The 71,004-nt window shown below is 44.3% G+C and overlaps 4 protein-coding genes and 1 long non-coding RNA gene across 8 annotated transcripts in view; 4 read left to right on the forward strand and 1 right to left on the reverse strand.

The window, feature by feature from the left end:
- Positions 1-634: 634 nt before the first annotated feature.
- On the forward strand, positions 635-4,771 carry LOC140901564 (nicotinamide N-methyltransferase). Its single transcript, XM_073320608.1, has 3 exons — positions 635-779; positions 3,494-3,701; positions 4,342-4,771. The coding sequence occupies exons 1-3, from the start codon at positions 635-637 to the stop codon at positions 4,769-4,771; spliced, it is 783 nt and encodes a 260-aa protein (XP_073176709.1).
- Positions 4,772-10,010: 5,239 nt separating this feature from the next.
- LOC140901565 (nicotinamide N-methyltransferase) lies at positions 10,011-12,892 on the forward strand. Its single transcript, XM_073320610.1, has 3 exons — positions 10,011-10,155; positions 11,685-11,892; positions 12,457-12,892. Exons 1-3 carry the CDS (start codon positions 10,011-10,013, stop codon positions 12,890-12,892), a joined length of 789 nt encoding a protein of 262 aa, XP_073176711.1.
- Positions 12,893-19,828: 6,936 nt separating this feature from the next.
- On the forward strand, positions 19,829-28,020 carry LOC140901659 (nicotinamide N-methyltransferase). The gene is made up of 3 exons (XM_073320892.2): positions 19,829-20,027; positions 22,268-22,475; positions 26,703-28,020. Exons 1-3 carry the CDS (start codon positions 19,841-19,843, stop codon positions 27,178-27,180), a joined length of 873 nt encoding a protein of 290 aa, XP_073176993.2. The 5' UTR covers positions 19,829-19,840; the 3' UTR covers positions 27,181-28,020.
- Positions 28,021-32,222: 4,202 nt separating this feature from the next.
- On the reverse strand, positions 32,223-37,003 carry LOC140901677 (uncharacterized). Its single transcript, XR_012155926.1, has 2 exons — positions 36,723-37,003; positions 32,223-32,661 (listed from the first exon to the last, which is right to left on the reverse strand). It is a non-coding gene; the product is annotated as an uncharacterized LOC140901677 (long non-coding RNA).
- Positions 37,004-64,922: 27,919 nt separating this feature from the next.
- Positions 64,923-71,004, forward strand: part of RBM7 (RNA binding motif protein 7) — a 9,012-nt gene continuing 2,930 nt past the window's right edge. For 2 of the 4 annotated variants that reach the window (XM_073320732.2, XM_073320733.2), the window contains exons 1-2: positions 64,923-65,079; positions 69,698-69,800. In XM_073320732.2, the coding sequence (XP_073176833.1) occupies positions 64,938-65,079; positions 69,698-69,800 (245 nt within the window). In that variant the 5' untranslated portion in view covers positions 64,923-64,937. Of the gene's footprint in view, positions 65,080-67,214; positions 67,378-69,697; positions 69,801-71,004 lie in introns of all 4 variants that reach the window. The other 2 variants (XM_073320735.2, XM_073320734.2) reach the window with 2 other exon arrangements.

Below are 71,004 nucleotides of genomic sequence, written 5' to 3' on the forward strand. Positions count from 1 at the left end.
GTCCAGATGTGCAGCTCAGCAATACCCTCGTGAAGATCCTTACCAAAGACAGCCCAGGCCCGAGATCCAATGGGATTCTTTTGTCCATGAACAGGATGTTCATTTTCTACATATCTTCCATGCAGTCTCATACTGTAACAATCCCTACTGCTTACACCAGTTTAGTGAAGACACCTTGCAGAGTCCCTGACATATGTCAGTGAGGGGTTGATTCATATTAATGCTGCAGCATGGTGTATGAGTGTCTAGTGCTGCTGAAGTTGATCCCCAAACTCTCTCACTGTGCAGGTATCAACTTGTGCCCTCTGGAAGGGGAGAGGCTGGCATAATGCTATTAACTATTCACAGAACTTTATATCAGCTTCCAGCTTGGGATTCCTTTCGGGACCTGTAATCTGCCCTGGAGTTGTGAAAAACAAATGGGATTAAGAAAGAAAAGTTTAAGCAACAGCAAGTTGTACATCTAACGTTAAAGAGTGTAGGGGCTGAGTTCCACAGCGGCACTCTTCTTGCAGGGACATGAAAGTGTTAAAAGACAGAGGTCAGATGAGCTGTCCCTAGTGACATGCACTACTGTGGGCAGGAGACCCAGGGAAAACCAGCACATTGTCTGTGCAGACTTTGAGTGAGCACCATGGCTGAGTTCACCGGAGGAGATGACTACCAGGCAGAGTTTGATCCAAAGGCCTATCTCGGACATTATAAATTTGGGGAAGGCACCTGGGGAGAAGAATATCTGAACTTTGCCCTGAAACATTATTGTAAAACCTTCACTTCAGGTATGGCCTCTTGGTGGGATGGTGGGATTAGGGATTTATCCCTGGCTTGTCTATCCTTGTCTGTGACATGCCACAGAGGGCAGAACCAGAGGCAATGGGTTCAAACTACAGCATAGCAGATTTAGATTAAATCTCAGGAAAACTTCAGAACAGTAGGGCAATGGAACAGGCTGCCTGGGGAGGTTGTAGAAGGTCCTTCACTGGTGGTTTTCAAAAGGAGGCTGGATAGCTATCTGCCTTCAATGGTTTAGACACAACAAATCCTGCATCTCGTACTTCTGGGGGAATTCTGTGCCAAAAAAATTAAAAAATTCTGTATATTTTATTTTTCAAAATAATGCAGTGTAATTACACCAGTTTCAATTACTTTAGTAATTTATTTAAACTATAATACAGAAAAAAAGTCACAGTAACTATTCAGCATTTCCTAAACACATGAAAGTTAAGTTACAAATACTTGGTAAACAGTACCCTCCATTCCAGTTATAATCCTGGCTGGCTACTTTGGGAAATGCTTGGTTCTAACTGTCCTGACATTTTTTTGACTTCTTGACAAATGTTTTATTTGCCCTTAAAAATTCTTTTTTTTAAAAAAAAAATGGGTAAATAAAATTGCTCCTGAGCTGTAATCTAACCCCATTGTGACACAGGAAAAAGGGAGAAAGCACATAGATCTCCCTAGCTGACTGTCATTTATAATAAGGCTTCTTTACACCACTCTGGCAATGTAAAGGAACCTTAAAACTTTTATACCTATTTTATGCTCCTGGGAGAATTGACTAAGAATGGGAACAATTAACAAATAATAGGAACATTAACAACTACACAGGCAGGCTGCTGTATTTCTGCTCTGCCTCAGGGGACAGAGCCTGCCTCACAGCTAAATCTAAACAAAACAAAGCCCTACCCCTCCATGCCTGTGAGAGGGACAGAGTCTCTCTCCGTTATTCCCATGCATGCCCATACCCTTGGCGGTGATTAACATCTTCCCATGCATCCAAGCATCCATACCCCAGCCCCCTCAACCCAACGTGATTTAAGTCTCTGCCAGCTGCTCCAGGCACTCAACCAGATATGCCCTGGCTGCCAGATTTCTTTGCTTCCCCATTTTTCTGTGAGGGAGCAAAGAAATATGCGAACAATATGAATTCTGCACCTGCGCAGTGGTGCAGAATTTCTCGAGGAGTAATCTTGGCAGGGGGTTGGACTAGATGACCATTGTGATCCCTTCTAACTCTATGATTCTATGAGTAACAAGGTTATTATCATGCCTCCTTTTGGCCTGGGTTGTGGTGAAGTATCCTGTAATATGCATTAGTTATTTGGTTTCCATAGTCACTCCTAGCTGATGTGCAACAAACATGCTATGGCAGTTCATCAAGTCTCACCTTGCTGCACAGGGGGGCTGAGGACCCTTCAGCTAGCGTTTCTAGATAAAAAGCCCATTAGATAGGCTAAATATTATTGTTCAGCCTTTGCAAGTACCACAGATTATCAGAAAGCTTTTCCCATCCTCCCCTTTCTGCAAGCATCCATACAGTACGGCCTTGGACTGACACTCAGGACACCTGAGTTCTGTTCTCACGCCTGCCATTGACCTTCCCTTTGACCCCGGGCAAGTCACATCACCTCTCTGTGCCTCATTTGTAAAAGGGGGATAATGACATGAGTGTTCCGGTCCAAAGCGCTTGGAGCTGTATAAATGTAAAGCACTAGACAGAAAAGTTAGTTATTATTAATTATTATATAGCAAATTTCCCTTTAGCCTTCTCCTGGGAGTGGAAATGAGGTCTTTTATCAATAGCTCTAAATGTGTTCAAAATCACCCCTGCAGTTAAATTATTGAATATATTTGGTTGCATCCCTTTTTAAGAAGTTGATGTGATGCAAATTTCAATTCTGTTTACAAAGCTGTTTGATTCCAAGAGCCAGCTATACTGCATCATACTGTATTTTTTCTATTACTAACAATTACTGCAACCCCATAGACACATGGTATAATCCTGGGGACTGTCCTTAAATACGGTAACTTGTAGGGGGGAATTGCATGGCTCAGGGGGCTGGTAATGGAATTAGAGCATCTTGCATTTTGGAAACACTAAAGCTGAACAAAAATGTAAGTGCGACAAAAAGCACATACTACGGTATCAATCCACCATGGAAAGGGACTGAATGTAGGAGTCTAGACAGAAGAAAATTACTAACACCTGCTAATTGGAAACATAAATGTTCGTCTTTGCTCTGTATCAATTCATTTATACATTGCAGAGGAGGAGTTTATGTGATGACACAAAGTGACGGTCAGTGGTGAATCAGGTCCATGGTATGAAGCCCTGTAACAGCCGAGTAAATAATCATTACTGTGAATAGCTCCGCCTGATGTACAATAGTATTCTTACAGCTACAAAAAGAGCACTCATTCCGTATACATCTTCCGGGCAGCGTCAACATTGTCGTCTTCTATACTGCTGCCTGGGTTAGTTTAGATATGCAGGAGAGTATCTGATGTTAATTTCCATGTCAAGAAGCATTGAGGACTTGCAGCCAAAGCTTGGTAACGCTGAAGTCACTAGGCGTTTGGCCATTGTCTTCAATGGAAGCAAGATTTAGCTCTAGATGTATTAAAACTCAATCAACTAAGCTTAATTGAGATGAAGTTGCATTTAGTCTGGTTAAGATGCAATGAGCTCCAAGAATTCTGTATTCTGAACCAGGTGGGGTGAAAGGGGACACCCTGATTGATATTGGCAGTGGCCCCACTATCTACCAGCTCCTCTCTGCCAGCGAGACCTTTAAGGAGATCATTGCTTCAGACTATACAGACCGGAACCGCCGGGAACTGGAGAAATGGCTGAAGAATGAGCCAGGAGCGTTTGACTGGACTCCAGTGGTGGAATACGTGTGTGAGCTAGAGGGAAACAGGTACCGGGGCTGGAAAAAGCAGATTGCCTAAATCCCTTGTGTATTGCTTAGTTTGTCTATGCAGCATCATCTACTTATACTGATCAGCTGGAAGCTGCAACATAATCAATGGTGAATGTAGGAAGAAATTTGGGGGAGAAAATAAAGAGCAGGCAGAATGTGGTAGGAGTCTGTAGAGTCCCCAGGAGGTCTCAGCATCCGAGACCTTGGAGAGAGCTGTCAACTGGTGTTGGCATTTTTCCAGTATGAAATGCAGAGGGAAATGTGGCTGATGTAAATTCACCTGGTTGCAGATGTTTAAAAAATCCTAAATTCAGACAGCGGGCGCATGGGGGGAGGGAGGGAGGAGTCCACTGAAAAAGTAGCCAGAGTTCATGACTCTGTTAGCAAAAGTAGGATGAGTTCTGAGCACAATGTGGTGGCTAGGACTTAATATTTCTGGGAATTCCAGCATATCTGAAAACCTGACCCAGGGGAAAGGGGACTAAAGACAAAGTTAACACAAGGTCCTACAAACAGACATCACTCTAGCAAATTATATTTTCCTTCTAATACTCACACCTATGTCATATAAAGATACTGAAATTGCAGATAACCATTTGGAGTTCATCTTGTATTGTATATGTGTATGTCTCTCTAGGGGAAAGGAGGCTGAGAAAGAGATGAAGTTAAGGAAAACCATCAAACAGGTTCTAAAATGTGATGTCCACAAAAGCAACCCCATGCATCCAATCATCCTGCCTCCAGCTGACTGCCTGATCTCATCACTGTGCTTGGAAGCTGCTTGCAAAGATCTGAACACTTATCAACTTGCTCTAAAGAACATCAGCTCCCTGTTAAAGCCAGGAGGGCACTTGGTGCTGAGTGGAGCTTTGGCCTGCAGTTTCTACGTGGTTGGCCCCAAAAGGTTCTCGTGTTTGGTCCTGAGAGAAGAATTTCTGAGGGAAGTCCTCAGTGAAACTGGCTTCATCATTCAGGAGTTTGAGGTTCTCTGCAGGGATGATAATTTCATAGATGACAGCTCTGATTTCTCTGGGATGTTCTTCATTCTCGCTCAAAGGAGAAAATAATATAAATCCTTTAGGGAGTATGGGTAAAGGAAACCCCTTCCCCCCCAAAGGAACAGAGATATGTAGCCTATGCGGCTAGCCTGCAAGCTTACTTTATTATGTAATCTGTCTCCCACTACCAGGTCCCCAAGGAAGGGTTTGAGTATGCTAGTTTAAGTAGCTTTTGTAAAGGGATGATTCCACCAGGGTCTATAGAACTGTGCTATTTCTTTGCGGCTCTGTGGTTTGGGGCTATGATAACTCTTTCCTTTATTTTAATAAAAATCTCTAAAGCCTGACTTTGTGCTCTGTGACCACGTCCTTGCCACATACTCCGAGGATCCGTACAAAGTATTAAATGTCTACATTCTCTAATTCTGTACCAGTTGCAACATGGGATTCCTTTGGGGACCTGTTACCTGCCCGGTAGTTGTGAAAAGCAAACGGGATTAAAATGAAGGTTTAAAATAATAGCAAGATGTATGCCTAAAGGTAAAGACTATAGGGCTGAGTTCCACAGTTGATCACAGTTTGCAGGCACATGAAAGCGTTAAAAAGCTGAATGATGCAATTTTTAACACTGTTTACAAACCTATTGGATTGCAAATGCCAGCTCTATTGCATCACCTTGTATTTTTTATTACTAACAATTACTTCAACCCCATAGACACATCGTGTAATCCTGGGGATTGTCTTTAAGGACAATAATTTGTAAGAGAAGATGGCAGGCTCTGGGGACTAGTAATGGAATTAGAGCGTCTTGCATTATGGAAACATTAAAAATGAATAGCAATATAAGTGCAATAAAAAGTACCTCCTGGGGTATTAATCCTGAATGAAAGGACTGAATGTAGGAGACTAGACAGGAGAAAATCACTAACACCTGGTAACTGGAAACATTAATATTTGTCTTTCCTCTGTATCAATTGCTTTACATATTGCAGAGGAACAGTTTATATGAGGTCATAAGGTGAAGGTCAATGGTGAATCTGGTCCATGGGGTGAAGCCCTGTTAATAATCTTTATTGAGGACTCCTCTGCCTGATGCATGCTGAGTACTTGTTCCGTATACTCGTGCTTGCAGTGTCTACACAGGTGCAGAGCAACTGTAAATCGAGTCCAAATGTGCAGCTCCCCAATACCCTCGTGAAGATCCTTACCAGAGACAGCTCTGCCTGAGATCCAATGAGATTCTTTAGTCCATGAACAGGACTCTCATTCAGTATATATCTTACACGCAGTGTCCGACACTGTCACAATCCCTACTGCTAACACAACTTAGAGAAGACACCTTGGAGAGTTTCTGACATGTCAACAATGGGTTGATTCACACTAATGCTGCAGCACGGTGCATGAGAGTTCACAAGCTGCTGAAGTTGATCTGTATGTGACTTTCTCTCTTCGCCCACACACTTAGAGCACCTCAGTCTGTAACAGGACTCTGGACTAATCGGAGAACCCTTCCCCTGTGCATGTGGCTGCTTGTCAGCTCTGGAAGGGCTGGGGCTGGCAGAGTGCTATTAACTGGTCACAGAACTCTGTATCAGCTTCAGCTTGCGATTCCCTTAGGGACCTGTAACCAGCCCTGTGGCTGGGAAAAGCAAACAGGCTTTTAAAGAAAAGGTTTTAAACAGCAAGATGCATATCTAAAGTTAAAGACGGTAGGGGCTGAGTTCCACAGCTACACTCATCTTGCAGGGATACAAACGCATTCAAAGTCAGAGTGATGCAATTAATACTGTTTACAAAGGTTTCGGAGGGCAAATGCCAGCTATATTGCATCACTGTGTATTTTTTATTACTAACATTTGCTGCAAGCCCATAAACACACAGTGTAAACCTAAGGATTGTTGTTAAATACAGTAACATGTTACAGAGGATTGAATGGCTCAGTGGACTGGTTCATGGAATTAGAGCACCGTGCATTATGGAAACTAAAACTGAATTGAAATGTAAGTGCAATAAAAAGTACCTCATGAGGTATGAATCCTGAATGGAAAGGGACTGAATGTAGGAGGCTAGACAGAAGAAAATAACTAATACATGTGAATTGGAAACATTAATATATGTCGGCTCTGTCTCAATTAATTGATACATTGCAGAGGAAGACTTTATATGGTGCCACAAGGTGAAGGTCAGGGCTGAATCTGGTCTGTGGTGTGAAGCTCTGTAACATCCTAGTAAATAATCGTTATTGAGGACACCTCTGCCTGATGTACAGTAGTATGCATACTTCTGTAAAAAGAGTACTTGTTCCATACGTATCTTCCATTCAGTGTCTACACAGGTGCAGGGAAACTGTAAATCAGGTCCAAAGGCTGGCCGGGCACTAATAACTATTCACACAAATCTGTATCAGGTGCAGCTTGGGATTCCTTTCGGGACCTGCAACCTGCCCTGTGGTTGTGATAAGGAGATGGGATTTAAAAGAAGGTTTTAAACACCAGCAAGCTTTATGTCTGAGAGTAAATATGGTAGGGCTGCTTTCCGTAGCTGCTTGCAGGGATATAAAAGTGTTAAAAAACAGAGTGATGCAATTTTTAACACTGGTTTACAAAGCTTTTCGATGGCAAATGCCATCTATGTTGCATCACATTGTATTTTTTATTACTAATAATTACTGCAACCCCATGGACACATAGGGCATGTCTACACAGGGATAAAAGACGTATGTCACAGTTGTGGCTGGCTTACCTCAGCTGACTCAGGCTTGCAGAGCATGGGCTGCAGGGGTAAAAATCACTGGGTAGACATTTGGGCTTGAGCTGAACCCTGGGCTTTGGGACCCTTCTCCTTTGCATGGCTCCAGATCTTGGGCGCCAAGCTAAGTCTGAACATTTACACAGAGATTTTTCAGCCCCAAAACCTTAGTCCCGCAAGCCTGAGTCAGCTGCAGGTTTTTTATCCCTCTGTAGACTCAGCCATTGTATAACCCTATAGATTGTTCTTAAGTACAGTAACTTGTAACTGGGAATTGCAGGGCTCAGGGGACTGGTCATGGAATTAGAGCATCTTACAATTACGGAAAAACTAAAACTGAATAGGTATATAAATGCAATACAAAGTACGTGCTGGGGGATGAATGCTGAATGAAATGGGACTGAATGCAGAAGACTAGAGAGGAGAAAATGACACTTGCTAATTGGAAACATTAATGTCTGTCTTTGCTCTTTATTAATTACTTTATATATTGCAGAGGAAGAGTTTATACAATGACACAAGGTACAGGTCAGTGGTGAATCAAGTCCCTGGTGTGGAGCCCGAGTAACTAATCTATATTGAGGACACCTTTGCCTGATGTACAAGAATATTCTTACTTCTGCAAAGAGAGTACTCATGCTGTAGATATCTTCCATGAGGTTTCTACTCAGGTCCAGAGAAACTGTAAATTGGGTCCAAATGTGCAGCTCAGCAATACCCTCATGAAGATCCTTACCCAAGACAGCTCTGCCTGAGATCCAGTGAGATTCTTTAGTCCATGAACAGGTTGCTCATTCTGTATACATTTTACATGTAGTGCCACAATCCCTACTGCTTACACCAGTTTAGTGAAGACACCTTGCAGACATATGTCAACAATGGGTTTCTCCACACGAATGCTGCAGGATGGTGTATGAGAGGTCACAAACTACTGAAGTTGATTTGTACGTGACTTTCCTTTTTCTCTTCCTTTCCCCCCACACTAGAACACTGAAGTCTGTGACACAAACCTAGCCTAATCTCAGAACCCTCCCCCTGTGCGTGTATCTGCTGGTGAGCTCTGGAAGGGGTAAGGCTGGCATAGTGCTGCTAACTGGTCACAGAACTCTGTATCAGCTGCAGCTTGGATTCCTTTAGGGACCTGTAACCAGCCCTGGATTTGAACAAAGCAAATGGGATAAAAGGAGGTTTAAAACAATAACAAGCTGTACATCTATAGTTAAAGACAGTAGGGCTGAATTCCCCAGCTGATCTCAGCTTGCAGGGCTATGAAAGCCTTAAAAGGTAGAGTGCTGCAATTTTTAATGCTGTGCATTAAGCCATTGCAATACAAATGCCAGCTGTATGGTATCATGTGTTTTTTATTATTTATTATTCCCAATTACTGCAGCCCCATAGACACAGAGTGCAATACTAAGTATTGCCCTTAAGTACAGTAACTTGTAATGTGGGATTGCATGGTTTAGGGGACTGGTTAGAACATCTTGCAATATGAAAACAATTAAAAGAAATATAGATGCAATAAAAAGTACATGCTGGAGTATGAATCCTGAATGAAACAGGACTGAAATCAGGAGACTAGACAGGAGGAAATCGCTGGTAACATAAGTCTTTGCTCTGCATTAATTATTTTATATATTGCAGAGGAAGAGTGTATATGAGGACACAAGATGGTCAGTGGTGAATCAGGTCCTAGAAAATAATCTCTACAGAGGACACCTTTGCCTGATGTATGAGAGTATTCTTACTTTCACAGAGAACTCATTCCACATAGATCTTCTATGCAATATATACAGGTCCCGGGCAACTGTAAATCAGGGCCAAACCTGCAGCTCAGCAATCCTCCAATGAAGGTCCTTACTAGAGATTGCTCTGCCTGAGATCCAGCAGAATTTTTTAGTCCATGAACATGTTGTTCATTCAGTAGATATCTCACTGTCACAATCCCTGCTGCTTACACCAGTTTAGTGAAGACACCTTGCAGAGTTTCTGACATATGTCAATGAGGGGTTGAGTCATATTAATGCTGCAGCATGAGTTATGATAGTCTATGTGCTTCTGAAGTTGATCTTTTCATGATTCTCCTTTCTCTCTTCACCCATAGACTTGAGCATTGAAGTTGGTGACAGACCCTCACCTAATCTCAGGACCCTCCCACTGCCCACGAACACAATTTGTGAGCTCTGGAAGGGGTGAGGCCGGCATGGCGACATGACCTATTCACAGAACGCTGTACCTGCTGCAGCTTGGGATTCCTTTAGGGCCCTGTAACTTGCTCAGTAGGTGTGGAAAGGAAATGGGATTAAAAAGGTATAAAAGAACAGAAAGTAGTACGTCTAAAGGTAAACACCATTGGGCTGCGGTTCACGGTTGCTCTCAGGTTTCAGGCCCAAGAAAGCGTTAAAAGGCAGAGTGATGCAATTTTTCAGTACTGTTTACAAAGCTGCTGGAAAGAGTTAAAAGGCCGAGTTCAGATTCTGAATGATCAGGAGCAGCTGGCTGTGCACAGGAATCCTAGGGAAAAGCAACGCATTGTATGTGCAGATTCAGAGGGAGCATCATGACTGAGTTCACCGGAGGCGATGTTTACCAGGCAGAATTTGACCCAAAGGCCTTCCTGGAATATTTTAAGTTTGGGGAAGACACCTGGAGAGATGACTTTCTTATCTTCATCCTGAAACAATACTGTAAAACCTTCACTTCAGGTATGGCCTGTAGGTGGGATTTGGGACTCATCCCTGCTCATCTATCCCTGTCTGTGACATCAGAAACCAAGTTATTATCATGCCTCCCTTTGGCCTGGGTTGTGGTGAAGTATCCTGTAATATGCATTAGTTATTTGGTTTCCACAGTCACCCCTAGCCGATGTGCAACAAACATGCTATGGCAGTTCATCAAGTCTCACCTTGCTGCACAGGGGGGCTGAGGACCCTTCAGCTAGCGTTTCTAGATAAAAAGCCCATTAAATAGGCTAAATATTATTGTTCAGCCTTTGCAAGTACCACAGATTATCAGAAAGCTTTTCCCATCCTCCTCTTTCTGCAAGCTTCTATGCAGTACAGCCTTGGACTAACACTCAGGACACCTGAGTTCTGTTCTCAAGCCTGCCATTGACCTTCCCTTTGACCCCGGGCAAGTCACATCACCTCTCTGTGCCTCATTTGTAAAAGAGGGATAATGACATGAGTGTTCCGGTCCAAAGCGCTTGGAGCTGTATAAATGTAAAGCACTAGACAGAAAAGTTAGTTATTATTAATTATTATATAGCAAATTTCCCTTTAGCCTTCTCCTGGGAGTGGAAATGAGGTCTTTTATCAATAGCTCTAAATGTGTTCAAAATCACCCCTGCAGTAAAATTATTGAATATACTTGCTTGCATCCCTTATTAGGAAGTAGATGTGATGCAAATTTTAATACTGTTTACAAAGCTGTTGGATTGCAAATGTCAGCTATAATGCATCGCATTGTACATTTTCTATTTCTAACAATTACTGTAACCCCATAGACACATCATGTAAGCCTGGGGATTGTCCTTAAGTAAAAAGTAACTTCTAAGTTTGGTATTGCATGGCTCAGGGGACTGGTAATAGAATTAGAGCATCTTGCATGACAGAGAAACTAAAACTGAACAAAAATGTGAGTGCGACAAAAAGCACATACTACGGTATCAATCCACCATGGAAAGGGACTGAATGCAGGAGTCTAAACAGAAGAAAATTACTAACACCTGCTAATTGGAAACATAGATGTTCATCTTTGCTCTGTATCAATTCATTTATACATTGCAGAGGAGGAGTTTATGTGACGACACAAGGTGACAGTCAGTGGTGAATCAGGTCCATGGTATGAAGCCCTGTAACAGCCGAGTAAATAATCATTACTGTGAATAGCTCCGCCTGATGTACAATAGTATTCTTACAGCTACAAAAAGAGCACTCATTCCGTATACATCTTCCGGGCAGCGTCAACATTGTCGTCTTCTATACTGCTGCCTGGGTTAGTTTAGATATGCAGGAGAGTATCTGATGTTAATTTCCATGTCAAGAAGCATTGAGGACTTGCAGCCAAAGCTTGGTAACGCTGAAGTCACTAGGCGTTTGGCCATTGCCTTCAATGGAAGCAAGATTTAGCTCTCGATGCATTAAAACTCAATCAACTAAGCTTAATTGAGATGAAGTTGCATTTAGTCTGGTTAAGATGCAATGAGCTCCAAGAATTCTGTATTCTGAACCAGGTGGGGTGAAAGGGGACACCCTGATTGATATTGGCAGTGGCCCCACTATCTACCAGCTCCTCTCTGCCTGCGAGTCCTTTAAGGAGATCATTGCTTCAGACTATACAGACCGGAACCACTGGGAACTGGAGAAATGGCTAAAGAATGAGCCAGGAGCGTTTGACTGGACTCCAGTGGTGGAATACGTGTGTGAGCTAGAGGGAAACAGGTACCGGGGCTGGAAAAAGCAGATTGCCTAAATCCCTTGTGTATTGCTTAGTTTGTCTATGCAGCAACATCTACTTATGCTGATCAGCAATATAATCAGTGGTGAATACAGGCAGAATTTCTGGGGAGAAAATAGAAACCTGGGGGAATGTGGTTTTTAGTCATGATAGAATCTGTATAGGATCCCCTGTGGTTCTCAGTATTAGAGACCTTGGAGACAGTTATCAACTGGTAAAGTGTTGTTGAAGTAAATTCACCTGTTTGCATATTTTCTTACAAAATCACAATTTAATCGGGGGTCCCCTGAAAAAGTAGCCAGAGTTCATGACCCTGTTAGCAAACTGGGATGAGTTCTGAGCAAAATGTGGTGGCTTTCTGGCATGTCTTAAAACTGACCCAGAGAAGAAGGAACTAAAGATAGTTAACACAAGGTCCTACAAATAGACATCATTCTAGCAAACAATGTTTTCCTCCTAATATTCACATCTATATCATAGAAAGACACTGAAATTGCAGATAACCCTTGGGAGTTCATCTTGTATTGTATATGTGTATATCTCTGTAGGGAGAAGAAGACTGAGAAAGAGACAAAATTAAGGAAAACCATCAAACAGGTTCTAAAATGTGATGTCCACAAAAGCAACCCCATGCATCCAATCATCTTGCCTCCAGCTGACTGTCTGATCTCATCACTGTGCTTGGAAGCTGCTTGCAAAGATCTGAACACTTACCGCAATGCTCTGAAGAACATCAGCTCCCTGTTAAAGCCAGGAGGGCACTTGGTGCTGAGTGGAGATTTGGGCTGCAGTTTCTTCATGGTTGGCCCCAAAAGGTTCTCGTGTTTGGTCCTGAGAGAGGAATTTCTGAGGGAAGTCCTCAGTGAAACTGGCTTCATCATTCAGGAGTTTGAGATTCTCTTCAGGGATGATAATTTCATTGATGACAGCTCTGATTTCTCTGGGATGTACTTCATTCTCGCTCGCAAAGAGGAAGCAATATAAATTCTTTGGGGAGTACGGGTAAAGCAAACCCTCCCAGAAAGAACAGAGCTTAATATTATTAATAAACATAGCAATGAAATCAATGCAGTATTTTCTCCAGCAATGTTAAATACATTAACCCTTTGTTGTGAAATACACAATGCCCATGACAAATACAGGAGAATATAAGCAGCTAAATTGTTGCTGCAGGATGAACTCAACTGAGGAAATGCTTCTCTGCAGGATGAGTTCCAACAGACAATTTTGGTTGCTATTTTTTTAAAAAAATTTTGCAATTTTTGAATAATTTTTATCCAAGTTCTGCTTGGTTGTTGGCATTTGCCAAAGAAAAGCTCCAATGAGCTACATAGTCAGAGGAATGGTTTTGTTTCTGTAAACGTACTTAGCACCTTATATTACTTTGATTGATGCTCTTCTTGTGTTAGTGAAATGCCATGTTACTCCTTGAAATCTTCTGTTTTACGGTATGAAAAATGTGTATTTTTTGTGTGAAAAAACTGGCCTCATTAAATATTCCCAGTGAGGATATTGAGATGGATTTGCTCTATTCGAACCCTATCCAATGTGCATAGCTTTCCATTGCTTTAATGAACATGGGCTCATGGGCTCTAATCTTAATTTTTTGTCCGCTAGTTCAGGTTTCAGGTTTCTCCGGAAATGCAATTTTCAATGGAATTAGACAAGTCGGGCTTGGTCCTCTGGTCCAGTCAGTCTGTGTTCAGGCAGCACCTAACTGAGGTGAGGAGATGAATGTGGCTTTGTGCCTCCTTCTCTTCCCCCACTCCTTTACCTCCTGAACCTTTAGCTAACTGGCAGCCAGTTCAGCTCATCAGCAGAGCACAATGCAGCTGTAATATTATATATAATTCTGTAATGTTCTGTGGGCCTGGAGCCTACGCTGTTGGATATTCCCCAGGTTCTATGCTCCCCAGTTTCTCATGGCTGCTCTCCAAAGTGGGACGCCACTGGCTGGACTGGTCAGATAGGTCAGAATTCCAGATAAGAATCTGGATGGATGCAGGTCTGGGGCTGAGAGGGGCATCCAGAACTTCTGGCTCAAGCACCTGGTCTTGTCGGATCTCCTCAGAGATGCGCCTGAGCTGTCAAGCTCGATTCCAGGTCAAGAAAGTCAATTCCCTTCTCTGTTCCTGAGAGGATGTGTGCAAAATGCTGGTGGCGGGGCTATACTCAGACCACAAGTTCCTTTGGCGGGGGCTGGAGGCAAGCCAATCTGCAGGCTCAAAAAAGCCCTGAGAACTTGCTTCTTTTTTCCATAGGGCATGTCTGCACCTGAAGCGCTACCGTGGAACAGTGCCGCTCTAGCGTTGGAGACACTTACTCGAGTGACGGAAGGGGTTTTCCCATTGCTAGAGTGACTCCACCCCCTCGAGAGGCAGTAGCTAGTTCGATAGAAAAATTCTTCCATCGACCTCGCTGCATCTTCGGTGGGGTTAGTCAACCTAACTATGGCGCACAACATGTACAATTTTTCACAACCCTGAGCAACGTAGCAAGGCCAGCCTGGGTTTTGGGTGTAGACCAGGCCTTGGAAGCCACCAGCATGGTTCTGACAACAAAAATTACTACATGGCCCCGGGAGAGGGGACAGAAGCCTGAGCCTAAGCCCTGGCATCAGCCCTGGGTAGAGGGGTTTGGGCTCCAGTTTCAGCCCCAGACTCCAGCAAGTCTAACGCCAGCCCTGGCAACCCCATTAAAATTGGGTCATGACCCACTTTGGGGTCCTGACCCACAGTTTGAGAACCGCCGCCCTAGCATGTTGCTAGGACCCATTGACAGAACATGCATCTAATCTGTCGTTTGACTTGCTACCTTGAAATCTAATGTGATTTTTTTTAAAAAAATGGCAGAAAAAACAAAAAGAGCAAAGTGCCAATCTGAACAGCTGAGATCAATAGCCTCTGTGCCTTTGCTATTGGCAGGGCCACGAACCTTTTCAGAGGCAGACTCCTGATGCTGGGTCAGTTCAGACAGAGTTCAGATTCCTCGCTCTGACTGTGGGTGGGAGGTCATAGGGAGAACCAGAGCAGAATCTAAGCTGTCACCACTCATAACACCAACTGAGCTGAGATTGCTTAGAAGATTTAAAGTCCTAGGGGCAAAGCTCCAGGCCACTGAAATTAGTGGGAGTTTGGCTATTGCCCTGAATGGAAGCAGGGCGTGATTTTAACAGAAAAAAAAATGCATTGGAAAAACAGCCCAGTGTAATTGAGATGCAGCTGCATTTAGCCTGGTTAGGACATGATGAGCTTGAAGAATTCCCCAGTCTGAACCAGGAGGTGTAAAAAACACCTTGGTGAATGTCGGCAGTGGCCCACCATTTACCAGCTTCTAGATCTTTGCAAGATCTTTATGGAGATCATTGCTTCAGACTACAGGGACTGGAATTGCCAGGAACTGCAGAACTGGCTGAAGAATGAGCTGGAGTGGAGTCGGACTCTGGGGTTGCACGGTGTGTGTGAGCTGGACAGGACAGGTACTGAGCTGGAAGAAGCTTGTTATTTAAATCCCCTGAGTATTGCAAAGCTGCCTTTATGCAGGGCCAGCAACTCTCACTGATCAAATGCAAATTTATCAACAAAGAGATCCTTGGGGAAAAACAGGCCAGAAGAGTTTGCAGCAGTACAGAATGCAGGCAGAAATTTCAAGGGGAAAAAAGGGGAGCAGGATCAAGGGGGAATACATGGGAGAGGGGGATTCAGAGTCTCTTTAAGGTCCCCAATGGGGCTCAGCATCAAAGTCCTGTGGAGGCCGGAAGCTGTTGGCAGAGAATGGCGGGGTATCCAAACTGAAACATTTATAGGGAAAGCATTAAGCTGAGATGCTAAAGCAACCTTACCTAGTTCAAGATATTGTTACAAATCCTTGCTAAAAAGTTTGCTAGGGTTCAGGATGCATCAGCAACCTTGGCATGAGTTCTGAGCAAAATTTGGCATTAAAGGTTGGGCTTAGTTTCACTTGGAGATTTGGCATTTGTTAAAACCTGATCCACAAACCAAAAATAAAAAACGTCCCCCAAAGACCCTGAAAATAGACATCACTCCAGTAAGCAATTTGTTCTCTAATACTCACAGTTAGGAAGTTTTTCCTAATGTCTAGCCTAAATCTCTCTTGATGCAATTTAATCCCATTGCTTCTTGTCCTGTCCTCAGTGGATAAGGAGAACAATGGATCATTCTCCTATTTATAACAACCTTTTATGTAATTGAAGACATCATGTCCCCCCCACACTCAGTCTTCTCTTCTCCAGACTGAACAAACCCAATTGTTTTAATCTTTTCTGGACCTTTAATTCTTTTTGTTGCTCTCCTCTGGATTTTCTCCTATTTGTCCAAATCTTGCTCAAGGCATGATGCCCACAACTGGACACAAGTACTCCAGCTGAGGCCTTATCATTGCTGAGTAGAGTCAATGTTAATTTGATTCTTTGCTTTGAAACACACATTTCCAGAAGTGTTTTGTTTTGGGCGAACTTCATCCTGTGCAGAAGAACACCCCAAAACCTTAGTGTGAAGCTTATATCCTGTGATCTCCCCTCTTTACAGGAGTGAATTCTGTCATTTAGAATCCATGGGTAGGAAATTCAAATTGTCAGGTCTGTTTAGAATGAGTCAAAAGATCATTGTCATTCGAATTCAACAGGCCTGTACAAAATGGTTTCCAGGTTTGACCAATATTGTATTGAGCTGTCAGTGGGTCAGACTGTGGAACCCTTTCTGCATGAGAGAAATACAGTAGGTTCATAGTGGGATCCAGGATCGGCCCCTTAATTTCATCTAGTAGGAGCAATCCTGGAGTATTATTTGGTCCCGGCCCCATGGGACAGAGCTTAGCTAGACAACAGACTGACCACACTATGTTTAATCCATCTCATTGTGTGAGCCATAAAACACAAAGTGCACTTATATATTGGTCTATCTAAATATTTCATGGGCTTTGGCCCTGAACTCTTGGATTCTCAAGGTGTTGTACTCCCGACTTTCTCTGAGATGCTGCTGAGCGGGATGCTCTAGCCTGGTGTGTTGGGATGGACTGGAATTACTGATAAGAATTTGAACAGCACATAGTCTTGGGGATGAGCGGTGAGGCTACACCTTCATACACAAGCAACAGGTCTTGTGAGAACATGCACCTGAGCCTGGAAGTCCAGCTCTGCATGTGAATCTCCCCAAAGTTTGGGCATGTTTGTCTCTGATGGATCATAATACAATTCAGAGCCAGATGCAAAGCTCAGATTTCGACCCGGACTTTGGTAAAATTCAGGATTATTTGGGTCCAGAGTTTTGTTCGGGGCTTCTTTTCTGAACTACAATAGAAATTCTTGTGCTGCCAGTAAACAGGAGAGTTCAATGTAGTTGAGTATTAGCAAAAAACATTCATCGTCTAACTACAGTGTATTCTCCCTACCATTTACTTTCGGATAGGAAACCAGAATGAAAATGCTCTGGATCAGCTCTCTGATTTTGGTGGGAGAGCATAATTTAGATAATATAAGCAGCACAAAATGTGCCTTGAGAGTACACCCACTATTGCTTCCACATGTAATAAACAATGAATAACTTACGCTGAGCTAGCTCTTTTCAACCCCATAAATTTTGATAAATACTGGTAGGGCACTGTAAAGAGGCATCTGCATACATACTACACCCAGCAGGGGGAGATATAGGATGGCCAACCTATTTTGACTGCTGCTAACCACATTCTCTGCAGCGCTTTGTCCTGAAAAACCACAGTAAGACAGTTCAGGGCATGGCGTAAGGCTGTGGTTCTGGTGTCCACGTACCATCTGTGTACAGCTTCTGGGCACTGCAATCAAGTGCTGCCTATCCCTGACCTGCAGCAGGGCATGTAAGGTGGCTCTTCACATTGCACTGGGCCAGATCTTGAAGTTCTCATTTGAATGAGGCTCAAGCAAGCCTAAATGGCAACCTCAATTTTTAGCCTGTTACATCACATGTATTTGGACTCGGGTGACCAGATGTCCCGATTTTATAGGGACAGTCCCGATATTTGGGGCTTTGTCTTATATAGGTGCCAATTACCCCCCAGCCCCGTCCCGATTTTTCACCCTTGCTATCTGGTCACCCTAATTTGGACTGTTGTATCTATTGATCATTGTCACAATAGCCCTTTCACATGAGACTCTCAAAGCACTTTACGGACATCCCTGTGTGTGAGGAATGCTGTATATGGGGTCCTTCGTTGCATTTTACCTCTCATGGGAAATGGCCATCTTGAAACTCTTAAGAAAAGTATCGGAGTAGCCGCCGTGTTAGTCTGCATTCGCAAAAAGAAAAGGAGTATTTGTGGCACCTTAGAGACTAACAAATTTATCTGAGCATAAGCTTTCGTGGGCTACAGCTCACTTCATCGGATGCATAAAGTGGAAAATACAGTGGGGAGATTTATATACATAGAGAACATGGGCGTTACCATACACACTGTAACAAGAGTGATCACTTAAGGTGAGCTATTACTAGCAGGAGAGCAGGGGCAGGGGTGGGGGGAACCTTTTATAGTGATAATCAAGGTGAGCCATTTCCACCAGTTGACAAGAACGTCTGAGGAACAGTGGGGGGGTGGAGGGGGGAAATACTTTACTTTGTGTAATGACCCATCCATTCCCAGTCTCTATTCAAGCCTAAGTTAACTGTATCCAGTTTGCAAATTAATTCCAATTCAGCAGTCTCTCGCTGGAGTCTGGTTTTGAAGTTTTTTTGTTGAAGAATTGCAACTTTTACGTCCGTAATCGAGTGACCAAAGAGATTGAAGTGTTCTCCTACTGGTTTTTGAATGTTATGATTCCTGTTGTCAGATTTGTGTCCATTTATTCTTTTGCTTAGAGACTCTCTGGTTTGGCTAATGTACATGGCAGAGGGGCATTGCTGGCACATGATGGCATATATCACATTGGTAGATGTGCAGGTGAACAAGCCTCTGATAGTGTGGCTGATGTGATTAGGCCCTATGATGGTGTCCCCTGAATAGACATGTGGAAGAAAAGTAGAAGACAAATCCTCAAGCTTGCTAGACTCAGCCTCTACCCATCCAACTTCATCGTCCATCCCCTGCTGCTGTATGTCCTGAGAAGCTGGGATTGTTTATTCCAAATCAGACAATATTAAAGGGGAGACCCTGATTGATATCTGCACCAGCCCCACCATACACCAGCAAAACCTTCAAAGTGATCATTGCCAGAGACTAGATGGACCAGAAACCCCAGGAGGTGCAGAAATGGCTGCAGAATGAGCTGGGAGCGTTTGACTGAGCTCTAGATCTGGACCAGACCAGACCAGAACTGGACCAGATCATCTGAGCTCAGGACCAGATCATCATTCCACGGCTAGTATAGACATAGCCTCAGACTAGGGTGACCATACGTCCTGTTTTGGCTGGGACAGTTGCTTTTTTAAGCCCTGTCCCAACTGTCCCCACTTTTTTTTGGCCAAACTGGGCATTTGTACCATTTGTTCTTGCCAACTGATGATCAGCAAAAGGGACAAACGCCCAGTTTGGCCAAAAAAAGTGGGGGGCGACCCCTAGCAGGGCATGGAGGAACATGCTGGTGGAGGTGGGAGAGCGGCAACATCAGCCCTGAGTGGAAGGGAGGGAAGGCTGAGGAGAGCAGCTTGGGCTGGGCCAGCCCCATGCGGGTGGGTGGCAGGGGGCTTCAGGCTAGCCCCGTGCAGACCGGCCCCACACAGTGTCCCATTTTCCCATTGGGAAAATATGGTCACGACACACTTTCTTCCCCATATAGTCTTTTCTGCTGCTTCTTCTTTTGATTCTGCAGACTGAGAAAATCTTGCAGATCCTGTGGGATCTCTCAGCCTGAAAAATTTCCCAGTCTGAAGTGAAACTGAAATTTGCAAGTACAAGGAGGGGCTTAAAGTATCAACAGGAAGAGCTATCAGTCTCCATTCGGAACAAATGCAGAGCAGAGGTTGTTTGTGCAAGATGGAATCTCCAGCTAGTTTCACAGGGGGAGAAGCTTACCTGAAAGATTTTAATCCTGCAGTGTATTTGAAGACCTATTATTCCTTTGGTTCCAGTCATTGCCAAGGGAATGAAATTCTGGAATTAAATCTGAGAAGCCTGTATAAGATATTCATTTCAGGTGAGTATAGTGTCCTGCGGGTATAGTGCACTAGGACTGAGAAGTTCTCAACTTTTCCCCTGTCTTGGGATCACATGCTCGTTTAATAATGCTGTCTGTGACGGGAAACAACAAGGCTCTATAAGGGTAGCAAGGCTTTTAGGACAGGCGTCTTGTCTTCATACTCATGGCATGCACATAATAAATAATATTGAGAGCATTTCTAATTGTAACTAGCAGCTGTAGAGGCCATGATGGTTCAGTATGATGTGGGGTTTTGTATGTCACACACACTAGTCTCTAGAGCTACATGCTCACACTAAGCCACTGAAAGTATTTCCGAGTTAAGTTAGCCCCTTCATTTCCTAAGTGTTGCAGCTAGTTTTAGCTACTCAATTTTCCCCTTTAAAATCCATACATCAGTGGCAATCTCAATTCTGGAGCGGTCGGGGGCTGGAATAATGCATTGGAGGTGCTGTGGGTCAGGACTGAGGGGTATTGGCAGAGCTGGGGTTGGAGGAGAGCTAGAGCAGAGAAAAGTGGGGGCTGTGAGTCAGGACTGAAGAAGGTCTGCAGCGCTGTGTATAGTGAAGTCTGGGATTAGAATAACAAGCGTATGAGCTGCATTAGCAGAGCTGTGTCTGGTAGAGCCCAGGAGGGGAAGAGCAAGTGGGAGTTGCAGTTCAAGAATGAGATGCAATGGCAGAATCGAGGGTGAGGACCAAGGCTGGAATGGCAGACTCAGGATGGGGGACCCTGATTAGGGAGCCATCTGTGTCATCAACCCCAGACTCTCATGAGAATTAAAATCACTGACTCAGATGGACTTCAAATTGCAACTACTAAAAGGAGCAGGTGACCTGGTTCCCTGCATCCTATTATGATCAATGTTGCAATCTGGAACTATCCTCACTGTTGTACAAGCTGTTAAACCCTTTAATATCACAGGAATCAAAAAAAAATCCTCCCTCTTCATAAATTAATCTGATTTCTTTCCTGCTATGTGTTATGAGAAGTAACAGATGTTGCCAGCTGGATTCTAAACCTGGAAATGGACTAGGGGTTACTGATGTTACTACACACCCTGGAGAACTTCTCCCTGGCAACTCATAGCATGTGACTGGGCTCACTGCTAAGCAGTTTATAACCAGGGTATTCTGGGTCAGCCTTTCCATTGCTGGTTCCCTACTCTGGTTTTCTAGCAACATTTTTAAAGCATGTTGAGGATCATGGTATCAGAACACCTGTGATAATGAGCATCTATAGAATGATTATTGTGATGGTATAGAGAGTCCCCAGCTGAGATCGGGACCCTGGTGTGCTGAGCGCTGTACAAGCACAGAGGAAGTCCTTACCCTAGAGAGTTCTGAGACTGAAGTTAGTTCCTTATTCATGGTTCCTAGACCCTTATTCAAAGGGCAAAATTATTTAAAATATATTTATCAATGTGATTGAATTGATAAAATATGAAAGATAATGAGCTGATTATTCAATTACGAATGAAGTAAGGAGCTGGGTTTTGACGGGCCAAACATGACAAAATCAGTCTTGGGTCACCCCGACTGACACATCCCCGCCACTGTCAGACTCTTCTGAAGGAACTGAGGCATGCCGCTGGCTGACCTGAAGTTTTGTTACTGTGCAATGCTCTGCCTCATGTCACACTGCCAATCCACTTATTTGGTCATTCAATTAATAAATAATTAAGTAATTAGTCATTTAAATTTTTATCACATTCAATCACATACATTTGATAAAATTTCTAAAAATATTTAATCTTACATTGGCATATTTTTAAATAATTTTGGAGGTTAAATAAACAACTGGGAACAGTGGATAGGATGCTGGTACCACAGACAAGGAATTGGGAATAAGGAACCAACTTCAGCCTAGGCAGAGAGTTTATAATCTAAATAGACAAGATGTACAAAGGCAGGATTGTTATTCCCACTTAACACATGAAGGACTGAGGCTCAGAGAGATTAAGTGACTCACCAAAGTCACACGGCGAGTCTGTGGCAGATTTCATTAGTCTAGGCAAAGGCCCTAACCAGAACATACCTCCTTAGGTGTTGAGGCTATTGCTGGAGGAGTGTTCCATCCTACATACTATTTGCATGAGGCATCCAAGAAGCAAATGAAAACCAACCAAACAAAAAGCCCGCCTCAAAAAAACCCCAACCAGCACTGAGTACAACTTCTCCGTCTTATGGGTCATGCAATGCACCAATGTAACTTTGTTCCCTGCCGTTCCCAACCAGGTGGGTTGAAAGGCGACACCCTGATTGACATCGGCAGCGGCCCCACCATTTATCAGCTCCTTTCCGCCTGCGAGAACTTTAAGGAGATCATCGCTTCGGACTATACAGACCGGAACCGCCAGGAACTGGAGAAATGGCTGAAGAATGAGCCAGGAGCGTTTGACTGGACTCCAGTGGTGAAATACGTGTGTGAGCTGGAAGGAGACAGGTAAGGAAGGGTGACCTGGCTACTGATGATCCAGTCAGAGGAAACATGTCTTGTCACTGAAATGAACCCCTGCAGGGGAGGGGACCTCTTACTAGAGTGTGATGTGAAAACACAATGACAAACTGAGTAGGACACCCAAAGGCTGACATATGGCAGACGCAGGGGAAGCTCAAGAAATGGGAATCCACTGGAAGCGCTCGCTCCGGATCCAACTGCCATGTTTGGAAGCTGCCAGCTGAACCCTATAGGTCATGTGTCACTATTATTATTAGTTATACTGATTATGATACTATTTTTATTACCATAGCACCCACGAGCCATAGCCACATAGTGGCTGGAACGAAGGGTGCTGGGGATGCTGCAGCACCCCCTGGATTGAAGTGGTTTCCATCACATACAGGGTTTACAGTTTGGTTCAATGGCTCTCAGCACCCCCACTGTACAAATTGTTCCAGCTCCCCTGCGTTGTAGTAATACAAATAATAAATAATAATACATTGGCTGAAGTGAAGCAGTGTGTAAGTGTTTTAGGGTCAGGGCCTAGGGTTTACCTCTGTGTTGTGTAAAATTTTTGACTAGAATAGTGCTGCAAACAGAATAACAATCCTCTCTTTTCAGCCTTTATTATAAAACAACTCAGAAGTATGATCCTGTCACACATTCTCTGTAGCTGCTATCAGGAAAGCCTCCCATACCTCTCACAGAGCGCTGAAGCCTGCATACTTCTCAAACTTAACTAATTTTTTTTTAACTAATTGCAGCTGGTTGGAAAACAAACAAAAAACCATGGACATCTTCGTGTAACTTCCCCCATCGTTTTCCATCAACGTTTGGTTTGGACATTTTTCTGACCAGCTCTGCACATTTTCCCAGGTGACTAGTTTTTTGGGTGCATTAAATGAGATGCTGTAAAAAAGGCCCAAATCTAGTATGTCCTAAGCACTTCCCATGTGACAATCAGGCTCCCTTTAAGGTAGCTCAAGTTGGACACCCAAAAAGGGTCTCCCAAAATCAGTAGTCACTTTTGAAAATTTAGAACATACATTTTCTTTGTGCATAGAATTTGTCATTTTTCCTTGCATGATTGGTGACCTTAATAATAATTCTCAGGACAAAATTTCATGTTGAAACCCCTCTATTTCAAAAGGATCCGCCTTAGGGAGACTTTTATAGGTAATATGATGTGTTACACACATAGGTGCTGGAAATAAGGGGGCTGCAGTACCCCCAGGCTTGAAGTTGATTGCATTATATACAGGGTTTACAATTTGGTTCAATGGCTGTCAGCACTCCCACTATAAAAATTGTTCCAGCACGCCTGCATAGCCATGGACAAGGACCACCTTGTGTTAGGTGCTGTACAAACATACAGCAAAAAGAAGGTCCCTGCCCCAGAGAGCTTACCAACTAAATTTCACACTATTGTACTGAAATAACTATTCTAATATGTACTAATACTTCGCAGTTCTCAGTCACCTTCCATTTCATAAGAACATAAGAATGGTCATATCAGGTCAGACCAATGGTCCATCTAGCCTAGTATCCTGTCTTCCAGCAGTGGCCAATGCCAGATTCTTCAAAGGGAATGAACAGAACAGGGCAATTATCAAGTGATCCATTCCCTGTTGTCCGATCCCAGCATCTGGCAGTCAGAGGCTTAGGGACATCAGAGGATGGGATTGTGTCCTTGACCATCTTGGCCAATAACCATTGATGGACCTATTCTCCATGAACTTACCTAATGCTATTTGAACCCAGCTATACTTTTGGCCTTCACAATATCCCCTGGCAACGAGTTCCAGAGGTTGACTGTGAGTTTTAAAAACATACATGAATTTAGCTTCATAACAACTCTGGAAGGTGAAATACCATGGTGATGGGCATAGCATAAATACCTAGGTAGACAGATAAGGGGACAATGTCGGTGAGATAAATTTTTTTTATTGGATCAAGTTATTGGATGGAAGTTTGTCCAATAAAAGATATTACCTCACCCACCTTGTATCTCTAATATCTTGTGACCAACATGGCTACAACTACACTGCTGAGACAGATAAGGAAGTATTTTTATCTCCATTTTAAAGATGGGGAGACTAAGGTGCAGAGAGGGGAAGTAACATGCCCAAGATCACACAGGAAGTCAGTGGCAGAGTGAGAACTAAAACGCGGGTCTTTGTTTTGACTACATGACCACTGCTTCCACCGTAGATGGCAAGGACTCAGTTTTTCAAAAGCATATGTGGAGGGATTTGAAACCTGAATCCAAAGTCATATTGAAATGACCAACCAGGACACAGACCTTTACTAAATTCCCTAGTTCTGGTAATAAGGTTTCTATATGCATCACCTTTGCTGTGCCATGCCACAGTCTCTCCTTACTTGGTAATTTCCAGGCTTGTAGTTCTGGGCATTACCCCTCCCAGGACATTCATGCAGTGGAGTGCAAATAGTTACTGCCAACTGTGTAAGCGCAGCTGTACAAACACCGATCCCACTCCTGCTTCTCTCAATTCGCCCTTTTTCCGCTCTGGTTGAATACGGTTCAGTCATTGTAACCTGCTACTTGGCCAGTGCAGAGAACGTGGATGCCTCTCGCTTTTTAGTTTCCTGTGGGGTTATATGTTTAAACAAGACATTGAAACCTGGAAAACCACACAAATTGTATTTCCCAATAGCGTGTAAATGTTTGTAAAATTCCACTCTGGGCCAGCAGGGGCCGCTCATGGGACCTTGTTGAGAGCTTGTCTAGAATAAAAAATTCTAGTTAGTCTGGAGAGTAAGGTCCTTGGAACAGGGCTCTTGTCTGTACACGGGTCTGCAAAGGGCCATGGTGTGAATGAGGTAACACAATTGATAAATAATAAAACAACAGTTGTATCTAGACAGAGCAGCTGTCTGTGTCTCAGTGATAGTGTTTCAGTCTGCTGTGGGGCTTTGTGTTTCAGAGACTTGCTATCTAATCTCTCTCCAGAGCTAAACATCCACAGAAAGCTCGGACAAAATATTTCCAAGTACATCAGACCTTATGTTTTCAGAGGGCGGTGAATCGTTCTAGCTACTTGATTTTAATTGGCAGTCTCAGTTCAGGAGAGGTGCCGGGCTGGAAGAGCAAGGGGTGCTGTAGGTTAGGACCCAGGGGCATCAGCAGAGCTGTGTGTCTGTGTGTAGGGGGAGCAGAACTGGAATAGCAAAGGGTGGAGGCTTTGAGTCAGGAAGGAGTGAGGGGCACCAGCAGAGAGCTGGGTAGAACTGAAATAGCACGGCAGGCAAAGGACCAGCTGTTCAGAGATGAGATGCATTGGCAGCATGGGGTTGAAGGGGGCAGGACTGGCAGAGCAAGGGTCAGGGAATGCTGGTCTGGATAGAGGTACATTGGCAAAGCTGGAGGGGTGGGCAGAGCCCAGGACGGAAACAGCAGGGGAGCGATTCAGGCAGAGCTGTTGAAGGATGCAGCCCAGGACTTTGGGGGAAGAAGGGCTGCAGATTAGAGGCAAGAGTCTCTATTTATCTGGGAACTCATACAGCCCCCATTGCCAGAGTGTCTGAGAGACTCTCTATTTTTATTAATGCATTGACTCTCAACACCCTTGTGACCTTACCCCCATTATCCAGAGAGGGAACTGAGGCACAGCGAGACTATGCGACTTATTCAAGGCCACTCAGAAGGATCTGTGGCAGAGCACAGAACTGAATGCAGATCTCCAGGGTTCTAGATTAGCATGCTAACCACTGGAACCTCCTTCTTCCTTGCATAGATCAGAAGCACAGAAGGTGTTGATGCAAAGAGAAAATGCTGAGCTGTCCAAAGCTCCCCATGCTCCTGGATCAGTAAGAATGGAGAGTCACACCAACGTCTTTTCTTGCTGCATTGCTCTGCAGTTTGACAATTGTGAAATGCCTAGCACCCAGGGAAAGTTTCCTCCTAACTCCAGCTAGTCAGGGGTTGGCTTATGCCCTGAAGCAGGAGGGTTTATAGCCCTTCCAGGGCTTGGTTATGGTTAATCCCTACTGTAATGTAACTGGCTATTATCCTTTTGTCTAATTCTTGGCCTCAGTGGTGTCGTGTGACAATGAGTTCCACTGGTTAATTGCATGCTGTGTGGAAAAAAGTCCCCTCTTATTAGTTTTAAATGTGCTGCCTTTTGATTCCATTGAACATCGCCTTGCTGAGATCTGATGGACAGACTGATAATCATGCAATGGTACACAATATAACATTTCTTGCAGGGAAAAGTGGGCTGAGAAGGAAGAGAAGTTGAGAAAGAAAGTCAAGCAGGTTCTGAAATGCGATGTGTCCCAATCCAACATCTTGGCCCCTGTGTCTCTGCCCCAGGCCGACTGCCTGCTCTCCACACTGTGCTTGGAAGCTGCTTGCAAAGACCTGAACAGCTATCGTGCAGCACTGAAGAACATCAGTTCTCTGTTAAAGCCAGGGGGCCACTTGGTGATGGTGACAGTCCTGAAAGAAACCTACTACATGGTAGGCCAGCGCAGGTTCTCCTGCCTCTACCTGGAGTGGGAGTCGGTGGAGGAAGCCCTGAGAGAGGCTGGGTATGACGTACAGTGTGTTGAGGTGACTCCAAACTGTTCTGAAAGCGCATTTTCAGATTTTGAGACTGTGCTGAGTCTGGTTGCGTGCAAGCGGCCTGCTGAAAATGAGCAGGAAAGAGCCTTGGCGCAAGGGAAAGGGCAGGGCTGGCCTTAGGGAGACAGGCACCCGGGGCAAACTTGTATTTTGGCTCTGTGGCGGGCAGGGAGCACAGGGAGCTGGGGTGGGGGCTTCTCAGAGCCAAAGCTGGGTCTGATTTTGCATTAGCATGTGCATTAATCAAAGAACATAGAATTGAGAGATGAGACATGTGACCCAAGGACCCCTTGATGCTAACTGGTAGATGGCCCCGGGGTACATAGGGGTACACGGATCTCCTGGGTTCATCAAAAGGGGTCATGTAATGAAAGCCTGTGTCACATTGATCATCATAATCATTGCAAGATGCATGTATGGAAAACATGTGAATAGTTATGGATATATAGTAAAAATTATGTTCCCTAGGACTGTGAGTAAAGGCAGGCCACCAGGTGATCCACATATCTCTGTCATGCAAGACAGAGATGCGTATGTCACTCTGGCTCACCACGTGCAAACTGAGTATTGTGTGGTTCCCAAAGGACACCCATTTACAGTCTGAGCAAAATTCTAATCAATAGATTGCAGGGGCTTCAGGAAAAAAATAAACCAAGAGGAGTTATCTTGTTTAGGAGTAAGGTAATGAACTTTTGAAACTATATCTGGGGTGTAGATGAACCTCCAGTTATTCCTTCAATCTGTGAGGACTGCCAGTAGGATTGATTTTATGAGAATGGATCTCAGCTAAACTGGTTGAAAATGCTGAGAAAAGGACATGAGGTAAGCTATCTCGTAGGAGATAGCGGAACGCCTTGTTAGGTAAGTGTCGGCTCTAGAAAGCATGTTATGATTTTGTTTTATATGTAACCATTGCTTTGCAATATCCTCACTTTCTGTCCTTGAATCTCTGTTTGGATAATAAACGTATTCCTTTTTTCACGATATGTATATATTGAAGTTCTGTGTGTTGAGCTGTGTGGTGATCCTGAGCTGAATCTTGCAAGATGGTGTGTGCTTTTCCTTTCGGGAGTAGCAGCTCTCAGAGTTCTGTAAATGTGCAATGGAACGTGGGCTGGGCGTGCCAGAGGCCATTCCAAGAACTCAGGGGGAAGGTATGTGCCTATCGGTAATCTGTACCGAGAAAGCGAGACCTACGAAGGGCAGGAAGGCAGTGCCTGTGCAGCCGGAGGCTAGTGGTTTCAGGTTGCGGGCATAGACGAGTCTTCCTCACGCTGAGGGCAGGTAGTGGCAAAGAGCCTGAAAACCTTGGGTCCCCGAAGGAAGTGTCACAATACAAGCACCAGCTATCCCATTCCTCCAGCCCCCTCAGCCAATCCTGGGCTGCTCTCTAGAGTACGGTTTCCCATGCTGTGTCCAGTCCAGGTTTAAATGTCTCAAGTGACAGAGTTCACAGCTAGAGCCGGGTGAAAATTTTTGGCCAAAATTGTTTCTGGTGAAATATACAGATTTGGGGATACCAAAAATTTCACAAATATGTGTTGGTTTCACTGAATTGTTTTGATTGAAAAAACAAAATATCTGGGAAAGCTGAAATGTTTGACGTATTCCAACCCTGGAATACTTTGAAAATGAAAAGTTTTAATTTTCTGTGTCAAAATGGCTTTTCAATTTATTTTAAAAATACAGAAATGTAAAAACAAAATAACAACAACAACAAAACTCAAAATCTAGAGAAAACAGTTTCCTATAGAACTAAATATTTCATTTGACCCAAAATGAATTTTCTTTTACTTTTAGATTCACCAAAAAATCAAAAAAAAATTTTTTCAGGTCCACCCAAACAAATGTATGTTTGTTTTTTAAAATTCAGTATGGCCAGCAAACCCAAAAATTCATTATTTGGAATTGGGATTCTAACAGAAAGTAGGCAGCCAATGCCAACCCTTTGAGCAAAGCCTTGAATGGAGCTGGTTAGCTATTTCCATTGGTGGCCACAGGTGATCTGAGACAAGCTACCTAGCAAAGTGATTATCCCGGTAGCTGATCAATAGTGCTCTGCAATGCCATGAAGGAGAGACTTAGATTTGGTTTGAGCAGACCTAGAAAGTGTTTCAGGGCATGGCAAAGAGCACTGGTCTGGGGATGTCCAAGATGAGGATCAGCAAAAAGTAGATCGTCTGGGCTCAAAATCACTGCTTAATCCAGGCTCCAAGATTCATCTGACTTTTATTAATTCATCCTGAACAAATACTTCTATAACCCAGAGCGGGAGGCAGGTGACTCCCTGCAGCTTCTCATTGTCTTTACAGGTCTCTCACCCAAGTACAGAGCTGGCCCCACTCTGCTTAGTTTATGAGACCTAAGGAGGTCACAGTCTATCACAGCTCAGCTGCATTCAGTGTTTAAAGAATGTGTGAAGGGGGCTCAAGGGTCACAAACCCAACCAAAAACTGAAATCAACCTGGGGATGCCCTTTAAGTACTGCTGCTTGCAGATGATGATAGATAGAACCCCCATCCCCACACATTCTTTCCATAGGGCTTTGAGCCCTGGCTGCCAGTCTAAGCAGTTGTTGACACCAGAGATGCGAATAGCTTCAGAAAAGGCTGAAGGGAGGCCCTTTCTCTCCAATCAAAAGCAGATTGTTCTTTCCAAGTTACAATTGCTAACTTGTGGGGAAAAAAACCCACCCCACCCTCTTGCGTGACACTCTCAAAGCCATGTCACCCGGTCTGGTGGAATCTGGAGAGAAACGATGGCTTTGTTTAGAATTAGTTGGACCAGGTCCACTGGGCTGGTGATGGCTGTACCCGCACATGGCTCCCATTAACTGGGCTGGGAGTCAGTTACAGGAAAGATGATTAGCCTGAAGGGAAACTGCTGTATTCAAAACAGCCTATGCCTCACTTTCTCCATCTGTGTAGGACTGAAGCCAGTAGGTTCAGGGATTGGGCAAAGGAGCATGAGTGCTGGGGAGATGAGCCAGACAGGCAACCCCGGGGTGTTTACTGGAGTTCTCTATCTATGGAAAAGGTAAAATGTGAGCAGCAGGAGGACAACCTTTCCCCATACATACATCCTCTCCCTCCTGCCGAAGTACTTAGAAAACAGTCCTGGAAACGCTATGCACTAAGGCTCCCAGCCAGGAGGCCCTTGGCTTTGGACATTGCTGAATCCATCAAATGATTTCACGGAGGGGGGCCACTAAACAGCAGCAGCTTTTGGTTACTGTTGACCTAAGGCAGAGTCATACAAGGGTCCACTCCTGATCCCCAGAGCCAGCCAGTTGCCCACAAGGGGGCTTTTTCATTAGGTTAATTAGGCTTGTAAGGCAAGGAGCAGCCCCAAATGGTCCCAAGGGTCTGTGAAAATACTACACACATCCCTCCAGCCTGGGTAAATACCCTTTCAAAAGATTGCATGGGGGAGGCCCTTCCCAGACACACACATTACTGTAATTCGCAATGGTCTGAAAAGAAAGGAGAAGTAATGGGGACAGGGAGATTCTTCTGGGCAATATTTTCAGCTGAGTCAGGCCATTCCCACACAGGCTAGGGCTCCTAGTTTCTAATTACCGTAACTCATGCTTCAGGAAAGAAAGATAAATACACATACTTCCTGGAGCTTAGGGAAGGGTGATTGCAACAGAGATACAGTTTCCCCACCTGAATGTTTACCAAACAGCAGGGGCTCCATATAATGTAGCTGCATCAAGTTGAGGTTGCAAAAAATGATAGTCTTTTTATTTCATTTTTACCTTTTTGAAAGGATGTGGGGCTTCCACCCCTAGCCCTCCCATAGCTGTTGCCTTTCTTGGGTGGAGCCCTGCCTCTGCCTCCCTTCTGACTTGGGTATTTACAGGTTGAACAGTTCCTGGACTTCACTGCGTTATTTCAAGCAAAGGACAGTCTAACTAAGCAGGCCTTTTTGGCTTCCGCCTCCGAGAGTGATAACCGTGTAACTTCCCACAGTTATAAATGACCACACAGCTCTTTCGAAACAAACACATTTATTCTTATGGTATTACACATCAAACATTAAAAACACTAAAAGAACCTACATGCACGCTAATAAGCATGCCAGAGGTCACCTCCCCCCATCACCCCAAGTGTTCTGGTTGATATCAGTCCTAACCCTGCCCTAAGGAGTGGGACCCTCCATGAGCCAGAGGCCTTGTCCCTTTGCTGGATCAGAATGAAGGCCCCTCTGAATCAGCTTAAACTCAGGCTATTTATTCAGAATAGAATTCAGAAATCAGAAAGACTCCTTTCTTTGTCTGTTGGGTCCCTGGAAAATCCAGTTGGAAGAAACGTGAATAGGTAATCAGCCAGACAATGGATTAGCCAGTGCAAAGCTTCAAAAGGTCTGATAACCGGAGGAAATATATTAGCGTACCCCCTCCTCCTAGAGAATTTACAGACAATCACACATAAGCAATTGCATTTTAATACAATGCACCCCAAATGTATTAAGCTTAAGGTTTGTCTAGGAAATTGCCACCTGTCACACCACAGTCATGGCCCTCTCCAACTGTGCTAATCTACCTCAGTCCAGCCCAACAGCACCCTCTGCCACTCCAATTCCTGGACAAATTGCATGATGATGGTTAGGAGATAAATAAGCAGTGACTAGGATGAGACCTACCAGACTCAGCCACCTGTGAACTATGAACCCAATTCATCTCCCACTGAACCAAGTGGCAAGACTCCTATCAGACTCTAAATCCAAAATCTAATGAAACTAACTGCCTGATTCAGTAAAGTGCGTAAACATGTGCTCAAGTCCCATTGACGTTAATGGGGCTTAAAAACATTACTGAATCAGGGTCTAAGAGTGGATTTGAATTCATCTCTCCAGAGGTATCAGGCTAGTGCATTCAATCCTAATACCACCTACTTCCCCATTCCACACCTTTACAAAGGGGGAAGCATCATAAAAGGGCATCTGTCCAGTGGCAGAGCAGGAAACAAATACAGGAGCCGTCGCTTACCATTCATGTCAACACTATTGTAAAAAGTGGGCCTATAAATTTACCCTAGTTGTGAGCTCATCTGTGGGACAGTGGATAAAAATGGATAAAAGTTTAAGAAGCGTTCCAATAACCTAGATTCTTTGGGCCTGTATATTAATGCAACAGGGAACAAACTTGTAGGGAGACATTTGTATACAAATCCTTTTTTATTGTATCTTGTTACAATATATTTGCGTACCAATAGAGAAAACCATGCTAATCTGGTTAATTCAAAAGCACAAAGCAATTAATTATGAAGAAATGCTTCTAGAAGGACAGGATGGCGCTTGTGCATGATGCAGTCTCAGTGGTGCTGAGGACTCCCATCTTTGGCTTTTTGCGCCCAGCTGGCTCTTTGAGAAGGTAGGAGGGCTTGCACTGGATACATGGCTATTGCCCAGCACCGGTGAGTATTTAGAAGGTGACGCTGTCTTCTATCACTTGGTGTTTCTCCCCACTACCACTATGACAATTACAATGATGAGGAAAATTACTCCTACGACGATCCCGATGATATTCAGCATGCGGGCAGTGCGAGAAGCTTGGGACGCTCGCTCCATGTCACCTGTCCCAGTGGCATTCTCTACCTGGAAGGGAAACACAGCCCACCTCACCCATCAAAACAGTTATTTAGATTCCAGGCTTATAAAACCCCACCCCAAAGGGTGCCCATCCAACGGTCCATGTGCCGTCAATATATACAAGGACACAGGAATTACAAAGAAACAATCAAAAAGCAGCTGCATGTCTGCCTCTCTCCTACCACATGTCATTTGATTAACTGTCACATGGCCAACATAGCTCAAACACATAAGAACAGCCATACTGGGTCAGACCAATGGTCCATCTAGCTCGGTATCCTGTCTTCTGATAGTGGCAGGGGCCAGATGCTTCAGTGGGAAATGGACAGAATAGGGTAATTATCGAGTGATCCATCCCCTGTCGTCCACTCCCAGCTTCTGGAAGTCAGAGGTTTAGGGACACCCAGAGCATGGGATTGCATCCCTGACCATCTTGGCTATTAGCCATTGATGGACCTATCCTCCATGAACTTATCTAGTTCTTTTTTGAACCCAGTTGTACTTTTGGCATTTTACAACTTCCCCTTGCAATGAGTTCCACAGATTAGTTGTGCGTTGTGTGAAGAAGTACTTCCTCATATTTGTTTTAAACTTGCTGCCTATTAATTTCATTGGGTGACCCCTGGTTCTTGTTTTATGTGTTAAGGAGTAAGTACCACTTCCCTATTCGCCTTCTCCACAACCTTCATGATTTTATAGACCTCTATTATGTCCCCCCTTAGTCGGCTCTTTTCTAAGCTTAACAGTCCCAGTCTTTTTAATCTCTCCTCAGATGGAAGCTGTTCCAGACCCCTAATTCTAATATATCTTTTTTGAGATGAGACAACCAGAACTGCATGCAGTATTCAAGGGGTAGGCGTATCCACCAGTCAGAAATCCTACCATTAGCTGTTTCAGCCTTTGGACATACCCATTCATAGAGATGGGCTTTCCACCATGCCTCGAGGTTCAACAAATTCTGGGGGAATCCATTTATCCTAGGTACGTATCTGTCCCCATTACAATAGTAACAGAGCACCTCACAGTCACTAGTGAATTTATCCTCACAGCACCCCAGTGAGGTAAGGGAGGGTAGCTATGCCCATTTTACAGGTGGGGAAGTAAGTCACAGGGAAGCTAGCATCCTTGCCATCGGACCATCATGGGAGGAAGCTGAACACTCCACAGGAAAGGGGGCTAGGTTTCCAGATGGAGGTCAGTCACATGCAGGACGAGAGCTGGTCAAAATGTGGATGGAAAACATTAAAAAAAATTCATCAACATTCCTGTGACTTTTTGGGAGGTCTTTTTATTTTTAATCAGCTCTCTTCAGGATCTTCCTGTCATACCCTGTTTGCTGCATCACACAGTATGGAGGGGTGATTAATTAAGTTGTCGGTTGGGGAGGAAGGGAGGGTGGAATAATACAAAGCAGAAATTCAATCATTCAGTCACCAAAAGGAAATAAAGGGTTAAGTGACTCTGGGTTTTTTATAAGTAAATTTGGCAGGCTTCAAGACTAAAGCCCTGATCCTGCCAAGACTTACTGCGTGCACATAGCTTTACACATCTGAGTAACCCCTTTGGTAGAACTATTCATGTTCATAGTGTTAGGCCTGGGCAGAACTGGGGCTTAACACCCTGGCTCCACAGAACAAGCGTGCCTGGATAGAGCTGGGGAAGTACGATCGTAATACAATTTGTTTCACAAATTTTACTCCTCCTGTCTGTGACTGGCCTGCAAACAGACTGGCTGTTATTTCATTATTGGAAGTTACCGGGTGGGTAGTTTTGTGAATAACTTGTGGAGGCTTGCTCATCTGTAGGCAGCTCATTGAACGTTTGTGATATTTGGAATGGGATCTACCCATTTTCTAAAGAATTCAGAGCTTTTAAGGCCAGAAGGAACCACTCTGATCATTTAGTCTGAGCTCCTTTATAACACAGGCCAGAGAGTTTCACCCAGTCGTTCCTCATGTGGAGGAAATTGCTCTTCTCAGTACACAAGTGAACACTATTGAGACCAATAAACTTGTGACAGAACTACAGCATGTCTCTTGAGAAGATGTGCAATGTCTATTTAAAGACTCCAAAGACAGTGAATTTAGCACTTCCTTTGGTAAGTTGTTCCAGTGTTTAGTTACCCTCACTGCTAAAAGACTGAGTCTTATTTCCTATTTGAATATTTCTAGCTGCAGCTTCCAGCCATTGGACCTTGTTCTGTCTCTTTCTGCTAGCCTAAAGATAGCCTTAATGTCAGATATCTTCTTGCTGTGTAAGTACTCAGGGAAGATTTTAAAAAATATTTAGGATTTCAATGGGAATAAGGTGTCTCGGTGCTTCTGAAAATCCCACTAGACGATTATCTGACTCTTTAGGTGCCTAAATATGTTTGAAAATCTGGCTTTTAGCAACAGTGAATGTATCACCTTGCTACAACATATGCTATGGAGTCATCACCAGTTTCATGAGCTATGTACATATTTACTCCTTCCTCGGAAAATTAACATATGCAAAAAGAACTGTTGTTTCCATCACTGGAATTAAATAAGGAATAAATTCTCTCCACTGAGGAAACCCAGGCATACAGAGAGACTGATTCTCCTGGGAAAGTGACCTTATATTAGATATCAGGGAAAGGCCTTCTAAAGGCCCTTATTACTTGGAAAAGAATATGAGATCAAACCCAGCAAAATATTCTTAGCGCAGCTACGATGGCAGCTGATAAGGCCAAGCACGAGCCGTGAGGAAAAAGCAGAAAATATTGCCCCTCACCCTCCCTGACTTCTAACCTTTCAAATGCCTTTAACCCTCTTCCCCTCCTGTTTCCTCCTCAAATTCCACAGTCATCTGGTTTGTGTTCCTCCTCATGGGGAGGACCTCTCTCTGACGAGATAACCTTACTCCCTAGTCTGGTGGGAGAGGCTGCTGCCAGATTAAACCATGCTTCCTAGCGGGAAGCAGCAGATCTGGCTAGGCACCAATCACATGCCCCCTCTCCACTTGGCCAGTCACCAACCCTGTCACAGAACGGACACATGTTGGCACTGAAACCCAACCACGCGTGTCCTCTTTGCTCAAAGAGGTTACATGGCTAATTAAAGTGGAGCCACACTCCTCACCAGAGTATCAGTGGTGGCCTGTGCTGTCGTCCCTGTGTATTTACTTCATCGATCAACAAGTCTCTTAGGGCAATGACAGCTTCAATACTCCACTTGGTTATTGCTCAGAAGAAAATACATGTCAACTGGATATCTCAATAAAAGTGAAAAGAAAAAAGAAAAAAACACCTTTCACAGACAAAGGTTTCTAGTAGCCAAAGTTTCCTACTCAGCACATCAGCTCACTGACGGATTTGTCTATAAAATTCTAAATATCTTTGGGAGCTGGGGAAAAAACAGTACAAATTATTTGTATAGATGCAAAAATGCAATTCCTAATGAATCCTCATGAAAGAAGCTGTGCTGTCAGAGACTGATAGCCTCTGTTTACGCCCAGAATTGTCCCAGCACATATGCATAACTGTAAATCTATCTACATGGTTAGTTGTGTGAGTGAGTACACAGCAAGGGGATTAAGTGTGCATTGATCACAATGAAACTCATGGCAGAATTTGATCACTCCAAGGCAAAGGTCCTCAGCTACTGTCCCCAGGAGGCGAAAATCCCCATCCTCAAACTAACGGTCAGAACGCTGGACACAGAAGTCAGTGCTGCGTCTCTCCATTCACAAGGAACGCAAACAGCCCACACTCCAGTGCTCACACGCATATCCTTCACTTACACCCAACACCACCTACAAAGGAACAGTTCAAGAAAAATGTTGTCCCTTCCCAGTCAGTTCACTTTTGGAAGCAATAATCCCCACACTTGCTTAAAGTAGCCCTAGAAAATCGCTAAAGGAAAATTGCATTATTCCCTATAACTTGTGGGAATAAAATCCAAACATTTAAACACCTTTGCATTGAAAATTAGAGTTAGCTTCTCCAACTCTCTCTGTAACAGACATTTTAAGACCACATTTGTAAATCAAAGTTTGGAAATACACCGATAAAAAAATTAATAAACATAAATAAATGCCAAACTTACTCTGAGAGAAAAGATGAGAGCAGCTATTCCAAGTGGAAGGCAGCAGCACAACAAGTTAAAGATAGACAGGGCCAGGTAAGTAGGGACATTTCTTTGAGCTGTCTCCATCTTCAGAAGCTGTCCTGTTTAAATTCTCTACTGCAGAAGCTAGGAAGGCTTTGAAGAATAGTAACACTGCTTCCTCTGTTAAAACTTGAAACGGGGGAGGGGGGAGTAACCAAGGGAAACATACTGCTGAGCAAAGCATGCACTTGCGTGCAAGGTTTACAGACTCCCTTCCCCATCCCATCCCATCAACTACTGGTTGAGTTTGTAACCAAGCTACTCACCTGTTTCAAATTAAATTTCTGTGATGAATCTAGCAGGATTTTCAGACTGGAATCCTGTTTGGGGGCGGTGGGGGCATACAACCGGACTGCTAATAAACCCTTGATACTGTAAAACAGAACGCTGTTCTTGAGGAGTGGGCAATTCAGCTTCCAGCTGTCTTATGGTATAAAAAGTAGAGCTGCTCAGAAAAACTTCAGCTTAGCCATTCTCCATCAGAGATGGCGGTGCCATCCAAAACTGAAATGCTTCTCAAAATGTCAATTTCACAGACCTTTCATTTTGGAGAAAAACTGGGGGAGGGAGGGGAAAGGTGTCCCATTTCAACATTTGTAGAACAAAATATTGTTAGCCTCCATTTCAATATTTTTTGGTTGTTTTGTATTATAAAATAGATTATAATATAAATTGAAAAAGCCAAGAATTTTCTTTGGTGGAGAATTTCAAAGTTTGAATGAAAGCCAAATTTCAACACTGCAAAAGTCCTCTGCAAAATGGAATTTCCATCCTCCTCGCAGACCTAACAGCAAGTTATCTATTGGGGCTTTTTCTATAGGTTTTCGTTTCTGGGTTACAACACCAACCATCACCAGTGGCTTAAGCATTTCTTTTTCTTTGGGGGGAGGGGCACTTTGCAACCAGCTGGGAATTACTGGTTTCACCTCAGGCCTTCAGCTCAAGCAGCCGTGAGTTACTGTTTATATTACAGTAGCATCTAGAGGGTGCAACTGAGATCAGGGTCCACTGTGCTCCATGCTGCATAGACACATGGTGAGAGACAGTCCCTGCTCCAAAGAGCTTCCAATCTCAAAAGACAAGACAAAGGGAGGGAAGAAAGGAAATAGTATTGTCCTTGTTTTACAGAGGGAAAGCTGAGGTGGAGAGAGATTAAGGGACTTAACATGAAAATCTGTGGCAAAGCACATGCCAAATACAGATCTCCCGAGTCCCAGTCTAGTGCCCTACCCATAAAACCATTACTCCCCTCCCACTCAGTCATCATCGCTTAAGTTATAACCCACTTCCTCCTTCAATTCCACTCTGCTGTAGACTATCCCCTATGCCCCGGAGGAGGAACAGAAGAGTTCCTCAACCACTTAACAGCAGGAAGAGAAAGGCAGTCAAGATGAGAACATCGTGTCTTGCTCATGCACCAGGCCATGATTATGTTGCATGGTAGCGGCGCAACGTTAAGATGCAGATGCTACCATGAGATGTCAAGAGATAGTAACTGTACTTTATAGGGGCTCCCGCTGACTCCATGTGGCAGCGAAGTGGCTCACCCTCAGGCTGGCAGGGGTGGAGTTTCGCACCTGTGGAGGTCAAGCTGGGTGTTGTGCGGCTGAGGTGGACGTATGTTTATATTAGAGAGGCAACAAGAGTCAAACTGCTCTTCCTCCTAGCTGACCCACGGACTCATGCTGGGCTAGCTAGGGAGAAAGAACATGCCTAACTCTGACACGTGTTGTGTCATTCACAGCACTCTGGGTGCCAGCCATAAACGTAAATAAATGCCAAACTTACTCTGAGAGAAAAGATGAGAGCAGCTACAGAACTGCTGCTGCATCATGGCACATGTCCAAACGAGGCTGACAAGTCCCAGTGTCTTTTGGAAAGCAACAACAAATCCTACAAATACGACACCACTCCTGCATGGCCCCTACACTTCCTCAAGCCCTCAGAGAATTTACTACTTGACCTAACACCTCACTGGTTGGCTGCCCTCAGATCACACTTGGATATGGATTTCAGGGCATGAATAACCCGTGCAAGTGATCTTTGATCCCAACTCTGAATAAAAGCACACACAAGCTAGCATTGGCTTAAATGCCACTCTGACACGCCTTCTGCGCACAGAGGAGGGGGCAAAATGGGTTGCAGCTAAAACAGTGCTCAGAGGAAAATAACAGAGCAACCACTGCGGGAGGTACATAGGCATTGGGACCAATCCTACAGCCCTGGCTTTGGCAAGTCTCCTGATTCATTTGCCCAAGGCTCTAGGAAGGGCTGTGGTCTTCTGAACTCAAGAAATTCCCTTGTGGGATTTGTTCTCTAGGACAATGTGAGATGGAGTTTTCTGACATTGAACTAGGAGAACAGGGAAGGGACTGTGGAGATTTGTTGGGCTTGGAAGTTCTGCAGGCCCCTCTTTCCAGGGGCTTGGCTGGCTGCAGGATTCAGTGTCACAGGAACCAGCTAATGGCTGCTATACTCACATATTATATATTACAGTCTAGTTTAAATTTCCATAGCACCTTTTATCCCAAATTTCTCAAGAAGCTGTAAGTGCTACGGACCTGAATTCTGGGCAGATGCCACGCCGGTACTGTGTTCACAACTTAAAAAACTGGGTTCCCCATTTCACCAACAAAATGCCGCCTCCTCTGGAGTGGAGCATAGTAGTCAGAACCCTGCACAATAGTGAAGGGAAGGGGAAATGTTGGCCAAGGATACTGGGGCAGATCTCTGCCTCCATGAAAGTGCCCATGAGACATACTAAGTCCATGCAGAGGAGACAGGACCTAGGTTTTTAAGACCTCCTCCCCTCCCACAAGAGAAGAATGAGTTTCAAGCAGGAGGAAACAACTTGTAAACAATGCAGCGAGCCCCTGTCTAAACTAGGGAGTTGCACTGATGCAGCTACTGATGGCTGAATAAAGCCTGAGGAACATCTTTGTGATGGAATCTAAGGGAGTGCTTTGGCTCTGTCCTGCCTTTCACTGCTGAGCTGCTTCTGCATCTCTCCAGTGTGATTTGTGTGCTGGCAACCTACTGTGCTGACCCATAGGCAGTACCCTCCCCTCTCCCCTTCCTATGCTGGGAACATTGCTTGGCTGCGGGCATTGTTATTGCAGCTTGATCTAGGAGTGATAATACATGTACATGGCTGTGTGAATGCTTGTAGTGGCAAAATGCTGCATGGTCAGCACTTCCATATAGTCCGTCAAAGGCTGTACCTCAGCAAGGATTGATACTGTAACCCTCATAAGCTTATTTCCCCACTGAAGCAAGATGGACACAGGGCCCCTGCTAAAAATAATACCTGGATTGTTACCACAGTGCACCTCTCATTTATAAAGCATTCCTTATGGCTTTACACACAGGTGGCTCATCCAAGCTGTGTGAGTAACTAGGAACAATGAGATGAAACTAAGGCCTTGGAGATTTCATCACACTGGTAGCTGCATCTGTGCAAGCCCCTGGTATAAGCAGGCCAAGCAACGGTCTGCTAGGATTTGCCTCAGATTCTGCTCAACCCTGATTGTGACTGAGTTTCAAGACATGCCAAGTCTGTCTACAGTGGAATTTGCATTAGCAGCAGGGTGGATTTGATTTAAATCACAAGTCAGGAAGACTTGATTTAATCATGGTTTTCTACATAAAAGTGCATTCTTGTTGGTTGTTATAACCTTAATACATATTCTTCACAACTCAGAGATAGATGTAGGTTTCATTTTTAGAAGGTACACACTATACATTTTTAAACAGTGATTTATTTTGAAAACTTTTCAGATGTAAATAAATAAATGTAAATAACAGCTATATCAGAAAATGAATGACTGTTTGGTTATTTCATTTACCAGAGGTAACTGAAGCAGATATTTATGAAGTCATTGGGAGGTGAACTATCTCCACTTCAACAGTTAATCATTAATATTTGGAGGATTTTCTTGCCAGGCTGTATTAGGAGGAGAACATCACCAGACAGATATTTAAATTGTTTTATTTAACTAAAACAACAACATTAAGTAGTCTGGATTTTTTTGTTCAACAGCAAACATATAATATTTTAACAAAACAAGCATATGTCCCTCCCTTCTCACATTTATCTCCAGACTTCTTCTCCTTATCCAGATCTATTCCGCCCCCAACAATCTTCTGTTCATTGAACTTTCTGAAACTTTGCACTCTTCGAGAGAGGTAAGGGATTGACTCTGTACACAAATTTGCCAAGGGACAACAGAGTTGATGTCTGTTATTTCTCACTTCTATATATTATTTATTTATTTTAAAACATTTTTTGCTGTTAACAAGCATGTTATCTCTGGAGACAAAAATCCACAGTTTGAGAACTGCAAAACTAAGCATCTCTGATGGTATGTTCTAGACTGAGCATCGAGTCCCGTTGGGTAGATAGAAAAATTAACCTAAATAATCTATACAGAAGCCCCTGGAACCCCATAAGGTTGGGTCCCTAATCCATGAACTATTGGAACTCATTTACAAGACTTTACTTAAACATTACATGAATGTATTGTCTCATACTTTAGAATTAGAATTTATAATCCCTATTCCACGATGAGATATCTTTGAGCTATAATGTATCTTAATTAAAACTATCTTAAGATAGGTTTTTTCCTCAAAAAGCATTTTATCAAAAAAATCTGATTTAAATTAAAAAAATCAGATTTTTAATTTTTTTTAAAAAAATCATTGATTTGTATTCACCCTGATTGGCAGTGCTGGCCATTAATGGCTATAACCAGGACAGATCTCCAGAATGCCTTAATAAGATCTCAGAATGTGCAACAGTCTCCAAGGGAACTAACTGGCACTATCAGAGTCATTTAAAACTGGACTAGACAGAGCAGAGAGGGTGACAATCTCACAGTAGCCCATGGACTAGACTGCTCTAAAAAGGCTTTCCCCTCTACAGAACGTGTGAGTTTTTGAGGTTTGCTGTCACTCTGCAATGTGACACATACAGAGAAGAGATAAAGAGGTTTTAGTACCGTTATACAAGGCACTGGTGAGACCTCACCTGGACTACTGTGTGCAGTTCTGTTCTCCCGTGTTTAAGAAGGATGAATTCAAACTGGAACAGGTACAGAGAAGGGCTACTAGGATGATCCGAGGAATGGAAAACTTGTCTTATGAAAGGAGACTCAAGGAGCTTGGCTTGTTTAGCCTAAGTAAAAGAAGGTTGAGGGGAGATAGGATTATTCTCTATAAGTATATCAGAGGGATAAATACCAGAGAGGGAGAGGAATTATTTAAGCTCAGAACCAATGTGGACACAAGAACAAATGGATATAAACTGGTCATCGGGAAGTTTAGACTTGAAATTAGATGAAGGTTTCTAACCATCAGAGGAGTGAAGTTTTGGAACAGCCTTCCAAGGGTTCCAACCCTAGATTGTGGTTTTCGATTTTGTTTAGTATGTAACCATTTCTTTCCATCCTCCACACTTGTTCCTTTCCATTTGAATCTCTATTCTTTCTTAAATAAATCTCCTTTTGTTTTATCATAATGGAACTCAAGTGCTCCATGTGATACAGGAGGGGTGAGCTAAGGTAAAACTGGGGTACACTGTTCCTTTGGGAAAAGAGGGTCTGGGATTTCTGTGGGTATCCAGTGATTAGGAGCGAGACACCACCAGAGGACATTTTGAAGCAGCTAAGGGGCATCTATTGTCAACCTTCAGGGGAAAGGCAGGGCTCGTATTGCCCAGAGGAGTGTTTTTGAGTGGCTAATAGGCTGGTTGGATTAGGGGCTAACACTCAGCTGATACTGACAAGAATCCCTCACACAGGAGGCAACATGTTGCCTCACAGCTCTGGGGGTGGTGAACTCACTTTCACCACAACCAGTATGGAAGTGGAAGGCTCTTTACCCCATTCCCTGTGGTACCCATTATTGACAATTTAGAGTATTTTTAAATACATGCCACTCCAAAGATTTGTTTCTGTCACAAAGAATAGTAAGCACATGCCATGGACATTGATTTCCTCTGGCTCACATTAAAAGCACGTAAATGCAAGAGCTTGATGGGCACAGAACTATAGGAAAGCTGGAAGAGAGCAGCTAGGAACAGAACATTCAGTCCATCTCTCCCTACCCTTAAGTTAGGACAGAGTTGTTCCCTACAGTGTGAGCACTGATGCTTTAAGGCCGCTATTGATAGGGCTCCCCCTCCTTCTGCTGAAAGACTCTCCCACTGCCTGTTCTAGCTCAGGTCTTCTCTGCTATTCCCCCTACAATTTCCCTTGCCTCCTCATGGCCCTCCTTTGAATAATTAGATAAAAATTCCCCTTCCCTCATTGGGGCTTACTCCCCTCAGGTACTTGTAGGTAGCAGCTCTGTCTCTCCTGAGGGCACAATCATGCAAAGATCTTCTTGCAGGAAAGTCCCTGTTCCCTTGAGGATCATAGCCATAACCATAACCAGCACTCAGCCCCTCTGTTTGCATTTCACTCTCCTTTCTCCTCCTCACCCAGTCCCTCTGGCCCCTGGAAAATTTATCTAACCTCCCTCTATTCATCACATGCTAGGAAGGGAAACTACTGATATAGTTTATGTTCTTGCTCAGTCAGCTCTACATCCTCTTAACAATACCCAGAGGATTCTTCCCTTTCAATCATGTTCTTGCTTCTGCATCAAGATGCCCCTCTCCCAATCCAGCTGAAGCATTTACCACACACCCATGCTACAAACACTTTATAACCCCAGGTTAGGAATTTTTGAACCCTAGGTCCTAATGTGGGGCTCCAACATCTTCACTGCATTATGCAGGCCCAAGTCCACTCACCCGGTATCCCAGACTTCCTAGTGCACTATCAAACTATGGCTACTCTAGCCCTTTGTAGTGCAGTGTGGGAAAACTTGACTGTCCACCAAACTTGACCAGACCAGAGGACAAAGAAAGTTAGCCCATGGAATTGTGGGGTACTTTTGGCAGACTCTTAGAGCATGAGTCCAGTGGGGATGCATCTACACTGCAAAGCAACAGGCCTTGAACCCTGGGTCCCAGCTTGACTCAGGCTTGGACCCTCATTCCTTGTGGGATTCTGGGACCCTGGGTCCAAGCCCTGGATTAGCACAATTCGTGTATGGATTGAAGGGGGGTTAGGCTTGAGCCTCAGTTTGAACCCTGATCTTACATTGCAGTATAGACATACCATTAGGCCTTGCAGTGCTGAGCAAAGCAATGCTTAGGTACATTTAAAAATCTAAGCCCAAGACCCTTGATTTCTCCCAGGCTCTTGATTTCTCCCAGACGTGATTCTCTTTGCAAATATTTTGGTTTGCTTAATTCATTATTAGGAATACCTAGAAGCTATGGCCAAGAGCGGGGCCCCCATTAAGCTAGGCACTGTACAGACATGCAGTGAGAGTCACTGGCTTGAAGAGTTTATAATCTAAAAAACAATCACTACAAATACAGCTGGCAAACTGACTGTTGGACTAATTGTTATAAGATATATCGTGTTGTACTGAATTCAGCCTCAAATTGTGCTAAATGCTTTTCCTTAGCATGGCATATTTTGGTCCATGATGGGGGTTTTAGGCTGAGATGGATCCCAATTTGTTAGAGAAATGTGTAAATTATTGTTGCTTTTTTAAAATGCCAAGTGAACTTCCTCCTACAAAAGGCGGTATGAGGAGATGTTTATAGAAAGCTGTCTGGAGTACGACAGGTAACATGAGGCTTTCCACGACGAGGTGCAGGGTCAAATTGAAGGAAGGAATATTTTAAAGTGTCATCTAGTTCCATGATAGCAGCCTGGTTCCCACAACGATAACAGACAAGACAGTCATTGGATGGGACAAAGGAAGTGTGACATTATTGACAGGAACTGTGACCATATAGAGCATTGTTGCAACCAGGGTCCTATGGTTGCACCAGGTCTTGTACAGAGGAGGTCAAGTGGGGTGCCTATGGAAAGGTTGTAGTTTGCTGGGTATGATTATGCTGTCTGTATGTGTGTATCATTTTTGTATTTGAAGTTATGAATATTGGCTATGTACTTGTATCTCAATGTGTTTGATTCTAAGTAGCCTCAGTGAAGCATTTGGTCAGCTTCTGGAGAAAGGACTATTCTCAGTAAGTGCCCAATCAAAAAACACTTTACTGACAATGAACTCTGGGAGATTCCAATCCACATCTGAGCTTTCCTGGGAAGGTTCAAACTAACACGTAAACAATGGCATCAGCCTACAAAAAGCTGAATCCTTCGTGGACATGTGACTTTCCCAGATGGCTACAAACTCCATCTTGTTGCTATGATTTTTCACAGAAGAACAAAGGGGTTTCTGCCCACGAGAGAAGGAATACAAAAGGCCCTGGAAAATCCTCCATTTTATCTTCAGCTGGCTTAAGAGACGGCCTCTCCACCCCAAAGACATGCCTGAAAGAAACTGGAACAAAGGACAGTAACTATGGGGGTGTGAGTGATTGCTGGACCCGGGCCATAAACTACAATGTTGGTCTGAAAGGGATTAGGCCCAAACTAGCAGAGAAAATGGGCTCAGAGGTAGTCTCCGCACATCAGGTGGCAGTTCCAAGGGGTCTCTGTGACCCAGCCCGTCCCAGGAAGAATTATTAGCTGCACTCAGTTGACATGGGAACTGAGGCAGAGGAAAATCAAGCCATTAGCCCATGTACAAGAGGAACTGACCTCACCTTGCTGCAGTCCCAAGCTACTGCCTTGTTTACAAAGCCATTCTTCCTCTCATAAACAGCCAGCAGGCAAGTAAATACTACTAACTAACGGTAAAAAATGTTCCCTATTTTAATAATTATATATATATATATATATATATATATATATATATATATATATATATATATAATTCCAGTTTTAATAGATGATGAAATTAAAGCCAGAAAGTTAAATGACTTTCCTATGGTCAAAAAGTGAGTCAGTCGTACAAGGCAGAGCTGGAATTAGAACTCAGGAGCTCCAGGCTCCTAGCCCTCAGGCTGTGCCATCAAGTGCTTCAGATCCGAGTGAAGTGGAGACTTGCACTAGTACAGTGGGCTGGCTGTGACATGCTGTCCAGATCAGGCCTGTCCTCTGTGAGTTTGCTAATGGCTGTGGGGAGCACAAGCGTGTTGTTTTTCTTTTCTTTAAAAAGACTTGGTACAACCTTTTCTCAAAGCTATCTGTAAAGTCCTATGCAAGACATCCAGAAAAACCATTTCATTGCGCCTCTCTACCTCCCAGAGTTCAAACCTGACTTTCACAGCAAAGTCCTTAATACCCAGAGCTGCTGGATCTGAACAGCACTCCCTCTTTCTTGGAATCAAGGGTTATTTGTAAGAGTGGAAGCAGAACCTTGGACGAATTATGGAAAGTAAACATTGAGTTTTCAGCACTGCCAGCACTAGTGGTCTGGAAACAGCATTTCTTCTGTTCAGGAAAAACAGGCCGGAGAGCGGGGGAGGGAGCTGCTGCTTTTCACTGATAGCTACTCCACTAAGTGACTGTCAGGGGAGCCCCTGCCCTCATCAAGGTAAAAGGGGCTTATGGATTTGTTCAACTCTCACTGTCGCTCCATGACAAAAGCCTCTATGTGAGATCTTTGCAAGATTTTACTCATGTAAGTAACATGGCGAAGTCACAGAGAGAAAGGCTGGTTTTCTGATCCAGGAAACCAGATTAGAGGTAAGGATTCATTTCTGCCTCTGCTACAGACTCCCGGTGTGACCCTGAGCAAGTCACTTAGCCTCTGTGTTTCTCAGTTCCATACCAGTAAAACTGGAATGATGATCCTCCCATTGTTTGGCTTCTCAGTTTAGATTTTAGAAACTTTTCGGAGTCTCTTGCTATGGCTCTGCATGGCACCTAGTATAATGGGCCCCTTGGCATTACTCTAATGTAAATAACTTATCTATTGCCTTCCCTCTTCCTTGTGTAGGATGGCTCCAGCAGGAGTTTGCAGCTCTAATACCCACTGAAATGATTTGGCAATAGATGAAAACCAAAACGGATCAGAAGGGATTCTGTCTCTTATATCAACTGTGGTGACAGTGGGGCAGCTCTGTCACTCACTACCTAGACCAGGGGTGGGCAAACTATGGCCCGGGGGCCACATCTGGCCCCCCTGACATTTTAATACAGCCCTTGAGCTCCCACTGGGGAGCAGGGTCTGGGTCTTGCCCCGCTCTGGCATTCCAGTGGGAGAGTGGGGTCAGGGGCTTGCCCCACTCAATGCGGCTCCTGGAAGCAGCAGCATGTCCCCGCTCTGGCTTCTATGCGTAGGGGCAGCCAGGGGGTTCCACACACTGCCCCTGCCCCAAGCACTGCCCCGCAGTTCCCACTGGCCAGGAACTGCAGCAAATGGGAGCTGCAGGGCGGCGCCTGTGGACAGGGCAGTGCGCAGAGCAGCCTGGCTGCACCTCTGTGTAGGAGCCGGAGGGGGGACACGCCGCTGCTTCTAGGAGCTGCTTGAGGTAAGCGCTGCCTGGAGCCTGCACCCCTGACCACTGTTCCCTCTAAGCTGTGCACATGCGCACACAGATCCTAAACCCTGCGCACACAGTGAAACACCGCATGCACAACAATTTGCACAAAAGAAATTTTTTGAGCACACAGCCTGTCAAAAATTAGAGGGAACATTAACACTGACCCCCTTCCATGCCCCAACCCCCTGCCCCAGTCCTGAGCCCCCTCCCACCCTCCAAACCCCTCAGTCCCAGCCTGGGGCACCCTCCTGCATTCCCAACCCCTCATCCCCAACCCCACCCCAGAGCCCGCACCTCCAGCCAGAGCCCTCACCCTCTCCCGCACCCCAACCCCCAATTGCATGAGCATTCATGGCCCGCCATACAACTTCCAGACCCAGATGTGGCCCTCTGGCCAAAAAGTTTGCCCCTGACCTAGCCTGTATATAATGTAATTATTTCTCAAAAGGCCTTTGTGGATTTCACCATGGGAAAGTAAATTCAGGAACATAGCTGGTGCTGGCATTTGCTTTGGGGAAAAAACATGCCTAGGTCTTGTATTGCTGGTGTCTTTAATAGCTGTTGAACAGTTTGAACATCAGAATTGCTGGAGATTTTTATGGTCTGTTTAAACAGCACAATGATTCCCTACATGGAGAAGTGCGTAGCTACAATTACCCTTCTGTTGCAGGCTGCCAGGCGTAATTAAGAGTTTTTTTCCAGCTAGTAGGCTTGGGGGCACTCTGATTGCCTTTTCAGCTCTCTGACAGAAATCAGGGGCAGCTCCTGCTGGAGTCAGGGAAAAAGGATACAAATCAGGGACACTGGAAAGGAGGAAGAATGGCTCAAAAGACTGTGGGTTTGTTTCTCCCCCTATTTACACCAGTGTAAAGTAGAGGTGTCTGCACTGCAATCAGTGGAATGCTAGCAATGCATAACCAGCATACCAGAGAGGACAACCAGGCCTCGCCCATTAAAAAGAGACGCTAGTCTAGCCACTGATATGAAACCTATTACCATAATATCGGAGCACCTCACAATCATTGGTGCATTTATCCTCACAACACCCCTGTTCAAAACAGGTTCAATGCCCAAATCCACCACAGATTTCCTGTATGACATTGGGCAAGTCACTTAAGAAATGCCTACTCTGCACACAAAAACCATGTTCTTAACAAATTAAAATAGCAGTTCTGACACAAGAGGCTTGGCTTTTAACTCAGGCTAGCTGCTGGAGTTCAACCCCAGGTCGATTTAGGGTATGTCTACACTGCAGCTGGGAGGTATCTGATTCCCAGCACGGGAAGACAGATTCGCACTAGGCTTAACTCGAGTTTGTGCACGAAAAAGAACAGTGTGGATATTGTGGCACTAGAGGCAGCTTGGGCGAGCCACCCAGGCTTGGATCCAGGGGATTGAGCAGCTAGCATGAGCCACTACTACGGCCGCAACACTCACACTGTTACTTCTAGCACGCTAGCTTGAGTTGAGCTAGTGCAAGTCTGTCTACCTATGTTAGAAATTATCTCTCTCAGCTGCAGTGTAGACAGATCCTTGGAGGCTTGAACTTGAGCTGCCAACCCAAAGAAGGTGAGTTTCTGTGTCTTCACTGCTATTTAACCCATGTTAGCTAATTGAAGTTGGCTAACCTGAGAAGTGCAGACATACTCTTGGTCCTTCTAGCCCAGCTCCTCAAACATATTTAGGCTCCTAACTCCCAGTGAAATCAATGAAGGTTAGGAGTCTAAATACCTGTGAGGGTCTGGGCCTCAGTTCCTCAGCTGTGAAGTGGGGATAATAGAACTTTCATACCTCAGGATATATACATTAAACATTGTGAAGGGTGTAACCTGATCTATATATAGATAGATAGAGGGGGTGTATGAGGATAGATAGATAACTTAAGAATCCCCAGTTATCACTTTGAGGGTTGACAGGTTCTTGTCCCAAGATCAGGCCCAGTATTATTCAACTTATTATATAGTTGGGAACCCCAATGTGCACAGTTGCAACACTCCTACTATAGGAACTCCTCTATATTTACAAATAGTTTATTAACACTATTTCGCACAGCCACTAACATCCCAACTCAGTAAGGTAGATGGAGATACTACAGAATATACATCTGCATATCCATTTACTCACACCATCCCTTGTTAGCCATCATCTGCTTCATCACCACTACCTTCCTCCTCATAACCAGTGCTCATCATTCAGACACCTCCTTCTCTTACTGCCCCTAGGCTGCAATGCAACTTTTATAATATGATACGCTGACGCCCCTGTTTGATGCATATTTAGTACAGGTTTTACCACTTTTCCTTATTTGTATATTCTCACCTTACTAATGTTGGAGGGTCTTTCTCCTATAGAGTATTATATCAATGATTTCAACTTATTATCATTTACATCAATTTGTTACCACAGCCCTCTTGTGATTAGGTATCTGCAGATGTAGTTCGTGTGTCTGTTATATAAGTCAATTCGATACCATGACACTCATGTGGCTGGGTCATGTTCCTGTGATCAAAAGAATTCCCCTTAAAAACACTCTTTTGTCAGCTCCCCAGTACTTGGGGTTTTCCATAGGGCTGTTTATCTGTTCAAAACGTATAGGCCTCAAGTCTTATGATAACTTGCTGAAGCCAATATCCTGCAGGATACAGGGCTGTAGGTTCCTTGCATTACTACTGAATATAATGCAAAGCAGTGAATATAATAAAGGCAAGCTAGCCCTATGGGCTACAGTGGCTCAGCTACTTCAGCGATGGAGGCTAGACAAGTAGCTAAGATAGACTAATGTTTCCTTTTCATGCCACTATATTGGATATACAGGATGGCTTTCAGGATACTCGCTGCTAGGACCACAGGCCTTTGGACTGTGCTTCCCCACCTTGATTTGTAAGAGCTCAAGTTTGTTACCCTTCAGGGTGAGCTGCAAAGTCACTTGTTCTCCGTTGGCCAAAAGTGGATGGGCATTAGGCAGAGCCGAGTAGCGGCGGCGTGGGGACTTTATGAGGGATCTTAATTAGCTTGTTGTATTTATATTGCTGGTGGGGGAGATGGTATTTGATTTGATATTGGAGTAACTGATGGGCTGGTTTATTTGTTAGTGTATTTCCAAAAGACTGTTGAGGGCACCGGAGCGCTGGAATGGCACAAAGCAGTAAAAGTCCACAGAAAGGAACGAGCAAGGCTAAGTTATTAGTCCTGCAAACAATATTCAGTATAATAGAATATTAACTGTGGGAAAGGAATACAAAGGGCAAGAACTCCCCCATATCTCTCTCTTGTATTGCTTTCATATTCATCATTCTTGCCTCCTTTTCTCTTCCTTGCCCTCTGTGTTATGTTCTGTCTCTTCCATTTTCAGTTCAGTGACTTATTCCTGGTCACTCCCCCACTGCACATATAAATATGCAACTGAGGAATTGAGGCAGAAAGACCCTTTGCGTTCAGTTTATTCAGCAGAGACGGCAACTGTCATCTTTCTCTGCCTCTCTCTCTCTCTCTTTGTACAGATGTCAATCAGCCCACAGATGTTCAATAGCAGTAATGAAAATTGCGAACACGGGTAAGGTGTACTGTTATTGTATTAGCGAGTGTCACCCGTTCTTCTAGGCTCTCTGGTGAAATAACTGTCATTTGCAGTGGCTTTGCCTGACTGATCTCTCTATCATTTAGTGTAATTATGGGTAACCACTTTCTGGTAGGATAGCGGGGCACAGAGAATTTTCAAGGATTCACTTTTGATTGTGTAGCCCCCATTACCATAGTGCTGTAAAGATTGTCATCTGGATGGGAAAGTCATTGAAACAGCTGAATAACCTGTGGAATGTGAATGCAATCAGGTGGCGAGGAAGATACAGCTGACATCTGCAATCAGCTCTGAAGACAGAGGCTGCATATCAGTAATATAAATGACAGGCCTAGCTGCTGAATGCCTGCTAAGTTTAGAATACTATACAGTCTGAGGTCTAGCACCTACCTGTAGAAGACAGTACCTAGGGAATCAATAACTTTAGAATATTGACCTGTAAAACATCCCAATAAAACGTCCGAGCCTGGAAGCTCTCCGATGGATTTACTTAATCAGTGTTTTTGCCTGAAAAATTTTGACCTTTGATAAAAGGAAATACACATTTTACCTAACACATAGTTAGCCTGTGGGACTCGTTGCCACAAGATATTATTAAGACCAAAAGTTTAGTATGATTTAAAAAAAAAACAAAAATTGGATGTTTAATATAAAGAACATCCACAGATACATTAGAGACAATAAGACTGGCTGAAGGGACAGTGATTCAGAACACACCCATGTTCTGAATCACAGGGCATAGGGAAAAGTCTCCTATTGGGCAGAGTGCTATATAATTGTCCACTATAAAGTTTCATGCACTTTCCTTTGAAATATCTGATAATGTCAGTGTCAAAGACAGATCATCAGACTAACTCAACTACTGGTCTGATTCTGCATAACAATTCCTGTGTAAGATCAACAGACAATTAAAAATAGTGCACTTAAGCAACCTGACTTTGCGTTCACTGTACATAGTGAACAAATATGGGTTGGGACTGAAATTTATTGGTCAGTGCAAGAAACTAAGAAGGGGTTATGGGACCCGGGCTTGTGGACTTGGCCTTTCCAAGCCAGTACTTCAACATCCACACTGCATTATAAACCTGGGTTTACAGTTGAAGGACGCAGGTCTCACAGTCATGCTCATGCGTTCATACTGTACTATGCAGACCTTCTGGCATGGGTCTGTCATTGACCTGTGTCCACAGTGTAAAATGACAGGTCTTGGACCTGAGTCAGACTCTTACTCAGCCCCATAGTACAGTCATAGGACTCAGGTCCTGAGTGCTTGGTTCCCAAGTCAGACCAATTTATGTGTGGCTATAAGGGTGGCTTAGTCTCAGAACTAAATCAGAGTCTGGGCTTAGTGTGCAGCGTAGACATGGCTGTAAATTCTGTTCCTTGGGGAAGGTGCATAACTTGTTGTTGTCTCTGTTTCACCACCTTTATAACCAGTCTAATATTTATCTATTTTACAGGAAGTAGGAAGACTGCACTTGTTAGAGCCAAGGCATCGGAGGATCTGGTAGAGCTTTAACAAAGTATCACTATAAACTATGTCTGAGATTTCCAAGAAAAAGGCACAGAGATTTTCATTCTTGTTTTCAAGTCTGTGATTAGTGAAAGTAACTCTTTGTACTATACTGTTACTGGCAGTAGGCCTTTAAAATGATCTCTTGCTCTTTTTTTAAAACAAGGATGGGGGACCTAGCCAAGTTCCATACTGAAGTCAATTGGAGTCTTTCCACTGAATTCCATGATACATAGGTCAAGACTCTGGCTTTTGAGCATAAATTTAATCAATTATGCAGATTCCTGTTAACAAATGAGCATTTGTTTACATATGAGTCTTTACATATGATCCATGCCCTCCCCCAAAATTAAAGTTACGAAACACAAAATCCCATATGTATGCATGTTCAGCCAAAGCAGCTTTTTTAACACAGAAGCAGCTAAAAAAGAACAAAACCTTAGCATGTTCCAGCTCTTATCCATCTGCACGCCCTTAACACCAGCTCCCTAATGAATCGGGAGGTCAATAATAGGACAACTTTTGGAGCAGTGTTCCAAGTTCTAACCCTGTTTATGTCCAAGAAATTCATATGGCCACAGCATGATAAACAGATGACAAATGGAAAGTTGAGCAACTGGATATCATGACCATATATGTTCTTGTTCACCAGAATGAATCACAATTATAGTACATCAGATGCAAAGACTACAATAAACATAAACCATCAAGGGCAGTGTCAAATATTTTAAATACTTTTAAATCTTTTTCATTATAGCTACATTTTTCTGCTCACTTAGAATAGTTTGCACTTTAATTTGGGCAGAATTTTTGTTCCCACCAGAGTTTATTTAATTTCTTTGTTTAGTTAGTGGCATAATTGATGGCATTGTTGCTATCCACAATCGCTCTGGGAGTATGGTTGGGTCTTAATAGAGCTAGGCAATTGTGTGGGGGTGTGGTCAATTCACAGTTGTCCACTGAAACTGGGGGTATGTCTACACTACGAAATTAGGTCGAATTTATAGAAGTCGGTTTTTTAGAAATCGGTTTTATATATTCGAGTGTGTGTGTCCCCACAGAAAATGCTCTAAGTGCATTAAGTGCATTAACTCGGCGGAGTGCTTCCACAGTACCGAGGCAAGCGTCGACTTCCGGAGTGTTGCACTGTGGGCAGCTATCCCACAGTTCCCGCAGTCTCCGCTGCCCATTGGAATTCTGGGTTGAGATCCCAATGCCTGATGGGGCTAAAACATTGTCGCGGGTGGTTCTGGGTACATATCGTCAGGCCCCCGTTCCCTCCCTCCCTCCGTGAAAGCAAGGGCAGACAATCGTTTCGTGCCTTTTTTCCTGAGTTACCTGGGCAGACACCATACCACGGCAAGCATAGAGCCCACTCAGGTAACCGTCACCCTATGTCTCCTGGGTGCTGGCAGACATGGTACTGCATTGCCACACAGCAGCAGCAACCCATTGCCTTGTGGCAGCAGACGGTGTAATACGACTGGTAGCCATCATCGTCATGTCCGAGGTGCTCCTGGTCGCCTCTGTGAGGTCGATCAGGAGCGCCTGGGCAGACATGGGTACAGGGACTAAATTTGGAGTGACTTGATCAGGTCATTCTCTTTAGTCCTGCAGTCAGTCCTATTGAACCATCTTATGGTGAGCAGGCAGGTGATATGGATTGCTAGCAGTCCTATTGTACCATCTTCTGCCGAGCAGCCATGAGATGTGGATGGCATGCAGTCCTTCTGCACCGTCTGCTGCCAGCCAAAGATGTAAAAGATAGATGGAATGTATCAAAACAAGAAATAGACCAGATTTGTTTTGTACTCATTTGCAAATCCCCCCGCCCCCTGTCTAGGGGACTCATTCCTCTAGGTCACACTGCAGTCACTCACAGAGAAGGTGCAGCGTGGTAAATCTAGCCATGTATCAATCAGAGGCCAGACCAACCTGCTTGTTCCAATAAGAACAATAACTTAGGTGCACCATTTCTTATTGGAACTCTCCGTGAAGTCCTGCCTGAAATACTCATTGATGTAAAGCCACCCCCTTTGTTGATTTTAATTCCCTGTAAGCCAACCTTGTAAGCCGTGTCGTCAGTCGCCCCTCCCTCCGTCAGAGCAACGGCAGACAATCGTTCCGCGCCTTTTTTCTGTGCGGACGCCATACCAAGGCAAGCATGGAGGCTGCTCAGCTCACTTTGGCAATTAGGAGCACATTAAACACCACACGCATTATCCAGCAGTATATGCAGCACCAGAACCTGGCAAAGCGATACCGGGCGAGGAGGCGACGTCAGCGAGGTCACGTGAGTGATCAGGACATGGACACAGATTTCTCTGAAAGCATGGGCCCTGCCAATGCATGCATCATGGTGCTAATGGGGCAGGTTCATGCTGTGGAACGCCGATTCTGGGCTCGGGAAACAAGCACAGACTGGTGGGACCGCATAGTGTTGCAGGTCTGGGACGATTCCCAATGGCTGCGAAACTTTCGCATGCGTAAGGGCACTTTCATGGAACTTTGTGACTTGCTTTCCCCTGCCCTGAAGCGCATGAATATCAAGATGAGAGCAGCCCTCACAGTTGAGAAGTGAGTAGCAATAGCCCTGTGGAAGCTTGCAACGCCAGACAGCTACCGGTCAGTTGGGAATCAATTTGGAGTGGGCAAATCTACTGTTGGGGCTGCTGTGATGCAAGTAGCCCACGCAATCAAAGATCTGCTGATATCAAGGGTAGTGACCCTGGGAAATGTGCAGGTCATAGTGGATGGCTTTGCTGCAATGGGATTCCCTAACTGTGGTGGGGCTATAGACGGAACCCATATCCCTATCTTGGCACCGGAGCACCAAGCCGCCGAGTACATAAACCGCAAGGGGTACTTTTCGATAGTGCTGCAAGCTCTGGTGGATCACAACGGACGTTTCACCAACATCAACGTGGGATGGCCGGAAAAGGTACATGACGCTCGCATCTTCAGGAACTCTGGTCTGTTTCAAAAGCTGCAGGAAGGGACTTTCTTCCCAGACCAGAAAATAACTGTTGGGGATGTTGAAATGCCTATAGTTATCCTTGGGGACCCAGCCTACCCCTTAATGCCATGGCTCATGAAGCCGTACACAGGCAGCCTGGACAGCAGTCAGGAGCTCTTCAACGACAGGCTGAGCAAGTGCAGAATGGTGGTAGAATGTGCATTTGGACATTTAAAGGGGCGCTGGCGCAGTTTACTGACTCGCTTAGACCTCAGCGAAACCAATATTCCCACTGTTATTACTGCTTGCTGTGTGCTCCACAATATCTGTGAGAGTAAGGGGGAGACGTTTATGGCGGGGTGGGAGGTTGAGGTAAATCGCCTGGCTGCTGGTTACGCGCAGCCAGACACCAGGGCGGTTAGAAGAGCACAGGAGGGCGCGGCACGCATCAGAGAAGCTTTGAAAACCAGTTTTATGACTGGCCAGGCTACGGTGTGAAAGTTCTGTTTGTTTCTCCTTGATGAAACCCCCTGCCCCTTGGTTCACTCTACTTCCCTGTAAGCTAACCACCCGCCCCTCCTACCTTCAATCACCGCTTGCAGAGGCAATAAAGTCATTGTTGCTTCACATTCATGCATTCTTTATTCATTCATCACACAAATAGGAGGATGACTACCAAGGTAGCCCAGGAAGGGTGGTGGAGGTGGGAAGGAAAATGCCACACAGCACTTTAAAAGTTTACAACTTTAAAATGTATTGAATGCCAGCCTTCTGTTTTTTGGGCAATCCTCTGCAGTGGAGTGGCTGGTTGGCCGGAGGCCCCCCCACCGCGTTCTTGGGCGTCTGGGTGTGGAGGCTATGGAACTTGGGGAGGAGGGCGGTTGGTTACACAGGGGCTGTAGTGGCAGTCTGTGCTCCAGCTGCCTTTGCTGCAGCTCAACCATATACTGGAGCATACTGGTTTGATCCTCCAGCAGCCTCAGCATTGAATCCTGCCTCCTCTCATCACGCTGCTACCACATTTGAGCTTCAGCCCTGTCTTCAGCCCGCCACTTACTCTCTTCAGCCCGCCACCTCTCCTCCCGGTCATTTTGTGCTTTCCTGCACTCTGACATTATTTGCCTCCACGCATTCATCTGTGCTCTGTCAGTGTGGGAGGACAGCATGAGCTCAGAGAACATTTCATCATGAGTGCGTTTTTTTTTTCCTTTCTAATCTTCACTAGCCTCTGGGAAGGAGAAGATCCTGTGATCATTGAAACACATGCAGCTGGTGGAGAAAAAAAAAGGGACAGAGGTATTTAAAGAGACACATTTTATAAAACAGTGGCTACACTCTTTCAGGGTAAACCTTGCTGTTAACATTACATACATAGCACATGTGCTTTCGTTACAAGGTCGCATTTTGCCTCCCCCCACCGCGTGGCTACCCCCTCAACCCTTCCCCCTCCTCGTGACTAACAGCGGGGAACATTTCTGATCAGCCACAGACAAACAGCCCAGCAGGAACGGGCACCTCTGAGTGTCCCCTGAAGAAAAGCACTCTATTTCAACCAGGTGACCATGAATTATATCTCACTCTCCTGAGGATAACACAGAGAGATAAAGAATGGATGTTGTTTGAACGCCAGCAAACATACACTGCAATGCTTTGTTGTACAATGATTCCCGAGTGCGTGTCACTGGCCTGGAGTGGTAAAGTGTCCTACCATGGAGGACGCAATAAGGCTGCCCTCCCCAGAAACCTTTTGCAAAGGCTTTGGGAGTACATCCAGGAGAGCCGCGAATGCCAGGGCAAATTAATCCTTTCACATGCTTGCTTTTAAACCATGCATAGTATTTTAAAAGGTACACTCACCGGAGGTCCCTTCTCTGCCTGCCGGGTCCAGGAGGCAGTCTTGGGTGGGTTCGGGGGGTACTGGCTCCAGGTCCAGGGTGAGAAACAGTTCCTGGCTGTCGGGAAAACCGGTTTCTCCGCTTGCTTGCTGTGAGCTACCTACAACCTCATCATCATCATCTTCATCCCCAAAACCTGCTTCCGTGTTGCCTCCATCTCCATTGAAGGAGTCAAACAACACGGCTGGGGTAGTGGTGGCTGAACCCCCTAAAATGGCAGGCAGCTCATCCTAGAAGTGGCATGTTTGGCGCTCTGACTCAGAGCGGCCGTTCGCCTTTCTGGTAGGCTTGCCTCAGCTCCTTAAATTTCACGCAGCACTGCTTCAGGTCCCTGTTATGGCCTCTGTCCTTCATGCCCTGGAAGATTTTGACAAAGGTTTTGGCATTTCAAAAACTGGAATGGAGTTCTGATAGCACGGATTCCTCTCCCCATACAGCGATCAGATCCCGTACCTCCCGTTCAGTCCATGCTGGAGCTCTTTTGCGATTCTGGGACTCCATCATGGTCACCTCTGCTGATGAGCTCTGCATGGTCACCTGCAGCTTGCCACGCTGGCCAAACAGGAAATGAGATTCAAAAGTTCGCGGTTCTTTTCCTGTCTACTTGGCCAGTGCATCTGAGTTGAGAGTGCTGTCCAGAGTGGTCACAATGGAGCACTCTGGGATAGCTCCCGGAGGCCAATACCGTCAAATTGTGTCCACAGTACCCCAAATTTGAGCCGGCAAGGCCGATTTAAGCGCTAATCCACTTGTCAGGGGTGGAGTAAGGAAATCGATTTTAAGAGCCCTTTAAGTCGAAATGAAGGGCTTCATCGTGTGGACGGGTGCAGGTTTACATCGATTTAACGCTGCTAAATTCGACCTAAAGTCCTAGTGTAGACCAGGGCTGGGACAAGAAGTAACAGGCATAATCTGCAGTAAAACAGATTTAGGTTAGATGTTAGGAAAAACTTTCTAAATATAAGGATATTTAAGCACTGGAGTAGGCTTCCAAGGGAGGTTGTGGAATCCCTGTCACTGGAGACTTTTAAGAACCCATTAGACAAACACCTGTCAGGTATGGTCTAGGATTATTTGGTCCTGCCTCAGAACAGGTGGTTGGACTAGATGACTTCTCGAGGTCCCTTCCAGCCCTGCGTTTCTATGATTCTATGATTACAATAGCATCTGAGTGCTCACAGTCTTTAATGCATTTATCTTCATAACACCCCTAAGAGGTAAGAAAATACTACTGTCCTCATTTCTCCATATGGGGATTAACGTCCAGACAGACTAAGAGTATAGCTACATTGCAGTAATGGGTCGTGATTGCAGCTTGTGTAGATATACCCGAGCTAGCTTTAATCTAGCTTGCTCGAGTACCAGAGCAGTGAAGCTGCAGTAGCATGACCTGTACAATCCCACCTAGAATCCTGCGTAATTACTCAGGTGGCTATCTGCAGCTTCACTGATACAGTACCAAATTAGCCAGATTAAAGCGGGCTGAGGAACGTGTACAGGAGCTGCAATCACACCCCAAGACTGCAGTGTAGACACACCTTCAGTATCTTGCCCAACATCACACTGAAGTCTACCAGAACAAGATATTGACCCTGGTCTCTGGAGTCCCAGGTCTATGTCCTGACCACTGGGCCAGCCTCTCTGTTCTGCTGTTAGCTCTTCATGGCTGAACTTGGAAAGGTTTTAGAACAAAACAAAACAAACTTCTGAACTACTTAAAACAAAAATAGTTTAAATTCAAATTCTGAGAACAGCATTTCCCTCAAATGAATTACTTGCTGATTTCAGCTCCAACAGCTCTCCAGAAATATTTGTAGTTCCTCAGATTTGTGCCCAAATTCTAGATAGGTAATGACCACAAGTGCTCAGAAGTATGCGTGTGGTATTCAGAACATTCATGACCACAGCCAGCACGACTCAGGAAGGTACTGCCTTACTGGGGTTGTATTCTCAAATCTTTTCACACAACATCATAAATGATAATTAATGGGGGAAAAGGGTGATTAGCAATACTATAAAAAAATCATTAATGGTTTGATCCAAAGCACACTGAAGTGAGTGGAAAGGCTCCCACAAGTAGAACTGGTTGAAATATTTATAATTTTTTTAAATTTAAAAATGTCCTTTTTTGAAAATTAAGTTTGTTTTAAAAATTGTTTATCAAAATTTTCTCCCCCTCCCCACCCATGGAAAACACATTTTTTTTTATTTTCCCTTCTTCCCTTTTTCTGTTTTTTCAGCAGCAAAATGAAAAAAGTGGGAGACAAGGAGAAAAAAGTAAAAACAATGAAAACCAACAAAATTTTGGTAAATGTTTACAAAAACAATAATAAAAAAAATCAATCCTTTTTGCAAACTTCGAAAATGTTCATGAATTTTTGCTGTTATTTTTGACCAACTCTTGGGCCCTGATTATGCATACCTCTGCATAGGCAGACTGCCATTGACTTCCTTGTGGCTCCAAATGGGAGCAGCACCATATGGATTAACTTGCAGCATCAGGACGTTAGCTTGTAGATGCCAAGCTTTGGGATTGGGTCAGACTCCAGGAGACCAAGAAAGTTATTTTTGTTGATGAGACACAGACTAAGTGACCATAGAGTCCTCTGGCAGCTTGCTTCTAAGACTGTCTCTATCATATAAGGAGAAGATCATTATTGATATAAATATCATGCACACTCTGCTAGGCCAACCTGAGGGGATCCAACAAGAAAACTAAATGAGTCTCCAGGGAAATTAAGCCAAACTGAAAGTCCTGGCAGAACAGGGTAATAATTTCCTTTTTGAATGAGTAATTGTTTAGAATTTAACCAGGCAAACATGATTAAAAGAAATCAATATAAATTCTAGGTCTGGTAATACTAAGTAATGACCTGAAGGAAATGAAAAGGGAACAATTAACAAGAAAATAGGATATTCGGGACTATTTAGAAAAGCTGGACGAGCACAAGTCCATGGGGCCAGATGCGCTGCATCCGAGAGCGCTAAAGGAGTTGGCGGATGTGATTGCAGAGCCATTGGCCGTTATCTTTGAAAACTTATGGCGATCGGGGGAAGTCCCGGACGACTGGAAAAAGGCTAATGTAGTGCCCATCTTTAAAAAAGGGAAGAAGGAGGATCCTGGGAACTACAGGCCAGTCAGCCTCACCTCAGTCCCTGGAAAAATCATGGAGCAGATCCTCAAGGAATCAATTCTGAAGCACTTAGCAGAGAGGAAAGTGATCAGGAACAGTCAGCATGGATTCACCAAGGGCAAGTCATGCCTGACTAATCTAATTGCCTTCTATGACAAGATAACTGGCTCTGTGGATGAGGGGAAAGCAGTGGACGTGTTGGTCCTTGACTTTAGCAAAGCTTTTGACATAGTCTCCCACAGTATTCTTGCCAGCAAGTTAAAGAAGTATGGGCTGGATGAATGGACTATAAGCTGGATAGAAAGTTGGCTAGATTGTCGGGCTCAACGGGTAGTGATCAATGGCTCCATGTCTAGTTGGCAGCCGGTATCAAGTGGAGTGCCCCAAGGGTCGGTTCTCGGGCCGGTTTTGTTCAATATTTTCATAAATGATCCGGACGATGGTGTGGATTGCACCCTCAGCAAGTTTGCAGATGACACTAAACTGGGAGGAGAGGTAGATACGCTGGAGGGTAGGGATAGGATACAGAGGGCCCTAGACAAATTAGAGGATTGGGCCAAAAGAAATCTGATGAGGTTCAACAAGGACACCTGCACTTAGGACAGAAGAATCCCATGCACCGCTACAGACTAGGGACCGAATGGCTAGGCAGCAGTTCTACAGAAAAGGACCTAGGGGTTACAGTGGATGAGAAGCTGGATATGAGTCAACAGGGTGCCCTTGTTGCCAAGAAGGCAAATGGCATTTTGGGATGTATACGTAGGGGCATTGCCAGCAGATCGAGGGACGTGATTGTTCCCCTCTATTCGACATTGGTGAGGCCTCGAGTACTGTGTCCAGTTTTGGGCCCCACACTGGAAGAAGGATGTGGAAAAATTGGAAAGAGTCCAGCGGAGGGCAACCAAAATGATTAGGGGACTGGAACACATGACTTATGAGGAGAGGCTGAGGAAACTGGGATTGTTTAGTCTGCGGAAGAGAAGAATGAGGGGGGATTTGATAGCTGCTTTCAACTACCTGAAAGGGGGTTCCAAAGAGGATGGATCTAGACTGTTCTCAGTGGTAGCTGATGACAGAACAAGGAGTAATGGTCTCAAGTTGCAGTGGGGGAGGTTTAGGTTGGATATTAGGAAACATTTTTTCACTAGGAGGGTGATAGTGATAATCTAGGTGGGCCATTTCCACCAGTTGACAAGAATGTGTGAGGAACAGTGCGGGGGGGGGGGGAATAAACATGGGTAAGTAATTTTACTTTGTGTAATGACCCATCAACTCCCAGTCTTTATTCAAGCCTAAGTTAATTGTATCCAGTTTCCAAATTAATTCCAATTCAGCAGTCTCTCATTGGAGTCTGTTTTTGAAGATTTTTTGTTGAAGAATTGCAACTTTTAGGTCTGTAATGGAGTGACCAAAGAGATTGAAGTGTTCTCCGACTGGTTTTTGAATGTTATAATTCTTGACGTCTGATTTGTGTCCATTTATTCTTTTACGTAGAGACTGTCCAGTTTGACTAATGTACATGGCAGAGGGGCATTGCTGTTACATGATGGCATATATCACATTGGCAGATATGCAGGTGAACGAGCCTCTGATAGTGTGGCTGATGTGATTAGGCCCTATGATGGTGTCCCCTGAATAGATATGTGGACACGGTTGGCAACGGGCTTTGTTGCAAGGATAGGTTCCTGGGTTAGTGGTTCTGTTGTGTGGTGTGTGGTTGCTGGTGAGTATTTGCTTCAGGTTGGGGGGCTGTCTGTAAGCAAGGACTGGCCTGTCTCCCAAGATCTGTGAGAGTGATCGGTTGTCCTTCAGGATAGGTTGTAGATCCTTAATGATGCGTTGGAGGGGTTTTAGTTGGGGGCTGAAGGTGACAGCTAGTGGTGTTCTGTTATTTTCTTCGTTGGGCCTGTCCTGTAGTAGGTGACTTCTGGGAACTCTTCTGGCTCTGTCAATCTGTTTCTTCACTTCAGCAGGTGGGTATTGTAGTTGTAAGAATGCTTGATAGAGATCTTGTAGGTGTTTGTCTCTGTCTGAGGGGTTGGGGCAAATGCGGTTGTATCGTAGAGCTTGGCTGTAGACAATGGATCGTGTGGTGCGGTCTGGATGAAAGCTGGAGGCATGTAGGTAGGAATAGCAGTCAGTAGGTTTCCCGTATAGAGTGGTGTTTATGTGACCATCGCTTATTAGCACCGTAGTGTCCAAAGAGTTCTTTGGAATTACATGTTTATATTGACTTGGTATGTTAAGATTGTTGTAAATATGCTGCAGCTATTCACTCAATTTAGATAAAAGACCATTTAAAAATAGTAATCAAAAGTTTTCCTACAGGAAATTAGTACCAACCCCTAGTAATAAAGCAATAATGGTATTGCCAAAGGTCTGAAAGGTTCCTGAGAGGGAAATTGGACTAGGAAATATATGTGTAATTTAAAAAAAAAAGATCAGTTTAAGTTTATAATTGTGTAGCAACATTGTTTTCCTCTTGTAGCAATTTTTTCATGGCTTTGGAATAATAATAATATTTTACTAGGTAAGTTATTTTTATATTTATCAGGTATTTGTATTCTTGAAGTGCAACATTTTGGCCTTTTTCCCTTCCGTCAATTGAAGCACAATAGTTTAACTAGGCTTTGAAGATAACCCTTCAGTGAGATCAATGAGCTCCTGGGATGATAGAATTCTCCCTCAGAAAGATGAAGTGGATGGAGTAAGTCCTCAACCTTTGCCCAGCTGTCATTTAGTTGAAAACAGTTTTCTGCAAGGTTGAGTTAACAGAGGGGCAAAAGGAGCCTCACTGATTTCAAAGGGCTTCGGATCAGGCCAAGAACCCATTACTTCCATGATTGCTTTTGTCATTTACCTTTTAGTTTTTTTTGTATAGTCACAATGTAAATGCTCTCATCCTCTGCTTTAAATAAAATAAAATCACAGCCTGAAACAAAATTCTGTAAATCTATATCAGAAATACATTAAAAAAAAATCCTTAGCTGTTCAACTGATGTTTCCCAAGCCCTACTCTAAAACAGTGCGGCTCTAGTCCCCCAGGACTAACTGGGGTTGGCTCCCCATTCTAAGAAATGCAACGTGTTTCACGGGATTGCAGCACTAGTCAGGTTTGTCCCAGCTGCTCCTCTGTCATGACGACTAGGGCCAGCCGGGGCAAATTTGAGTGACTGGCACTGTGAGCTCATATGCCAGGTCACAACACTCACACATATTTTTCAGGTTATAAAATAATACAAAACACACTGAATACAAAATAAAGACTTAAAAAAGAGGAGGGGAGCAGGAAACTTCAGAAAGTTATATTTGAAATGGCAGCACTCACTTAATTTCCTGTGTGGGGCAAATTTGCCTCTGTCCTTTTAGAATGTTGGGCTGAAAAACAACACATGCAGGGCTATTTTTTAAAAAATATGTAAATAATTAGAGTTTCTCTGCCTATTTGTCTTTACTGTCCATTCTGGATCAGTTGGCAGGTTGCTACACAGCAGAATGCCATCTTTCAAGGTAAGGCACAGTTTTGTTTTTGTTTTATGATAAATCTTGGGATTCCTGGTAGTCTGTGGTAATATCTTTCTTACACTTGCTCATATTTGATGTTGTTGGGCATAATACGTTATGTCACATCCCTCAGCTATCTGTGTGGTTAGTTTCTTGCTCAACAAATGTCCCTTGCAGCTGCTGGGAAACATTCGCTCTCTCACAGCAACATGGCACATACCGGATAAATCTTGGGATTCCTGGTAGTCTGTGGTAATATCTTTCTTACACTTGCTCATATTTGATGTTGTTGGGCATAATACGTTGTGTCACATCCCTCAGCTATCTGTGTGGTTAGTTTCTTGCTCAACAAATGTCCCTTGCAGCTGCTGGGAAACATTCGCTCTCTCACAGCAACATGGCACATACCGGAGCTCGTGCTTTCTACAGCTTTTCCTTTCCCCCACATGCTTAAACAGCACATCCCAGATATATAGATTTTAAAGGTCAGAAATGACCATTGTGATCATCTAGGCTGAGTTCCTGCTAAGTAGGTCAAATAATTTCACCCACTGCTTCCTGTATCGTTTTACAGTATTGCCAACTCTCAGGACAGGAGGTGTTTCTCTGGAAGCCCCAGCTTCTGGAGTCATATGATTATATGAGACTTAACGAAAAACAGGTTTCCAAGCCCCTGACAGTTGAGGGGAAATGCTTGAACTGTGACCTAAAGGCGCAACATCTGCAAGGCAAAGCAAGCCAGCCCCACTTCACCATGATATTTTTGGAATTTCATTATTTTTAAAATCAGCCTCAAGATTTTTGCAAGACTGTGCCTAGCAGAGAGTCCAGCTAGAGCCCACCTCCTGGCCCGCTCCTTCCCTTTCCCTTTCCCTCTCCCTCCTTGGGACCAGTCACTCCCCCAGCAGCACTCATTCCCCTCCTAAAGTAGCCTATGCCGGGAGGGTCAGGGATTGGAACACGCGGCTTTTTTAATACCTGGGGCTGCGCATGCGCACAGCGGAGACCCCCCCCCATATTTGTTCCCCAGCCAACGAGCGCATGCGCGCGCCCGCCCGCCACCGTAAAGCTCTCCCGTGAAGGCGTAAAGCTCTCGCCCTCAAACGGTTGCGCCTGCGCAATGCACTGCTGGCGCCTGCGCAGTCAGTCGGGGCCCGTGCGTGGAGATGGGCGCGGCGGCGGCCGAGGCCAACCGGACCCTGTTCGTGGGGAACCTGGACCCCCGGGTGACCGAGGAGCTGGTCTTCGAGCTCTTCCACCAGGTACCGGCTTCTGCGCTCTCCGGGGGGGGCGGGGGCGATCTGAGAGGGCAGGACGAGGCCGGGCGGTTCCCGGCAGCAGCCTTCTCCCCCCGCCCCCCCCCCCGCGATGGGCGTCAGCCCCGCCCCCATCCCAGGCTCCGCCCACGGGCCCGGGCCGCTCGCTCCGGCCGAGCCCCGCGCGGCCCGGACTGCCCTGCTCATGTCCCCCTCCCCCTCCCGCTCCCCCGCATCGGCGCCTCGCCCGGGCAGGCTCCCGCGGGGGCGGGTCCCCGCCCGCCTGCCCGCCGCCCGCCTGAGGGCAGGGTGTCTCCGCCCCGCGCCGCTCCGGGGCCTCCGCCTGCCTCAGCCTGCGTGCGAGCGTCCACACGGCCCTCGCCCTCCCTGGAGCCGGGTCTCGAACACGTCCCCACCGCACTGCGCAGGCGGCGCCTGGCCTGGGGCTCTGCGCTGCCGCCGCGCTGAAAACGGCAGGGCTTGGCTCCCAGTCCCAGCGGGGCTTGGCTCCCCACCCCTCTAGCAGGGCCCTCGGGACCAGGGTCTTGAATGCTTGCTGGCTTCAGTCAGGTGGATTTGAGCGTGGACCAAAGGGAGCTTGGGCTCAAACGTGAGTCCGAGCTTGGGCTTAGTTGTGCAGTGTAGACCTACTCTGATGTTAAAGCCAGCAATCACCATTTTGATGATCTAGTCCAGTGATTCTCAAACTTCATTGCTCCGCAACCCTCTCCTGAGAACAAAAATTACTACATGGCCCCAGGAGGTGGGATCGAAGTCTCCGCCCACCTGAGCACCACCGCCCTGGGTGGAGGGGCCAAAGTTCAAGCCTCACCACCCCATGCAGCGGTGGGGGGCAAAGCTGAAGCCCAGGGCTTCATCCCCAGCCGGGGGGCGGGGACCTGTAACCTGAGCCCCTGTGCCCAGGGCTAAAGTCAAAGCCTGAGCCCAGGGCTAAAGCCCTTGGCTTCGGTCCTGGGCCCCAGCAAGTATAACACCAGCCCTAGCAACCCCATTAAAACGGGTTGTGACCCACTTTGTGGTCCTGACCCACAGTTTGAGAACTTCTGATCTAGTCTGACCTCCTGCAAAAGGCAGGTCAGAGAATTTTGCACTTCAAATCCTGCATGAGCACTGTTAAACTCTTACAATTTTATTGCCAGGCTCATGATATTATATGTGGGTTTTTTGTGAAGGCACAACTGCTGAAGTAGATTGAAGAATACCACATAGTTCTTACAGCACTTGCTATTAGCAGATTTCAAAGCATTTCACCACACTTTTTAATTTATTGTCCTCAATACTCTGAGGTGGAGGAATATTCTCATTTTTATAAGTGGAGTACTGAGGCACAGAGAGGCTACATGAATTAACCAAGATCATACATCTGACGAAGTGGGTGTTCACCCACAAAAGCTTATGCTCCAATAAATACGTCTGTAAGGTGCCACAGGTCTCTTTGCCGCTTTTACAGATCCTGACTAACAGGACTACCCTTCTGATACTCAAGGTCATACAGGAACTCACCAGTCTTGAACTCCAGTCTCCCTAGTATTAAGATGGTTCAGTGGTGAGGCACTGAACCATCAACTAACACTTTTTTTTAAAAAAAATCTGTCATAATTGTGAAGGAAAGCTTGAAATGTGACCTGAAGGGTCAAACCAGGAAACACAGAAACCAAAACTTAGTACTATCGGATGTCATGATTTTTAAGCCAGTGTCACTATTTTTGATTGCTTGTGGCTGGCAGTATTGCTCAAGCCTATTCCTTGGTCTCTTTCTTTCCTTTCTAATTTGAGGTAGTCTTACCCTTCTGTTGCAGTACATGTTTTGTTCTTAGAGTAACATACATGGCTTGCATAACTACAGCTGCTTCTTATTACTCTTTGTATTGTGCTAGTGCCTAGAGGACACTGTATCAGGACATTGTATGCACGCATAATAAAAAGATACTCCCTGCCCCAAACAGCTTCACTTAAATACAGATGCATGTAACATTTCTCTGCAGAACTGGCATGTGTGTGGTGTTCTTTGTGTGCTTGCTTATGAGTTTCTTGATTTCCTTTTCCATTTCTTTGTAAGAGTAAAACTCTTCTGAACTTGCTCCATTTTTATTTAACATTTTTTGTTTCTTGATTTGCAGGCAGGTCCAGTAATTAAAGTTAAAATACCTAAGGATAGAGATGGTAAACCAAAGCAATTTGCATTTGTGAATTTCAAACACGAAGAATCTGTCCCTTATGGAATGAGTCTGCTTAATGGGATCAAACTTTTTGGAAGGCCCATCAAAATTCAGTTCCGATCAGGTATCCATGAAATAAACATTTAAACAATCTAGTTGTTTTAGGCAAAGTGGAGTTATCTTTTTCCCCCTTCACAAAAAATTTGACTATTTATATTTAATATTTTTAGGTAAAAAGGATATTCATTGTAGGATATCAAATTATAATTCATTTTTCTAATGGTTGGTATATTTGTGAAATGAAGGTGTCAGAACAGATTTGTACACTAGCCTTTCCTTATTATACTTTTCCTGCAGCAGGAGAGTTGTCTGTCAGCTCTGCCTGACCATAAGCTGGTTTGTTTTTGTTTTTTTTTTAGTGTTAACTTTGGTTTCAGGTTTTTGTTTTTTACACTGCAAATGTTGTGTGAATGGTGACTATAGCAATCCTAATCAATTACATCTATGTATTTAGAGAACTTCTACATTTTTCTCAAGGCTGTTCAAATCTACAGTATGGGGGTGCGGGGGGGAAGCTTCTGATTTAGCTGAGTGTATACCCAAAATTGTCTAATAGCATTGAAACAGCAGAAATGGCTCAGACTCAAATGATAAGATTATTGAATATAAGACTCTCTGTTTTGGAAATGGATAGGATGGCAAATGAAGCTCTCTCACGTAGGGATAAATTGCTGCTGTTGAACAAATTCAACCAATTCAGGAGAGTTGGAATTTGCATGCTCAGAAAGAGGGAAATCTTTGTTTCTAGTCCCCGTCACCCCCCCCCCCCCGATGATAGAGAGGTTTGGAAGAGGTACAGTCATAAGGTTGTATAATGTTCTGGAGGCAACAGTATAGAGTGAATGCCTGGGTTTGCCAGTGGGAGTGACTGATTCCTGAAAAGAGGAAGGAAATATCTATTGGAAGTCTTGGATAAGAATGCTCAAAAAGTGGTGGTAATCCTTTAGATCAGTGGTGCCCACCCTTATTACACAGGAGGGCCAAATAAACCAAACTTTGTGTGGGTCAAACAGATTAAATCTTAAAATATGTACAAAGTCACCTATATTGATATTTTAAGTTCAGCATGTTTTGTACGTATTTAGAAAATTCTGTACATAGAAAACCTGTTAACACACTTGTGCAAACTAAAATGATGTAAGCATGACAAAACGCTAATAAATTGGCTGTTAGCGTATTATGTTGAAGCAGGCTGCAAGCCTTATGAACTGCTCTGGTGGGCCATAGAATTCATTAACTTTATTTTCTTGGGTTTCATGCAAAAGGTTTATATATGTAGTACCAGATAAGTAGGGTCAGTAAACAATCCATTTAAATATATTCCTGCCTATTACATAAGTGAAAAAATTGAGTTCAGTGAATGCACAGTTTAGTCGTTTGGAGTGTAATACAGGACACACTGGAGTCGGAGGCAAAGCTCAGATTAATACATTATGGTAGTATCTAGTGGCTGCAACTAAGATTACTGCCCTATTGTGCTTAGTGGTGTATGGCATAAGAGATGATCCTTGCCTTGATAAGTCCCTTGCTTTCAATAGGTGAGGCTCAAACCATTAGTGAAATAAGTTGCCTTAAGAAACATAAGCTTTCCTACAAGGTAAGGAGAGCTCACTCTTCAGGTTTTCTGCTATATGTTTTAGATTATCTATTTTATAGCTCCAAGAAATACTCTAAACCGGTGCCTCTGAACCTTTCCAGATCCCTTTCAAGAGTCTGATTTGTGTTGTGTAACCCCCAAGTTTCACCTGACTTAAACTTACAAAATCCGACATAAAAATACAAAAGTATCACAGCACGCTATTGCTGAAAAATTGCTTACTTTCTAATTTACTATATAATTATAAAATCAATTGGAATATAAATATTGTACTTACTTTTCAGTGTATCATACACAGAGCAGTATAAACAAATAGTCTGAAATTTATTTTGTACTGACTTCACTAGTTTTTATGTAGCCTGTTAAACTAGGAAAATATTGAGATGAGTTGATGTACCCCCGGAAGACCTCTGAGTACCCCCCAGGGGTACATGTACCCCTGGTTGAGGACTGCTGCTCTAAACTCCTCATGCTTTAGCTGGGGGAGGGGCGGGGGTTACAAATTACTGTTACTGGCATGTTAGTGACAGTTGTATCTGATTGCAGTTAAACTAGGTTTACTAGCCAGAATGTTGCAAGTTGATTGCATCTTTACCATTGGGTATTAAAACAATTGCAACACCCTGTTTTGTAAACCTGATTGTGTGCCTTGACAGTTCACTAATGAAACTCCAAAGCTAATTAAAAGCAATGCAGTAGTGTTTCCATCTTCTAACAGGTGTTCACTTCTTATCTGAACTTCCATTTGTTCTTTAGGTTGTCTTATAAAATGTTTGTTTTAATTCAGGCAGTAGTCATGCATCTCAAGATGGCAATTCATCTTATTTCCAGCATGGATCTGCTAATACAAGTCCTTCCAGCACACCACATTCAACACCAAATTCAAACAGGTAAAGACTTCTATCCTACCTACCAGCAAGTACTTGTCAAATATATACTTTTGTAATTTAATATATGGTGACTTTGCTGTGGCTGCTGTCCTGCTTCTGGGCAGAGTAGCAGTTGTACCTTCTTTCCAGTGAGAGGCTCTCTTCCTATTCATTTATACTGCTTGTAGGTGGAGCACAGTTGTATCTCTTAGGGCAACAAAATAAAAATTAGGAACCTATTGTGAGGGTGAAAAGTATATGGTGGTTTTGGGTTTTTTTATGAAAACAAGGTTGAAAAATGCATACCCAATGTGAAACACTAGTTTTCTAAAGCTTTCCGCTTCATATGCTCTAGTGAGCTGTGTTCTTTTGGGAAAAATCTAGTGAAAATAGAAAATTTGTAGTAACTTAGGGCAGGTCTAAACTACTGCTTAAATTAATCTAACTTGCGTCACTTAGGGATGTGGAAAAAGGCCCCCATGTTCCCTCAGCGATGCAAGTTTCGTGCTGTCCACACAGGTGCTATGTGGGCAGAAGATGCTCTCATACTGACATAGCTTCCGCTTCTTGCGGAGGTGGAGTAATTATGCCGATGGGAGATCCTCCATTGGCATAGCACATCTTCACTAGATGCACTACAGCAGTGCAGCGGCACAGATGTAGTTTAGCCTTGCCCTTAGTGCCTCTGGTTTTTGTTCCTCTGTGTTGCTGTAGACCGTAGAGTTTAATTATTTTATTACAAAAGCTGTGTTGTGAAGCTTGATCTGAGACTTCACAGAACCGGTCAGGTGTATCTCAACTGAAATCCTGCATGTAGGTTTTTAAACAAATCTAAATAAAAGGCTGGGTAAGATCATATTGGGGAAAAAATAGCTGACACGTAGAACGCAGGATTGCTTTGCTTAATATAAGCTTTCTGTAAAATCAAAAAGGTGCCAAAATTATCAGCTCCAAAATTGGATTTGTGGTTACCAGAGGAATATACAGTTCAGTGGCCACTATTTGATGGGTTAGTATACCCACTATCAAAAGCAATACTTTTGAGTCTTATGTGGTGATTCACTTAAAACTAGGCTAGTTCTACTCTACATGAGCTGCAACAGAACAGTTGCAGGTATGCTGCTGTAGTGTAGATTCTTTCTATGTTGACAGAAGGGGTTGTCTGATGTAGTTAATCTGCCTGTCTGCGAAGCGGTAGCTAGGTCCACTTAACTGCATCTATAGT

Source organism: Lepidochelys kempii, chromosome 22 (genome assembly GCF_965140285.1).
Source record: "Lepidochelys kempii isolate rLepKem1 chromosome 22, rLepKem1.hap1, whole genome shotgun sequence".
In the NCBI taxonomy this organism is placed as follows: domain Eukaryota; kingdom Metazoa; phylum Chordata; order Testudines; family Cheloniidae; genus Lepidochelys; species Lepidochelys kempii.

Bases quoted from the DNA above. Each gene is read 5' to 3' on its own strand.
- LOC140901565 (XM_073320610.1), top strand. From the start codon at position 10,011: ATGACTGAGTTCACCGGAGGCGATGTTTACCAGGCAGAATTTGACCCA. The intron at 10,156-11,684 runs GTATGGCCTGTA...ATTCTGAACCAG, and splicing joins CTGTAAAACCTTCACTTCAG to GTGGGGTGAAAGGGGACACC. The intron at 11,893-12,456 runs GTACCGGGGCTG...ATATCTCTGTAG, and splicing joins TGTGAGCTAGAGGGAAACAG to GGAGAAGAAGACTGAGAAAG.
- LOC140901659 (XM_073320892.2), top strand. From the start codon at position 19,841: ATGCAGAGCAGAGGTTGTTTGTGCAAGATGGAATCTCCAGCTAGTTTC. The intron at 20,028-22,267 runs GTGAGTATAGTG...GTTCCCAACCAG, and splicing joins GTATAAGATATTCATTTCAG to GTGGGTTGAAAGGCGACACC. The intron at 22,476-26,702 runs GTAAGGAAGGGT...CATTTCTTGCAG, and splicing joins TGTGAGCTGGAAGGAGACAG to GGAAAAGTGGGCTGAGAAGG.
- LOC140901564 (XM_073320608.1), top strand. From the start codon at position 635: ATGGCTGAGTTCACCGGAGGAGATGACTACCAGGCAGAGTTTGATCCA. The intron at 780-3,493 runs GTATGGCCTCTT...ATTCTGAACCAG, and splicing joins TTGTAAAACCTTCACTTCAG to GTGGGGTGAAAGGGGACACC. The intron at 3,702-4,341 runs GTACCGGGGCTG...ATGTCTCTCTAG, and splicing joins TGTGAGCTAGAGGGAAACAG to GGGAAAGGAGGCTGAGAAAG.